Raw genomic sequence first — 72,089 nt, 5'->3', positions numbered from 1 at the left:
CTGCTGTCGTCAAGATCATTAATGACTACAGGGACCTTAGTTGCCTAGGCTGTGTGACAGCTTAGGTTGTTAGGGTTTAGAGTGCCAATCTTTTAAAATGTCATCCTGTTCTTGTTTTCTCTACAATAATGAGCTTAGCAGAGAGGAATCTCTTTAATGTTGAATCAGACACTACTCACAAGCAGCTGTGGCCAAGCTGGGTCGCAGATACTCGAGTAGCTGTGGAGCAGGGATCCTCGGTTTATGTTGTTGCAAACACATTGTGGCACCCAGATCTTGGGAAGGAGGGTCATTCTCCAAGTTTCCTCCTGAAAGGCAGGGTATAGCTGCTAATCATTTCTAGTTCCAGATGGCCCAGGCACTATTTCTCCATTTCTCTGTGAGGCACTGCACTGCTTCATCTTAGGGCCTGGGCGAGGAATGCAGCAGCACTGGGAGAGGTAGGAGTTTGGCTGGAGCATCAGCTTGGCTTGGAGATGGCAGGCCAGAAGGCAGTACTAGTTCCATAGTGATACAGCCTCAAAGTTTGAAGCATGCTGTAGCTACCTGAGCCCGGAGCAAGACACACTCCACCATAACAGCTGTGTGGGTCACAGGGGGTGAGCCAGAGCATCAGATCCTCCTCTGGGGGAGTATAGCTGGTAGACTCCAGTAAGCTTCCTCACCTCGGCTTAGCACCTGAGGACTGCAGGACTTCCCACTGGTGAGGACTTTAGATGTCCAAGGAGGTGATGGGGGCTGCTGGGGTCCTCTTGCTTCCCCAGCAAGAGGGAAGAAGCCTGTGCTGGTTCTGAGCTGATCTCAACTGGGAGCTACAGTGGCAGAGGCAAGCTGTTTCCTTCCATTCTCTATGTAGCCTCCTGGATTTCTGCACTCTGCAGGGTTTTGGCTAGTCCTTGGATGTACTCTGCACTCTCCTCTAGTTATTTGCACTGGAGTGTAGTTTATTCATTTTCTTGGCTGTCACTGTGAGAGGGATGAGCATTAGGAGCTCCTCATTGGCCAACTTGAATTTTGGAGTACAGATTATAGCAGAGAGGGACCATTGTTTTTGTGGCTTTTCAAGTCGAACAATTTTTGTCAGCAGAGACAAGTGCCCAGGAATGTAACAGAGTAAAAATAGAAGGAGGAGCCAGTGCTGTGGCATAATGGGTAAAGCTGCTGCCTGAAGCGCCAGCATCCCATATGGGCACCGGATCGTGTCCCAGCTGCTCCACTTCTGATCCAGCTGTCTGCTATAGTCAGGGAAATCAGTGGAAGATGGCCCAAGTCCTTGGGCCTCTGCACCTGCATGGGAGACCAGGAAGAATCTCCTGGCTCCTGGCCTCAGATGGCGCAGCTCTGGCTTTTGTAGTCATCTGGGGAGTGAACCAGCGGATGGAAGACTTTCTCTCTCTCTCTCTCTCTTTGCCTCTCTGTAACTCTGCCTTTCAAATAAGTAAATACATCTTTAAAAAAAAAATTGAAGGAAAAGTTACTTCTAAGGTGCCTATCATTTAATTAAGTTTCCAGAGTGAGGCCCATGTGAAAGCTAGGAAACATATACATGGGCAAGGAAGCATGAAATAATCCTCACCTGCTGGAGAAATTTCACGTGAGAGGTGTTAGTGTCTCGCTGGTGGCTGATGTTGAGAGGGAAGATCACTGTATCAGGCTAGTTCTTGACCTATGGTTGTCCCTTTGACTATGATCATCGATGTGAGTGGCAGCTGAGACTCAGGACTTAAGCACTGGGGCATGGGAAGCACTTTGGCTGTTCACCCATGTTGATGGCCTATTTCTGATGTAGAGCAGCCAAAAAATGTAATTTTATTATTTCATGGTTAGCCCTCTGTTTATACATCTCATGTCCATAGACTCAATGCAATTACAGCCTAGAGATAATGTCTAAGGTATTTGTTGAAAGAGTTCTTTCTGGCTGTGTAATATTTGTTATTTATTTAGCTCTGTAAATGTACACGGTACTTGACAAATATGTAGAAAGACAAGTTTCCTGCCCTGGGGAGCTTATGTTCCAATGCAAGCAAACAGAACAGAAGGGGTAGGATCTTCACTTGGGGAAGACTTGTCAGGTAAGAGACTGGTCAGGTGGGAGAGGAAGAACACTTAAAATCTGGAAAAATGAGGATGGGAATGCAGTTGGGATGGAACCTTGGAAAGACATCATTTAAAAATAAATGTTATGAGGCTTCCTGGTCTGGCTGAAAGGCCTGTGAGAGCATTTCTGGCATGGAAAGCCAAGACACTGTGACAAAAAATATCCTACACGAATGATCTCTGTGAGACCCCAGTGGAAAGGAGGGGCCATCGAAGAAGGATGTACTTTTTTCTGAGGGGAGGAAAGAACTTCCACTTTGCTTATGGCTGTGTCCAAATACTGATGGAGTCTGTGGTCACAAAAGGCTTCCATAGCCTTGGCAGCCCATGGCAAGAGCCTCAGGTGATCACTGACGTTATCAATAAGAGTTAAATGAACAATAGAAGTCACTGTGCACTTACTCCCCATGTAGGACTTATGTCCTTAACGAGTTGTACTATGAGAATTAACTGCAAAACTTGTTCTTAAACTGTACTTTACATGTTGTGTGTGTGTGGGGTGCAAACTGTTGAAATCTACTTAGCACAGAGTTGGTCCTCTGTATATAAAGTTAAACTAAAAATGAACCATAATGAAGAAGGGGATGGGAGAAGGAGTAGGAGGTGGGACAGGAGTTGGGTGGGAGGGCAGCTATGGGAGAAAGAATCACTATATTCCTAAAGTTGTCCCTATGAAAAATGCATTCATTAAATAAAAGCTTTAAAAAAATAAATGTTACATGAAGGATAGAATTAAAAGGGAGAGTATGATCCTGTGGGGAAAGCAGGACACACAGCAGACTCATAGAATGGCAAATGCCCAAAACAGCACTCCTGCCTCAGAATCAACCCTTGGGACATTTGGATCTGGCTAAAAGGTCCATGAGAGTCTCACAGGCATGGGAAGCCATGACACGGTGGCAAACAACAATCTAAATGAAAGATCCTGGTGAACAAGACCCCAGCAGAAGGAACAGGCCATCAAGGAGAGAGGCGCCTTTCTCTGAAGGGAGGAAGGAACCTCCACTGTGATACGGCCTTGACTAAACAAGTTCAGAGTTGGTGAACTCAAGGGGCTTCCATAGCCTAGACAGCTCATAGCAAAAGAGTCTTGGGTGATTGCTGATGTCGTAAATAAGAGTGCCAATTGTTAAATCAACAACGGGAGTCACTGAGTACAGGCTCCCCACATAGGATCTCTGTCCTTAATGTGTTTTACTATGAAACTTAAAGACAACACTACTAGTCGAACAATACCCTATACCTTGTGCGGTTGTGTGAGTGCAGCCTGTTGAAATCCTTGCTTAGTGTATACTAAGTTGATCTTCTGTATATGAAGGTGATTGAAAATGAAACTCGATGAAGGGCGAGATGGGAGAGGGAGTGGGAGAGGGGAGGGCCGCGGGAGGGAGGGAGGTTGGGGGGGGAGCCACAACAATACAAAAGTTGCACTTTGTAAATTCACATTTATTAAATAAAAAAAAGAACTTTTGGGGGTAAAAGCCATTGTAATTCATAAACTGTACTTTGGAATTTATATTTATTAAATAAAAGTTAAAAAAAGAATTTATGATCTATAATCATATATAAAATGTCATATGAATTGTTTAAGTTATATTTATTATAAATAGAATCACATATAAAAAAATAAATGTTATGTTCAGTTTGCATGGTGCTTTTGAAAAAGCTTTTAAAGAGTAGTGGGAGGCTGGTGCCATGGCTCATTTGGCTAATCCTCTGCCTGCGGCACCAGCACCCTGGGTTCTAGTCCAGCTCTCTGCTGTGGCCCTGGAGGTCAGTGGAGGATGGCCCAAGTGCTTGAACTCCTGCACCCGCATGGGAGACCGGGAGGTATATTGAAGCCACCACATGGTGGGCAATGGTGCAGGGATGTGCACCAGATTCCTTGAATATATTGTGTTACCAATTCTTAAAGTCTCATTCTAATTTTTAAAATTGTGTTTATTTGTAAGGTACACACAAACACACACAAACACACACACACATACACACACACAGAGTGAGACAGAGAGAGAGATCTTGTATTTTCTGCTTCATTTCCCAAATGTCCACGATGGCCATGGCTGGGCCAGACTGAAGCTAAGAGACAGGGAATGAATCTAGGTCCTCATGTGGGTGTCAGGGTCCCAGCTCTATGAGCCATCTCCTGCTGCCTCCGAGGGTGCATGCTAGCAGGAAGCTAGAATCGTGAGTGGGACTGCGGTTTGGACCCAGAACCTCCAGTATGGACTGCAGACATTACAGGCAGCATCTTAACCACTGGGCCAAGTGTCTGCCTCTGATTTTAGTGTTAGCGCTTTGCATATGTAGAAGTCGAGGTTCTGGAGGTTAATTAACGTGACATAGCTAGTAAGCAGATGAACATGAATTCAAGGACAAATTTGCCTCCAAAGTTCATGCTGTTTACTCTGCACTTCCCCTAAGATGAAGAGAACGTAGAAGAATGAGGAATAGACGTGAGCATTAGAGCGTAGCCCAATGCATCCCCCAGCAACAGCAAACGCGACTGCCTCAGTGTCTAAGGGAATACATGTCCTTATGTGAAAAAACAGGAGAGTCAGTGCCTGGAGGTGAGATGACTGAGCTGAACCGCATTTATCACTAGGAAATAACAGAAAAACCTGTTGAGACAAATGCCTACATCCTGGGAGAGCACCCAGAGAGCAAAGGTAGGTTATAACCAAGAAAAATAGCAAAAGGAAGGATGAATAGGATATGCTTCCAAATTCCTCAGAAAGTACTGCTAAGACCTCTGGGTCTGCGAGCACAGGTTCCTTTCACTCTTGAGTCTCTGATGAGGCGGCTTCTGCTGCCTTCCCTTCTCACTTTCCCTCCCCCACCCCAACTCCCAACTGCATAAGGTTCCATCAGCACGAAAACCAGTCAATCTCTGTCAGTCATCCATCCGTCAACCCATCTGCTCCTATCTATCTACTCACCTCCTTCCTCTCCCAAAGGGTGTGACAGTTTTTAGTAAAATGTATTTACTCAATACAATTTAAAAAGGTAAAATAACTAGAAATTTACCCTGAAATACTTTTTGGCAACCCTCATTCCCAAGGAATCACCTGTCTATCAAATTCCAAATCATATTTTAAGGTCTGACCAGAAAATTTCTCATTGGTGTAATGCTCCCGCTGTGTTCTACCACTGTCCCATGTGCATAATTTTATGACAGAACGTGTTATACTATCTTACAGTTAGTCACTTCCTGCGGATGTTCTCATTAGAGTATGTGGTCCTTGAAGGTCAGAAGAAAGTTGTGATCAAAATGTCTGGCATGTATAAGGGTACTTCAAAAGGTTCATGAAAAAATGGAATTAACAGATAAGTTTAGGGCTCCTGGGTTATGTCTGGCCCAACCCTGGCTGTTGCAAGCATTTGGGGAGTGAACCAGCGATTGCAAGATCTGATTCTGTCTTCCTTTCAAGTGAAGTTTTAAAAAACAAGCTTTAGGATAAGTTGATGTTGGTGCAAAAAATTCAAAATTCAGTCATAGTTTCTTCATAATACACAATTTTTAATGAACTTTTTAAAGACCTCACATAAGCAAGGATTTAAAAAGTATTTTTAGGATATAGCTAAAGTAGTACTTAAAGATAATTTAGTATTTGTATTTTTTCTTAATTGACTCATAATTGTACATATTTCTGAGGTACTGTGTGGTATTTCAATCTATCATGTATACAAGGTGTAATGATCAGATTTATTAACATATCCATCACCTCAAACATTTATCATTTCTTTGTGTTGAGGACATTCAGAATGCTATCAGCTATTTTGAAGTATATAATCAATTGTTTCAATCAGTTATCCACATAAACTTACCTTTTAATTCCATTAGCCATGAACCTTTGGAAGTATCTATAGATCATATTGAGATATGAATAAATGAATTATTAAATAGAAGTTAGAATCAAGAAAAAGCAGGACTTCTGGTGAGATGGTGATTAGAGGTGCCAGGCACATGTCCCTGGCACCCAGGATGAGCAGGTTGTACTCAGTTAGGGTGTTTGGGGGAGGCTCCTGGCATGCAGTGCAGAGGAAATGGAGAAGCTGCAGAACACAGGGATTCAGGGGATGGCTTTGCATCAGCAACCCTGGTGCCCTACCCTGATCAGGCTTCAGGCTGAGAGAACCTTCCCTGACGGGGAAGAGGTAAATGGGAGGCCCCATACACCCCTGCCCTGCAATGCCTTAGACATCTAAAGTTTTTGCTGCTGGGAATCCTTAAGTCTTTGCAGGCTCTGAACTCAGTTTGTGGAGCGTCCAGAGAGTACACATTGCTGCACCGGTTGAGAGAGGGAGCCCAATCCACATTGTATCCTCCCTCACTCCAGCTGCTGCTTCGTGGTGTCATTGTGAGACCAAATTCACCCGAAACTTACGGAGGCCGGGCTGTAAGCCCACTGCATGGCTGCTGGAGACTGATAGGCACCTTCTACCCACTGCTGGGTATTCCTTGTTGCACTTGCGTGAGCCTATTGGACACGCTTCACTCCTGCATGGCCAGGGGACACTGAGGAGTGACCTGCCACTGCTGTGTTGTGCACGTCAGGCTTGCTGAGTGACCCTGCCCCCACATGATGTGCAGAAGCTGGTGCACTCACACATGCCCTGCACATGCTGACAAACGTACCATCCCCAGAGAACTGGTCAACACACCTTGCAGGCATCACCTGGTGTTGAGTACAGCTGAGTAAGCTGCAGATAGTGCAGTACTGTGCCCCTGGGACCAAAGCAACCTAACCTATCCTCGAGACATATCTTTATGAGAAACTCTTCTACTATGAGAGCCACACTATCAATTTTTTAAAGATAGTTGATCCATTAGGTGCATAAATATCAATGTAGGAACCCAAGTAACATGAAAAAACAAAGCAACATGTTGCCAACAAAGTAACACAATTTTATAAAACATATACCAATAAAAAATAAACAAGTGAGAGGTCTGAAAAAATAATTCAAAATAATGATTCTAAGGACATTCAACCAGATACAAGAAAACACAAACAATTTAAAGATTTTAGGAAAACAATTTATGATCTGAATGAGAGAAAATCTACATAGATAAAAACCATAAAGACAAATACAAAACAGATATCTTGGAGCTGAAGAACTTATTAAGTGGCATAAAAGTACAACAGAACCGAAATAAAGGACTAGATTAAGCAGAAGAAATAATTTCTGAGCTTGAAGACATGTTTTTTGAAATATCCTGGTCAGACAAAACAATAAAAAAGGAGGAGAAAAAGAAAAAGGAATGAAGACAGCCATGAAACTAATGGGACACTATTAAGTGAACAAATATTTGGCTTATGCGCATTTCAGAAGAGAAAGGAAAAGACAGAAAAACATATTTAATGCAATGGTAGTTGAAAATCTTTAAAGTAAAACCCATGGACAGCCTGATCCAGGAAGGTCAAAGGATCCAAATAGATTTGACCAAAAAAGATCTTCTCCTTAAAATAATCAAACTGCAGAAGTCCAAGACAAAAGTAGAACTCTAAAAACAACAATAGAAAGGCATCATGGGGCCAGCACTGTGGCACAGTGGGGTAATGCTCTGGCTTGAAGTGCCGGCATCCCATATGGGCACGGTTCGAGTCCTGGTTGTTCCACTTTCGATCCAGCTCTGTGCTCCTGGCTCATGGCTTCAGATCGGTGCAGCTCTGGCTGTTGCAGCCAATTGGGGAGTGAACCATCGGATGGAAGACCTCTCTCTCTCTTTCTTTGCCTCTCCTCTCTCTGTGTAACTCAGACTTTCAAATAAGTAAATAAATATTTAAAAAAATAAAAGCACCATGTCACTTGTAAAGGAATTACCATTTGACTGCCAACAGGTTTCATTGCAGAAAACTTAATAGATCAAGAAAGAATAGGATGATGTATTCAAAGTTCTGAAACAATAGACAAGTCAACCCAGAACACTGTTCTCAGAAAAAATATCTTTATAGAAAATCACCAAACCACAAAAATAAGCAATAAGACAGGAAGAAAGGAACAAAATGTATAAAACAACCAGAAAATTATTAACAAAATGTCACTGGTAAATCTTTAGCTTATTATTGACTACTGAAGTTATCAGCAGTAACCTTGAAAATAAACGAATCAAATCCCCATTTAAAAGACTTAGATTGGGGCCAGTGCTGTGGTGTAGTGGGTGAAGCCACCACCTGCAGTGCCGGCATCCCAAAGGGGTGCCCAGCTACTCCACTTCTGATCCAGCTCTCTGCTATGGCCTGGAAAAGCAGCGGAAGATGGCCTAAGTCCTTGTGCCCTGGCACCCACATGGGAGATCTATAAGAATCTCCTGGCTCCTGGCTTCGGATAGGTGCAGCTCAGGCCATTGCAGTCAATCAGGGAGTGAAACAGCGGATGGAAGACCCCCCCCCCTCTCTGCATCTGCCTCTCTAACTCTGCCTTTCAAAAACACAAATAAATCTTAAAAAAAAAGGGATAGAAAAAGGTGTTCCATACAAACAGAAATCAAAAGTGAGCAGTAGTGGTTATATTTATATCAGATAAAATAGACTTTATGTAAAAAAAAACTGTAAAAATAAATGAAGAAGGTTATTCTATAATAATCAAAGGATAAATTCAACAAAAGGATATATCAATTATAAACATATATGCTCCCAGTGCTGGAGCACCCAATTATACAATGCAAACATTATTAGGTCTAAAGGGAGAAATATTCTGTATACTGTAATAGTTGGAGTCTTCCATATTATAATTTCAGCAACAGATATATATTTGAGAAAAAAATCAACAAAGAATCATCAATGTTAATTATGTTATGGACCAAATATACCTGACAGACATTTATAGAACAGTTTATACAATAAATTCTTTTCATCTTCATGCGAGACAGTCTTCAGAACAGACCACAAAATAAGTCCCAGCAAAGAAAAAAAAACACAAAACTTGAATCTGAATCTGTATCATGTATCTTCTCTGGCCACAAATAAACTAAAAATCAACAAGTTCTTTATAAATTATACAAATACATGGAAATTTAAAAAAATGCTCTTTTATGACCAATGAGTCAATGAAGAAATCAAAAGCAAAGTTAAAAACATCTAGAAACAAATTAAAATACAGCACACCAAAAACTATGGGGTACAGAAAAATCAGTACTAAGAAGGCAGTTTATAATAATCTTGTTTACATAAAAAAGGCAGAAAGATTTTAAATGAAAAACCTAGTAATTCAACTCAAGGAATTAGAAAAACAAGAACAAATGAAATCCAAAATTAGTGGAAGAAAAGAAATTACAAAGAGCATAAATAAACAAAATAGAGACTAGAATACAAAACCTCAACAAAGTGAAAAGCTTTTTTCTGAAAAGATAAAATTGACAAAATTTATCTGGAATAATCAAAGGAAAAAGGGAGAAGACTCAAATCAATAAAATCAGAGATGAAAAAGGAGACATTACAAATGGTATCACAGAAATGCAAAGAATCAGTAGGGACTACTGTGAACAACTACACTCAAACAAATTGGAAAACCAGAAGACACGACTAAATCTCCAGACACATCTAGATTACTAAATTGAATCATGAAGACATAGAAGACCTGAAAGACTATTAATGAGTAATAAAATTGAATCATAATAAAAAGTGTCCCAATAAGAAAAGTCCAGATGGCTTCACTGCTGTAAATTCTACTAGTTTTTAAAGAACTAACACTAATTCTTCTCAAACTGTTCCAAAAAAACTGAAAGGAAGATGGGCATTCCAAAGTCATTTTATAAATCCAACATTACCTTGATTATTACCTTGATTTCAAAGGCAGACAAAGAAACAACAAAGAGAACTATAGACTAATAACCCTGATGAACATAGATGCAAACATTCTCAGCTACATACTAGCAAATTGAATCCAACAACACATCAAAAAGAAAATTCACAGGACCAGCATAACAGCGTAAGCTGCTGCCTGAGATGCTGGCATCCCATATGAGTTCTGATTTGAATACTGGCTCCTGCACTTCTAATCCAGCTCCCTGGTAATGCACCTTGGAAGGCAGGGGAAGATGTCCCAAATACGTGGGGCCCTGCTAACTGTATAGAAGACCCAGATGGAGTTCCAGGCTCCTGGCTTCTGTCTGGCCCAGCCCCGGCCATTGCGGCCATTTGGGGAGTGAAACAGTGGATGAAAGATTCTCCTTCTCCCTCTCCCTCTCCCTCTCTCCCTCTCTCCCTCTCTCCCTCTCTCCCTCTCTCCCTCTCTCCCTCTCTCCCTCTCTCCCTCTCTCCCTCTCCCCCTCTCCCCCTCTCCCCCTCTCCCCCTCTCTCCCTCTCTCCCTCTCTCCCTCTCCCCCTCTCCCCCTCTCCCCCTCTCCCTCCCCCTCTCCCTCCCCCTCTCCCTCCCCCTCTCCCTCCCCCTCTCCCTCTCCCTCTCCCTCACTGTTAACGCCTCTCTCTCTATATAACTCTGCTTCTAAAATAAATAAATAAATCTTTAAAAAATTTTATTCATCATGACCAAATGGGATTTATTCCAAGGATGTAAGGACAGTTCAGGATATGTAAATGGATAAATGTTATACATCACATCAATGGAATGAAGTACAGAATCCATGTGATAATCTCAATAGACGCAGAAAAAAAATTGCTAAAGTTCAATATCCCTTCATGATAAAAACAGTCAACAAGTTATATATGGGGGGATGTATCTCAACATAACAGAGACTACATATGACAAGTCTGTAGTTAATATAGTTTAATATAATCTATAGTTAAGTCTATAGTTAATAAAGACTACATATGACTGCATAGGGAAAGCTGAAAGAATTTCCTCTAAGATCTGGAACAAGGCAAGAATGTCAACTTTCACCACTTTTATTCAATAAAGTACTTGGAGTCTAGCAGAGCAACAATGCAAGGAAAAACAATGAAAGGCATCCTTAAACAGGACAGGAGGAAGTCAAATTATCCCTGCTTGCAGATAACATGATTTTATAAATAGCAAAAATCCAGACTACTCCCCTGACCTGTTAGGACTTACAAATGAATTCAGAAATTTACAGGATACAAAATCAACAAACACGCACACACAAATCAGTAGCACTTTTATGTACAAGTAACAAACTTCCTGAAAAAGAAATCAAGGAAGCAATTCTATTCACAATAGATACAAAAATACTTATAAATAAATTTAAGTGAATTATCTCTATAATTTTATAATTACAAAACACCAATGAAAGATATTGAAGAATACACACAAAATGGAAAGATAGCCCATGCTCATAAGTTGGAATAATTAATATTGTTGAAATACCCATAATACCAAGATGGTTTATAGTTTCAATACAATCCCCATCAAAATGCACTGGCATTATTCACAGAAGTGGAAAATACAGCTCTAAAATTCATGTGGGACCACAAGCCTCCTGAACATGTAAGGCACCTTGAGTAAGAACAAAGTTGGAGTCATCATAATATGTGATATCAAAACATATCACAAATCTTTAGCATCCAAAATAACATGGTACTGGCATAAAAACTGACATGCAGCTTAATAGAACGGAATAGATAATTCAGAACTGAATCTATGCATTTATAGCCAACTTGTTTTTGACAAAGGCACCAAAAACATACATTGAAGAAAGACAATGTCTTCAATAAGTGGTTCTGGGAAAACTGGATATCTACCTGCAGAAGATTGAAACTAGACAATCCTACATGTCTCACCATATACAAAAATCAATGCAAAATGGTTAAAGACCTAAAATGTAAGACCTGAAGCAATGAAACTACTAGAATAATACATAAGGGAAACATTTCATGATAGCAGTATAGGAAGTGATTTTTTTTTTAGATTAGGCCTCATAAGCATAGTCAAGAAGAATAAAACTGGACAGAATTATATCAAACTAAGAATCTTCTCAATGATAAACAGTCAACACTGAGTGAGGGAACAACCTACAGAATGAGAGAAAATATTTACAAAGTACTCATCTGAGAATATTCAGAATATATATGGAATTTAAAAACCAATGATGAGATTTAAAAAGAACAAATGATCTGAAAGGGCATTTCTCAAAAGAAGACACATAAATGGTCAGTAGATACATAGAAAAAGTCTCAATATCACTAATCATCAAAGAAATGGAAATAAAGACTACAACAGATATCATCTTACCCCAGTTAGAATGGCTGTAATAAAAAATATAAGCAAATAAGAAATTCTGTTAAAAAAAGAAATACTGTTGAAGATATTGGTGGGAGTAAAAATGAGTATGGCTATCCTGCCAAACAATATGGACGTTCCTTGAAAAAAATTAGAAATACAATATAATCTAACTATCCCACTACTATACACATCTCCAAAGGAAATGAAATCAGACATACATGCACTTCTATGTTTGTTGGAGCACTATTCACAATAGCCAAGATATGGAATCAATCAAATGAATGGGTAAAGAAAATTAGTTATATTTACACAGTGAAATATTACTCAGCCATATAAAAATAACAAAATTATGCCACTTGTGAGGAGCTTCCAAGATGGCAGAGTAGGGATAGAACTTACTGCTCTAGTCTAAGAGAAGATGGTTTTAAAAAAGTGGAGAGTATAGTCTCAGGGAAGAGTTAGGGAGAAAATGGCAAAGGAAACTTTATACAGATTAGAGGCTACAGTGGACCTACATGGAGGGCATTGATGCCCACAACTCAGGACTCCAGAACCCAAGAGCCTATGCAGCAGTGTTGGAGAGTGAGAGGCATAATACAAAGATGAAAGCTGCCACAGTGAAAAAAAAATAGAATAAACCAATGAGTATCTCTGCAAATGCTGAATAATAAACACACCAATTGAAGAAAAAAGAATAAGACAACATGATGCCCCCAAAAGAACACAGTGCTTCAATACTAGATTGTGAAGATGACAAGACTGAAGAAATGCCAGAAATGGAATTCAAAAAATTGATCTGATTTCATAGGAGTAACCAGAAGCAAATGCATGAACTACTAAAATCCGTACATGACATCAAAGAAAATTTCTCCCATGACATTGAGGTCTTAAAGAGAAACCAAAATGAAATGAAGAATTCAAAAGAACAAATAAAAATGCAGTGGAAAGCCTTAAAAACAGAACTGGTGAAGCAGAAGAAAGAATATCTGACTTAGAAGACAAAGCACAGGAAATTATATGGTCAAATCAAACCCAAGAAGAGGAAATTAGAAAACTAAAAAACACTGTTGGGAATCTACAGGATACTATCAAATGACCCAACATACAGGTTCTAGGAGTTCCTGAAGGTATGGAAAGAGAGAAAAGATTAAAAGGCCTTTTTAGTGAGATAATAACAGAAAAGTTTCCTAATTTGGAGAAAGGGACATCCAAGTACTGGAAGCACATAAAACTCCTAATAGGCATGATCAGAAAAGATCTTCACAACAACACATTGTAATCAAAATCACCACAGTAAAACATAGAAAAGATTCTAAAATGTGCATGAGGGAAATGCCAGATTACTTTCAGAGGATCTCCAAATTAAACTCACAATGGACTTCTCATCAGAAACCCTATAGGCAAGGAGAGCAAGGCAAGATATATTCCAAATCTTAAGAGAAAAAAACTCTGAACCCAGAACACATTACCCTGCAAAGTTCTCATTTATGAATGAAGGTAAAAAAAGTCCTTCCATAACAAATAGTAGTTGAAAGAATTTGTCACCACCTGTCCAGCCCTACAAAAGATGCTTAAAGATGTGGTGCACACAGAAACACAGAAACATAGAAACATGATCATTACTATGAAAGAAGGTAAAGGAAAAAAATCTCCCAGTAAAAGTACAAAGGAAATCCAAAATAAAAAGTAGGAATATTTATGGGAAAATGGCAGGGCAAAGTCATTACTTATCAATAGTCACCTTGAATGTAAATAGTCTCAACTCTCCAGTTAAAAGACACAGACTGGCTGAATGGATTAAAAAACAAAACCCATCTATTTGCTGCCTACAAGAAACACCTCTCACCAACAAAGATGCACAACAAAGATGGAAAAAGATATTTTGTGTCAACAGAAACCGAAAAAGGCAAAATAGACTTCAACACAAAAACTGTTAAAAGAGACAAAGAAGGGCACTACGTAATGGTTAAGGGATCAATTCAACAGGAAGATGTCACTATTATAAATGTATATACACCTAATTACAGGGCACGTGGCTATTTAAAAGAAATGTTAAGGGATCTAAAACATAGACATAGACTTTAATACCCCACTTTCAGCAATGGACAAATCAACTAGACAGAAAATCAGAACGGAAAGAGCAGAGTGAATCAACACTACAGAACAAATGGACCTAATAGATATCTACAGAACTTTTCATCCTACAGTTGCCGAATATACATTCTTCTTACCAGTGCATGGAACTTTCTCTAGGATTGAACACATATTAGGCCATAAAGCAAGTCTCAGCAAATTCAAAAAAATTGAAATCATACCATGCATCTTCTTGGACACCAACAGAATGAAGCTGGAAATCAGCAACTCAGGAATCTCTAGAACATATGTAAACACAGGGAGACTGAACAACATGCCCCTGAATGAACAGTGGGTGATAGAAGAAATAAAGAGAAATAAAAAAATTTCTGGATACAAATGAAGACAACAATACAACATATCAAACTTATGGGATACAACAAAAAGCAGTGTTAAGAGGAAAGTTTATAGTAATTGGTGTCTACATCAAGAAATTGGAAAGGCATCAAATAAATGAGCTATCAAGGCATCTCGAGGATCTAGAAAAACAACAGCAAACCAAACCCAAGACTAGTAGGAGAAAATAACAAATTAAAATTAGAGAAGAAATCAGGGAGACCAGGAGAAGCACCTGGCTCCTGCCTTCAGATCAGCACGGTGTGCTGGCCGCAGTGTGCCTGCCGCGGTGGCCATTGGAGGGTGAACCAATGGCAAAGGAAGACCTTTCGTTCTGTCTCTCTCTCTCACTGTCCACTCTGCCTGTCAAAAAAAAAAAATTAGAGAAGAAATCAACAAAATTGAAACAAAAAAAAAATAAAAAAGATCAGCAAACTGAAGAGCTGGTTTTTTGAAAAAATAAACAAAATCAACACACCATTGGCCCAAATAACTGAAAAAAGGAGAGAGAATACCCAATTCAATAAAATTAGAGATGAAAAAGGAAATGTGACAACAGACATCATAGAAATAAAAAGAATCATCAAAAATTACTACAGAAGATTACTATAAAGATTACTACCAAAAATTACTACAAAGAGCTATCTGCCAACAAACTGGGAAACCCAGAAGAAATGGATAGATTCCTGGAAACATACAACCTACTTAAATTTAGTCATGAAGACACAGAAAACCTAAACAGGCCCATAACCAAGATGGAAATTGGAGGAGGAGGAGGAGAAGGAGAAGAAGAAGTAATAAAGGGCCTCCAAACAAATAAAAGCTCAGGACTGGATAGTTTCACTGCTGAAGTCTGCCAGACATTTAAAGAACTCCAATTCTTCTCAAGTTAATCAAAATAATGGAAAGGGAGAGAATCCTCCCAAATTCTTTCTATGAAGCCAACATCACCTTAATTGCAAAACCTGAAAAAGATGCAACAAATAAAGAGAACTAAAGACCAATTTTCCCAATGAACATAGATGCAAAAATCCTCAAGAAAATTCTATCCAATTTAAAACAACAACACATCCGAAGGATCATCCACCCAGACCAAGTGGGATTTATCCCTGGTATGCAGGGATGGTTCAACATTCACAAATCAGTCAATGTGACACATCACATTAACTGAAGAATAAAAACCATCTGATTATCTCAATAGGTGCAGAGAAAACATTTGATAAGATACAACACTGTTGCATGATGAAAACTCTAAGAAAATTGAGTATAGAAGGAACATTCCACAACACAATCAAGCTGATTTATGACAAACCCATGGCCAGTCTCCTATTGAATGGGGAAAAGTTGGAAGCATTCCCACTGAGATCTGGTACCAGACAGGGATGCCCACTCTCACTATTGCTATTCAATATAGTCCTGGAAGTTTTAGTCAGAGCCATTAGGCAAGAAAAAGAAATCAAAGAAGTACAATTAGGAAGGAAAAAGTCAAACTATCCCTATTTGAAGATGACATGATTCTATATATAGGGGATCCAAAAGACTCCACTAATAGACTATTGGTACTCATAGAAGAGTTTGGTAAAGTAGCAGGTTGTAAAGTCAGTATGCAAAAATCAACAGCCCTTATATACACAGACAATGCCAAGCTGATTGAACTTCTAAGATAGATCCTGTTCACAATAGTTACCAAAAAAAGTAAAATACCTTGGAATAAATTTAACCAAGAATGTCAAAGAGCTCTATGATGAGAATTACAAAATATTAAAGAAAGAAATAGAACACCAAAAAAATGGAAAAATCTCCCATGTTCATGGATTAGAAGAATCAGTATCATTAAAATGTCCATTCTTCCAAAAGCAATTAACAGATTCAATGTGATATCAATCATAATACCAAAGATATTCTTCTCAGATATAGAAAAAATGATGCTGAAATTCATATTGAGGCACAGGATACCTTGAACAGCTAAAGCAATCTTATATAACAAAACAAAGCCGAGGCATCACAATACCAGATTTCAAGACATACTAAAGGCAGTTTTAATCAAAACATCCTGGTATCTGGTACAAAAACAGATGGATAGACCAATCCAAGCATCTACAAGTAACTTATATTTGACCAAGGAGCTAAAACCAATCCCTGGAGCAAGGACAGTCTCTTCAACAAATGGAGCTGGGAAAACTGGATTTCCACATGCAGAAGTATGAACAAGACCCCTGCCTTACACCTCTCACAAAAATCCACTCAAACTGGATTAATGATCTAAATCTACAGCATGACATCATCAAATTATTAGAGGACATTGGGGAAACCCTGCAAGATATTGGCAGAGGCAAAGAGTTCTTAGAAAAGACCTCAGAGGCACAGATAGTCAAAGCCAAAATTAACATATGGGATTACATCAAACTGAAAAGTTTCTGTATTGCAAAAGAAATCCTCAGGAAAGTGAAGAGGCCGCCAACAGAATGGGAGAAATTATTTGCAATCTATGCGACTGATAAAAGATTAATAACCAGAATATACAGAGACCAAGAAACTTCACAACAACAAAACAAACAACCCAGTTAAGAGATGGGCCAAGGACTTAGACATTTTTCAAAAGAGGAAATCCAAATGGCCAACAGACACATGAAAAAATGTTCAGGATCACTAGCTGTCAGGGAAATGCAAATCAAAACCACAATGAGGTTTCATCTCACCCCAGTTAGAATGGCTTTCATACAGAAATCAACAAACAAAAAATACTGGCGAGGAAGTGGGGAAAAAGTTACCCTAAACCACTGTTGGTTGGAATGTAAACTGGTAAAGCCACTATGGAAGAATGTATGGAGATACCTCAGAAATCTGAATATAGACCTACCATATGACCCAGCCATCCCACTCCCAGGAATCTACCCAAGGGAAATGAAGTCAGTAATTAAAAGAATTATCTGTACCCCATGTTTATTGCAGCTCAATTTACAATCAACCTAAATGCCCATCAACTGAAGACTGGATAAAGAAATTATGGGATATGTACACTATAGAATACTACACAGTGGTAAAAAAAAAATGAAATCCAGTCATTTGCAACTACATGGATCAATCTGGAAAACATAAAACTTAGTAAAATAAGATAGTCCCAAAGGGACAAACATCATATGTTCTCCCTGATTTATGAGAACTAATAGAGCACCTAAAACAAAATCTGTAGAAGTGAAATTGACATTTTGAGGAGGGATGATTTGAGCTGCTCTTGTCTTGACTGTCAAGGATCAGTTTTGTTCTTTTTTTAAAAAATATGTTATTTATTTGAGAGGTAGATGTGGGGAGCAAACCGGACTAGACTGAGTTGCTGGAATTAGGACTTATTCTATGCATCTGCTCTCCCACAATATGGCGCTGGGAGAGAAGTAAACAGCTTCCGCACAGCTGCCTCCAGTTCAACTAATAAACTGTAGGACTTGCTCCTGATTGGAGGAGAGCAGCGTGCTCGGCGTGTGGGCAGCCGAGTTGGGATTGGCGGAGGAGGACTATAAAGGAGGAGAGAAACGGCATGCACCAGGAACATCTATGGGGAACATCTAAGGGAACCCGTGCAGCCCCCGAGAAAGCCGGCCGGCGGTGTGCCGCTCCCCTGCAGAAGTGGGGAATGCGGCCAGGGGGAACTGCCCTTCCACGGAGGTGGAAGGGATAGTAGCCGACCCGGGAGGGACCAGCAGCAAACCCGGGGAGGGCCGAGCAGACGAAAGAACAGCGCAGGGTCCTGTGTCGTTCCTCCACGAAGAGGGGGAGCGACATAATGGTGCCGTGACTCGGATAGAAAACTTAGGACGGATAGCAAACTTAGGAGGGAAGAAACGGGAAGAAGTAGGAAATTACCGGAGAGAGAGACTAGCAAACAGCCTAGGGAAAAGCCGGACGAAAAGGGTGCCGGAAGAAGCTATTGAAAGCCTAGGCATAGACTCAGATACGGACTACGGGGGGAAGCTGGGAGAAATCTCTAAGGTCGAAAGTGAAAGTGAAAGCTAGAACAAACAGACTCGGACGGACGCGGACTGTGGGGAGAGGCCAGGAGAAATGAGGGAGGAATATTGTTGGAAGAAAACTTAGGGAAACATACCGGGTAGAGAAAAGTGTTAGGGAAATTGAAGCCGCGGGGGGCAGGCCGAGGCTGAAACGAAAGCCACTTTGGGATTCTCAAGTTAGCCCGGGAATGGGGGGCGAAAAGTTGAAACCAGAAGCTGAAACGTGAGCCTGGTTGGGATCCGTCTGATTAGCCCGGGGAGCAAAGGACGGGAAGCCAAACCGTGGGGCGGAGACGTATGCTGGGTTGAATTCGCCAGGCTAGCCCGGGGAACTTAGATTGAATGCTAGTGGCAGACACGTAAGCTACGCTGTGTTACTCGCGGAAGCCGCCGCGTGCAGAGAGCACGGGGCGTGAATAGATAGGGAACGGGGCTGGCGCGAGGCCGTGGTGCAGACGCAAGGGGCGTGGAGACCGCGGAGCGCACGAGGCCAGGCCGCGCAGAGCCGAGCCGCGCAGATGAGAGAGGCTGAAGCGGCTCAGAGCCGGCGAGGCGCCGAGAAGCAGCCTCGGGGCGGGGCGAGGCGCCGGGAAGCTGCGCGGAGCCGTGAAACTGCCGGCAGGGCGAGGCGCCGGGAAGCTGCCGGCAGGGCGAGGCGCCGGGAAGCTGCGGGGATAAGAGAAACAGAAGCTTAGAAGTAAGATGAGAGAAATAGGAATGCTGGAAGATAGAAGTAAAATGGGAGAAATAGGAATGCCCGGAGATAGAGAAATAGAGAAATAGAAAGGCCTCCCTACAACACTGCAATGTGAGAGCTTGGATTCGGTCTGCCTGATTAAATGAGGCGATGAGCACCTGGGCGGCTAGCAGCTTATGCGCCGCAGGTCACCGAAGACAGGCACGAATTAACATCAGTAAGGCTTCCCCACAATGTAACAATTAGGAGGCTTGGATTCGGTCTGCCTGATTTAAGGCGGTAAGCACCAGCAAGCAGCTCGACCAAAGCATGAGCTGCAGGTCACCGAAGATAGGCACAAACCAACACTAATAAGTCTCCCCCACAATACGGCAATGAGAAGGCTTGGATTCGGTTTGCCTGATAGGTTTTGTAAGCACCTGCAGGCAGTTCTAGCAGAGCAGAGCATGCGCTGCAGGGCACCGAACACAGGCACGCATCAGCGCCTAAAAACCTCCTCACAACATGGCGAAGAGAGGACCTGGATTCGGTTTGCCTGATAGGACTTGTAAGAGCCTGTGGCAACTCTAGCAAGGAGAGCAGAGTGTGTGCCGCGGGACACCGAAGACAGGCGCGTATCAACGCTAAAAAATAAAAAGAAAGGGGGATCTGTGGGGAGCAAACCGGACTAGACTGAGTTGCTGGAATTAGGACTTATTCTATGCATCTGCTCTCCCACAATATGGCGCTGGGAGAGAAGTAAACAGCTTCCGCACAGCTGCCTCCAGTTCAACTAATAAACTGTAGGACTTGCTCCTGATTGGAGGAGAGCAGCGTGCTCGGCGTGTGGGCAGCCGAGTTGGGATTGGCGGAGGAGGACTATAAAGGAGGAGAGAAACGGCATGCACCAGGAACATCTATGGGGAACATCTAAGGGAACCCGTGCAGCCCCCGAGAAAGCCGGCCGGCGGTGTGCCGCTCCCCTGCAGAAGTGGGGAATGCGGCCAGGGGGAACTGCCCTTCCACGGAGGTGGAAGGGATAGTAGCCGACCCGGGAGGGACCAGCAGCAAACCCGGGGAGGGCCGAGCAGACGAAAGAACAGCGCAGGGTCCTGTGTCGTTCCTCCACGAAGAGGGGGAGCGACAGTAGAGTTTCAGACAGTGAGAGGAAGAGACAGAGGGAAAGGTCATCCTTCCATTGGTTCACTCCCCAAATGGCTGCAATGCCCAGAGCTTTGCCGATCTGAAGCCAGGAGCCAGGAGCTTCTTCCCAGTCTCCCACATGGGTGCAGGGGCCCAAGCACTGGGCCATCTTCTACTGCTCTCTCAGGCCATAGCAGAGAGCTGGATTGGAAGAGGGTCAGCTGGGACTAGAACCAGCAGCCATATGGGATGCTGGCGCCGCATGTGGATGATTAACCTACTGTGCCATGGCGCTGGTCCCTTTTTGTTTTATTCTTCACACTATTTGTTGAACTCTTTACTTAACGTAGAGTTAATCATATGTGTATAAAGTCAATTGAAGATGATCTCATTAAAAAATAAGAGTGGGAATAAGAGAGGGAGGAGGAAGTTTGCTACTGTAAAGGTGTATAGTTCTACATACATTGCTTTTTTTCAAAGATTTATTTATTTACTTATTTGAAAGTCAGAGTTACACAGAGAAAGAGAAGGAGAAGGAGAGGCAGAGAGAGAGAACCATTGGCTGGTTCACTCCCCATTTGGCCTCAATGGAGTCTTCCAGATCTTCCACTGCAGGGGCCCAAGCACTTGGGCCATCTTCCCCTCCTTTCCCAGGCCTCAGCAAAGAGCTGGGTTAGAAGAGGAGCAGCTGGGACTTGAACTAGTGGCCATGTGGGAAGCTGCACTGCAGGTAGCAGCTTTACCTGCTACACCACAGCAATAATCCCTGGACATAATTATAAGGGTACAGTTTAAAAATTTGTCATGGGACTCCAAATCCCATTAGGCTGGGTGGTAAAAATGCCACCTTAAGTGTTAAAGTGATCATATTAAGTGTTAAAGTAAACATATAGATAGGATTAAGTGTTAAAGTGCTCATTTGAATAGGATCAAGTGTCTGGTAACAATAACAGATGGAATTAAAAAGGAGAGAATGATGGGAAGCAGTCCACACAGCAGACTCATAGAATGACAATCACTTTAAGTAACATTCTGACTCAGAATCAGCCCTTAAGGCTTCCTGATTTGTCTGAAAAGCCCATGAGAGAATTTCAGGCATGGAAGACCAAGACACTGTGGCAAAAAGTGTTCTACATGAAGGATCTCTGTGAGTGAGACCCCGGTGTAAAGAAGTGGCCATCAAAGAAGGATGTACTTTTTCTCTAAAGGGAGAACTTCCACTTTGTTTATGGCCTTGTCTAAATATTGAGTTTGTGGACTCAAAAGACTTTCATAGCCTAGGCAGCTCATGTCAAGAGCCTCAGGTGGTCACTGATGTCACACATAAGAGTGTTAATTGTTAAATTAGCAAGAGTCACTGTGCACCAACTCCCCATGCAGGACCTCTGTCCTCAATGAGTTGTATTATTAGAGTTAACTGTAAACCTAGTTCTCAGTTTGTGTGTGTGTGTGTGTGCACACATTTTTGAAATCTTTACTTAGTATAGAATTGATCTTCTGTGTACAAAGTTAATTGAAAATGAATCTTAATGGAGAATGGGACTGGGAAGGGGAAGAGGCAGGAGGATGTTAGCTGTGAGTGTGGGTGGGAGGGCGGTTATGGTGGGAAGAGTAACTATATGCCTAAAATTATACTTATGAAATTTGTATTCCTTAAAAAATAAATTAAAAAGGGGCTGGCATCGTGGTGCAGTGGGTTAACGCCCTGGCCTAAAGCACCGGCATCCCATATGGGCACCGGTTCTAGTCCCAGCTGCTCCTCTTCCCATCCAGCTCTCTACTATGGCCTGGGAAGGCAGTAGAAGATGGCCCAAGACCTTGGGCCCCTGTACCTGCATTGGAGACCTGGAAGAAGCTCTGGGCTCCTGGGTTCGGATCAGTGCAGCTCTGACTGTTGCGGTCATCTGGGGAGTGATGGAAGACCTCTCTCTCTGCCTCTCCAAATGCTCCCAAATATTGGAATTTGCAGTATGTTATGATAATATTTTATAAACTGAGTTTTCAGAGCGGAAGTTTCATATTAAATAAAGAATATTTCCTTATCTGCATTATAATGATGGCCATGCTGTCAAAGAGTTAACTAGAATTTCCCTGTATCATTGACTATATATCCCCAAATGTGCTTATAAAGGACAATACTACCATAAAATACATTTATCTTTGCTGTTGGTGAGTATGCCACCAAAGGAAATATTTTTCCAACTGTTCATCAGTGTAATTCACAGCAGTATTTTAAGAATGTCAAATGCCCTCTCCTTCAGCATATTTATTTTTTCCCATAATGAAAATGTTTTTAAGTGGTACAAAAACTTGCATCCTTACTATCTAATACTTACCATCTTCTCAATACATGTACACACAATGCAACATTTTATTCAGGGTAAAGGGAACTATGTCCTCAAACATTTATCATCACTTTTTGGTGAACACGTTCACAATCCTCTCCTCTAGGTTTCTTTTTTTTTTTTTTAATTCAATTCTTCATTGCTAACGATAGTCAATGAGTTACGTAATAGAACACCAGAACTTCTTTCTCTTTACTGTAACTCAGTCCATTTTAATTACCCATCTTTCCTCCCTTCCTCATTCTCTCCCAGGGTCTGGTAGCTCTCATTCTCCTTTCAATTTCTACAAGATCAATCTTTTTAGATTCCACAAATGAGTGAGATCATGTGGCTACATTTCTATTTGTAATTGACAGATAGTAGTTGTATACATCTGAAGAGCACAATGTGATGCTCTGATATGTGTATACATTGTGAAATAATTGCACCAAGAAAATTAATGTATATCACCTCAACATATTCATTTTTTCTCAGTGAGGACATTTAAAATCTATTCTTTTAACAATTTTGGAATGCACCACATTATTGGTAAGCATGGTTTTCTTGCTGTGATCTTGAAAACCTTTCCCTAATTGGAACTTCACACTCTTGGTCAATTTCTCTTCATTCTTCCCTCACCAACAGCCTCTGTAAACCACTATTCTATTCTGCTGTGTACTTCTATAAGTTCAAGTTTTTAAGATCCTATAAATAAGTGAAATCATATGGAATTTGTCATCTTGTGTTTGGCATATTTCATTTAGCATTATGTTCTCTGGTTCATCTGTGTTGTCATGGATGATAAAATTTCCTTCTATTTAAAGTTGCATAGTATTCCACGGTATGTACACCACCTTCTCCTCATCTCTTTTGCCGTGATGGATACTGAGGTTGATTCTGTCTCTTGGCTATTGCAATTAGCAGCATGTTTATCTTGAGATCCTGTGTTTAATCACTAGAGGATGCTTCCTTAGATTTTGTTTCCAGCCCTGCTATTTATTTGCATGATCATCTTGGAAAAATTAAAGGACCTCTCTGGACTTCAGTTCTTCATCTGCAGAAAGTCTATAAATTCCATGGGGCAGGTATGTCAGACACCTAATGGCTCTCACAGTAGCCACCGAGGTTATGATTAAAGCAAAAATCCAGTCTTCCCCTCATTGCCTTTAATCCGGACACTTGAAACCATTCCATATGCGATGAGCGATGAGCAAACACCTTGCACGTTGTACTCGGGGGAGTGTTGCATTTGACTGGTGCCCTGTGAATTATGGCCAAAGCAATTGCTGTCTTAGCACTCATCCTGGGGATCTCATAATATGTCACAAAAGAGGGGATGGAATTTTTGCCCATACAAAGCTCTCTTGGGTGGTACCATTTGTTTTCCCGTCACCTTTCTACATATCTTGCTAAACTACACATAAGTGTTTTCCTAGATTTCTGCTTTCCCTTTTTAATTTCCACAACCTGAATCTTGGTCTTTACTGCTTATATCTACTCATCTTGTCTCAGTTCATTCTGCATAAATAACCAGAGCAAAGTTTCTCTAACTGCGAGTGTAGGATTTAATTATCTCAATAATTTAAGATAATGGGGGCGTTTGGCTAGACTCTAGTTGGGACATGTGCATCCCATATCAAAGTGCTTTGGATTTGATTGCCAGCTCTGCTTCTCATTCCAGCTTTCTGCTAATGAACACCCTGAGAGGCAGCAGTGATGGCTCAAGTAGTAGGGAACATCTAAGTGGGAGACTCAGACTGAGTTCCTGGCTGTCGCTCCCCCTCTTCGTGGAGGAGCGACACTGAACCCTGCGCTGTTCTTTTGTCTGCTCGGCCCTTCCCGGGTTTGCTGCTGGTTCTTCCCAGGTTGGCTGCCGTCCTTCCACCTCCGTGGAGGGGCGGTTCCCCCTGCTACTTTCCCCACTTCCGCGGGGGAGCGGCACACCGCCGGCCGGCTCTCTCGGGGGCTGCTCAGATGTTCCTCAGGTGTTCCTGGTGCATGTTGTCTCTCTCCTCCTTTATAGTCCTCTTCCACCAATCCCAACTCTGCTACCCACACGCCGAGTACGCTGCTCTCCTCCAATCAGGAGCAGGATCAGCTCCTGCAGGTCATCACTCAAGTTAGCGAGAGGCAGCTGCGTAGAAGCTGTTTACTCCTCTCCCAGCGCCATATTGTGGGAGAGCAGATGCATAGAATAAGTCTTAATTCGAGTAACTTAGTCTAGTCCGAGTTGCTCCCCACACTTGGCTCCCAGCTTTGTCCTAGCCCAGCCCTGGATATTATAGGCATTTGAAAAGTGAACCAGCAGATGGTAGATCTTTGACTGTCTTTGTCTCTCTCTGTCTCTGTCCGTCTCTCTCTGCCTTTTAGTTTAATTAAAAAAATCAATATGAATCACTGGTTAAAAAAATACAAGACCTATTAACCTGGCCAGACTGTGGGTCTATCTGTGATAACATTTTGTTTCCACATTAAGGAACAGTTATGCGGAGCCTTTGATAGTCTGTGAAAAATCCCGTTACCTCTAGCAATTTCCCAAGAACCCATTATCTGTACAAGCGTTTGTCAAAATGTTCATGGGAAATAGCCTTCAAAAATGTTTATTTTGATGCAAATAATTTTTATGATCAATGTATATAAAGTGTCTCTTAAAGGTTCATAAAAACGTTTATGCAAAAACTACCCATGGATTTCAATTTTTTTTGGCACCAAAATACTTAACCTTTGAATTGCATTTTTCTGTGGACTTTTAAAGTGTCTTTGTATATGCAGAGTTGCTTTATTTCTTTGCGATCTGTTTCTTGAGAGAGATGGCGGCCAACTGTAAGGTCAGGGGAGCCCTGAATGGGTCCCCTCTTCTGTTGAATCTGGAGATTCCTGCAGGGAATAGGGAGCAGTCACCCGCATCCCAGAAGGTAGAGGTGCTTCAGCTGGGGGTGGTAACTGAGCTCATGTGCTTATTCCCAAAGAAGTAGAGAGAAAAATGCTGTGGTTTGGTGATTTCTTCTTTCCCCTAGAAAAAAAATGAAACTCCAGAAAGTACAATCAAGGAGATAACCAGGCACACATAGAAAAGAAAGGCTAAATTTCTATCAGGAAGGCTAGTGTTAGCTCTTGTACTAGGCATCACTGACTTAGAACTTTCTGTTTCTAATTTTCTTTCCCTCTTTGAATCCTGATTTGTGCTCATCAGAAAACAAAATCAGTATTCAGATGCTGAATTCTGTAGCTTCCCATTTATTTCCTATAAAGTTGAATTTAAACTACACAGTTCTCCATCAATCACAAATATTTATTCATTGACGACTGCATGAAGGGAAATGAGCCAGGTGCTGCGGCACAAATAAAGCAGCACGAGACTGCTGGGGACCTTTATAGGATTCGGGGAGGGTATCTTTTGGGCTGCTCTGTGTCCACACGTCTTCCTATCTGTGAGAACACTCCAGCATGTGATGCTGCTGAGCTGGAAGTAGAGGGGGACTGATGTCCCTTTTTCTTGATTCCCATCCCAGCTGGGATGTGAATGTATGATGGTGGTGGAGATCATGTCTCCTCTTGGTACTTTTATCCCGTAAAAAGTGACCCAAAGACACAAATTATTTTGAGCAGCCAAGTGAGTTTAGCAGCAGAGATGCCCCTTGGGACAGGGATGGGATGGCCAGTGGAAGCATGTTAGACGGTTTTCAGGATCTGATCTTAACCAAATTATTGTTGAGTCTTTGGTTCCTGTCTGCTCCCTGAACTTGCATCTTCATGCCTCCTTTTCTCTGCCTGTGTATCCTAGGAGGCAGAAGTGATGGTCCACGTGGGGGACCTGGACTGAGCTCCTGGCTCCAGCCCCAGTCAGCCACAGCCATTACAGATATTTGAGCACTAAACTCCTGGCCCCCCCAACCTCCATCACCACACCCCCACCGAGTGAAAAAACCAGCGCTGCACAGCAGCGTATGGAATCTCGCTTTCCAAGTTGCTGCCACAGGAGCGAATGAAGGTGCCCGGAAGAGCTGAGAAACAAGACTGCTTGAGGTCAGATGTTGACAAGTGGAAGCCAAGAGTGAGGAGGGCGCTGGACAGACACCTTCTCCTTCCTCCTTCTTGGGGGCGGGGCTTCTCTGTAGGGTGGGCGCGGGGACTGCTGTCCTCTTTGGGGCTCACAGAGGCCTGTGGCCGCAGGGGACTCTCACTTTGTGCGTCTGCCCATCTATGTCAGCTGCATTTTCTTTCTCCTGCAGTCTTGCTGGCCTGGGATTGTCTTGTCCTTAATCCTCGCCTCAGGATCTGCTTTCTAGGGGACTCCAACGGAAAGAACGCCTCACGCAAAATGAATACATGTCTGTTTAAGGCCTAAAAGTACCAGTTGTATGAAAAATACATGTTGAGAAAACTCGAAGAATAAAGGCTTAGTTGATTATAAATTCGGAGGTCGCCGTGTACTTTCAGAGAGATGGTTTTTCTATTTACTGATCTTTCCTTGTCAAGTCAGGGGAGGAAAGAGAGTTTTGGGAACTTTGAGATCATAATAAAAGTTTGTATTAAACTAGAATTGTTGTGAAGGTTATTACATAAGAGTTGAAGGTGGCACAGACCAATGTAGCATCAAATAGAATCAATAAATACAATTAAGTTTTAAATTTAATTTTCATTAAATATTCAACTTAATATTTAATTTAATGTAAATGTTTAATATTTAGAACTAAAGTAAACTGCTTAAGATACAAATAGGTACAGGTAGGCAGGTAGACTAGAGCTAAGTTAGTTAAACAACTCCAAATACCCTGAATTGCTTGAGAACAAACCCAAGACTGATAAACCATCATACACCAAGGCCTGAATCTCCCACAATACCCTTACTTGCAATCTTTTAGCTTTCATTTGCAGAATTCTAATCGTGGGGTATTTGTTTTCTCAGTTGAAAGACGATTTCTGATGTCATTGTGTCACTGTGTGTGTGTGCTGAAACTAAAACCTGTCACCCTTTAATTTTAACTGACCCAAGTCCTTACACCACACAAAAGTGGTCAAACTTTTCTTCCATATGACAGTCCTTAAAATACTGGTGTCAGAGTTCATATTTCCTCTGCATCTTTTCAGTAGGCTACAGGTCTGCTACTTTATCAGTCACTCTCCAGGACTTCTAGTTTCATTTTGGCATGACCCATATCGAGTTTTTAAGGGAAGGAGGTATTTTAGTGCCTTTCTCTAGTTGTTCCTTTTGTATCCTTCAAAAATATCATGTCCAAATTATGTTAAGTAAAAAAAAAAAAAGCCAGCCAGCCAAAGACAAACACTGAATGTTCTCGTTCACATGTGGAAGCTAAAAAAAATGATTTGGTAGACGTGGAGAGTAGAATAGTGGTCACTAGAGGTTAGAGAGATGGGAAGAGAGTTGATGGAGGGAGGGATGATAGGTACAAAATAGAGTTAAATAGGAGCAGTAAGTTCCAGCGTCCAATAGCATGGTTACTATATTTGACAATTTATTATGTGTCTTATAAACAACTAGAAAAGGGCAGAGTTCCAAGGTTCCCAACACAGAGACACGATAAATGTTTAAGGAGATGAAATTGCTAATTACCTTGAATTGATCATTACACATCGTATACATGCATCCAAGTATCACAATGTACCTCCTACTTATGTACAATTTCATGTTCACAAAAATATTCCTTGAAAAGAAAAGATTGATGCCCAGATGTGAACACAATATTTAGGCATTGTTAGATCAAAGCAAAATGAATAGGATTGTCAATTCCATCATTAAAGTTTCCATATCCCCATCCATGCAGTCTGAGATTATATTACTTCTTTTAGATGGTCACAGTGGATGGCAATAAAACAGAGTCAGCTAAATCAACAATTTTTCCCCCTTCTGTTGCTTCTCATCCAGGTCCCTCCTGTCTTGTCTTAGTGTATTGATTTTCTCAAATTCAAATAGAATGCTTTACGTGAATTGTTATTAAAGTTCATCTTACTTGATGCAGGTCGGTATTAACGCCTATGCAGATGACGTTTTGGATTCAGAATCTGCCACCTCGTGTATTTGTTCTGGTTAGATTTTGATCACATGCCTTCAGTGGTCAGCAAACTGACCAGACAGAATGGTGCTGGAGGACCTCAACCTGATATTCAACTAACACTCATTGGGTACCATTACAAAGCAGTTAGAATGCCCTGAAGTTGTAGGAAGCTCTGACAGACTTTATCAGAGTCTCATTGAAATACATTTCCACTTGGTCTAAAAATTTTCTATTACCTTGGTAACACTCGAGAAAGAGAAATGCGGGCCCTGGCATCCCGCTCCCTGCCAAGCATAATCAGTGAGGCCTTGCTGTTGCCAGCTGGCCTGGCTCGCACAGCTAGGTCTCTCTTTACTCCTGCTGAACACAAACAGTCTCACACAACATGACCATCAGACAAGACCACTCTGTGACCATGATGGGTCAAGACCATGACTCTGTAATCGTGTCTGAACACAGACAAAACATAAATATTGTCTAAGCCACAAATGACCAAGTTCCTCTCTCCCTGCTGACCTGACAGACTGCCGCTTCTTCAGCGATTGCAGCCTTATCCTTGCCCTCGTCTTTCCTTCCTGGGGATAAGATCGATTGAGCTGTCTCACTGTAGAACTGCCCCCAACTTTTTGGTAATATCCAATCAAAAATGACCTTGCTCTTCTTTGCAGCCTCCCTAGTCACTCAACTAAGCCCAGGTCCACTACAAAGTTCTTTCTCACACCTGGCTGAGATGCTCCATTGCTGCCCCGTAGTGAGTGTTAGTCCTCACTGTGGGGAGCAATTAACCCGACTTGACTCAACCACAGGTGTGTGCCTGCTGGCCTTGGCGAGACAGCCTTGACGCCTGTCAGACATGAAGGCACTGTGCACACACGTGCGCGCACACACATGCATTCACACGGATTTATTATGCTGTCTTTGGCTTGAGGGGTCACACTGGAACCCACAGTCTCAGAACCCTATTAGTATTTTCTCCAGTAGGGATCCAGGATGACTCCTCACTTGCTAACAGGAAGAGGAATAAGCGCGTCTCTCCCTTCTGCATAGGTCCGGCTCTGTTTACGCTAGTTCAAAGCCCTAAGGGTGGAATTCTGTGCAGGGTCTCTGCCATCCTGATGCCACATCCCTAGCACAGATCTTCTGCCTGTGCTACTGTCACCAAATGCAGTGCTGCAGGAAGTGGTGTAAGGAGACCCCTTTGCTTGCGGCGAGTGTGGTGTCTGGCTCCGGAGGAGCAGTTCTTCTCTTGAGTCGTGGGCAGGCCTGGCTCCTGGGCGGAGGCCAGGGGTGGGACAGAGATAAAAGCCTTTCTTCCCTCTGCAGTACCCAGTTACAGCCAGACTCACTGAACCAGAGCCAGCATTACAAATACCATATTCATACGTAGCTCAGTATATTCATTTAGTTCGGGGGAACATCAGTGTTTTCTGGCACTCGATCCCATTTGCACTTGAAGCCTGTGATTTTGCTTTTCTTTTTGTTACAGTCTGTATCCTAACTGGTGCTCCTTACAGAATAGACTTTCTATTTAATTCAATATTTATCACCTACCATAGAGGTGTGGAGAATACAAAGACATATCAGCTATAGCTCTGATCTTAAGCAGTACCTAACCTGGCTGCAGGTGCTGTGGCACAATAGTTACAACACTGCTTGGATGCCCACATTCCATATCAGAGTTCCTGGGTTTGTGTCCCCACTTTGCTGCTGATCCAGCTTCCTGCTAGTGGAAGACAGCAGGTGATGGCTTAAGTATTTGGGTCCCTGCCACCCACATAGGAGACCTGGATGGAGTTCCAGGCTTCTGACTTCAGTCTGATCTAGCCCTGGCTATTGCTGGCATTTGAGGAGTGAACCAGTGGATGGAAGATCTCTCCCTCTGTCTCTGTCTGTCTCTCTTGCTCTCATTCAAATAGATAAAAAAAGGTTCCATTTAATTTTAAGAAAAGGAAGTATATATCTAGAGAGTCTCAGCCATGCACATAAGTAACGGGGCATAGTTCTTTCAATGAACAAACATTTATTATACAACATATTCAGAAACTTTCAAAGGATAGTACTCTATTGATTGAGCACCTCCTATGTGTGAGGACTGAATCAAGAACTTTTCCCTCAACATCTCCCTTAGTCTTCGGAAAACTGCTTTAAGATAGATGCTACTCTTAGTCCATTGTGCAGAACTAGCTGTGGTCGTGGAATAACTGGCTAAGGTCACAGAGCTGGTCAAGTGCAAGAGCCAGGATTTTTGCTCTGTACCTTTAATAAATTCTTATAATTTGTGTTGTGTTACTCTTCCAGGCCACAGTTTTTGGGTATGCTGTTGACCCCTGAGAAATTTTGACTGGGGAAGCTCGGAAAGATTCCAATCTACTAGACATTCTAGAAGGTGTTTGGATATTTTTTTCTGCCGTGGCCCCATCTCAGAGCCCATGTGAGCACACAGGCACCAAGGCAGACCCCAGAGTCTGCAGCCGTGACTGTACTTGTTGTTCTACGTCTTCTGTACAGTCTTGGGAGGTTATTTTTAATGCAACATGCCAGAGTGGCATGTGGAAAGATCCATAGTAACCAGCTAACAGTAACAGCAGGGCCTGCCAAGTAAAAGTTCCGTAAATCAGTCATAAACACAGTTCCAACATCAGGGCCGGCGTCCTGTGCATGAGGGAGTGTCTTTGGAGAAGGCACAATTCACACAGTTTCCTGACATCTCTTTGCAATTCCACGTGTGTCAAGGGCTCCTGTGGCAAATTATTTTTGTAAAGGGGGAGAAAAGGAACAAGAGAGAGGCTTCCTGTTACTTTCTTGCCACGGCGAAATCTCTCCTGGGCCATCTGAAATCCGGGAAAGACAGGCACCGCGATACCAATGTCCTCCTTTCTTGTGTTTGTAATAATTTGGGGATCACTCATTTTCCACAGCCACAGCCCAAGTCGAGGCCTTAATGACTTGGTATACTGAAAAGGCCTGTGGCTTTACTCTACCACCCTTAAATCTAACAAATTCATGACAGTCAAAACCACCCCAGGCAGGACTTTGAACATCTTACTTATCCTTTGAGCGAGAATTTTACGAGGCACTTCCAAGCACCACCAAGGCAAATCAAAGCTCACCATTCCAAACACTGGGGCTTTCTATTGGGACAGACTTACAGCCGACTGGGATGCAGCAAGAGGCTCCCTTTGGGGTATAAGAATGGTGAGGTTTTGGGATAAGGACTCCCTTATCAGGTAAGGGAGACATCACCAGTTTGAAAAGTCAGAGAAATCACCTTATTCAGCTCCCTGCTATCACAGGGGCTCTGGCCATAGGGAGCCAGCCATTCTTCACCAACAGAGCATGTTAGGCCAGGATGAAGTACCGACAGGCAGGAAAGTGGAGCATTGACAACTTAATACTTGGTGAAAGATTTAATCTGTGCTGATAGGAGTGGATGGTCCCTTCCCCACCGCCTAGTGCCACTCACATCACACACACACACACACACACACACACACACCTCTCTTCTTGGTGGAGAGAGATGGTGGGGAGGGGGTATGAAGGGCCTGGAGAAGCTGAAGGGAGAATTTGTAGAGCACCAGAAGAGCAATTTCTCGTTGGCACGGTCTGAGCAAGGCTACCTCGCTGCACAAACACTGCCCTGGTAACACGAGGTGCGGCTGTGGAACCACAAGGCTTGAGCTCAGAGAAAGGGAGAGAGCTCTTCGCAAGGTGCCCACCTTGCGTGGGAAGTGCCTGCATCGGGGATTCCCCTAGAATCAGATTCTTGTTGAGCAGAAGGGAAGCGGGAGACTGATTTTTGCTCTGTTTACTGTGGAAATTTTTAATTTCAGTCACTTCAACACTTGGAATACTTTCTTCTTTTGCTTGCAGTGAAATGCACATAACATTAACCCTTTGTAAGTGTGCAGTTCAGTGGCATTACATATATTCAGAGTGGGGTGCATTTGGCCTAGCAGTTAAGAAGCCACTTGGGACACCTGCCTCCCACATTGCAGGCCCTGGGTTTGACTTCCAGCTCTATTCCCTGTACTGCCTCACTGCTAATGCACACCCTAGGGGCCAGTGGTGATGGCTCAAGCAGTCGGGTTCCTGTTGTCTATGTTAGAGACCTGATGGGTTCTTAGTTCCAACCTTTGGCCTCACCCAGTCCCGGCCAAAGATGGGAGCCAGCAGATGGGAGAACACTCTGTCCTCTATCTGCCTCTTAAATAAAGGAGTGAATGAATGAATAAAGGAATGGGTTAAAGAGTGTATACAACATTGTACAACAATTAACGCTGTTTCCAGAACCTTTTCATCATCCACAATAGGAACTCCGTGTATTCAAGGTTCACCTGTGTTGTAGCATGTATCAAAATTCCATTCCTTTTAAGGCTGAACAATATTCCACTGTATGTAAATACCACATTTTGTTTATCTACTTGTGCATTAATGGAGATTTGTGCTGTTTTCAGTGACTCACGCTGCTATGAACAGGGATACAGAGTAGGTATTTGGGTCCCTACTTTTAATTCCTTTGATTATACATCTAGTAGAATTCCCGGGTCATATGGGAATTCTACATTTAACTTTTTGAGGAATTTTTGACACTAAAAAAAAGTATAAACCATAGAGGCAGACTCATTTCAGAGTCTGAGCTTTCCAAACCCAAATGGGGAGTGTCAGTTGGATTTAGAAAAGAAAGGAAAATAGAGAGTAAGAAAGAGAGAGAAGAAAAGGCAAGGCAAGACAAATGCAGGAAAAGATGGATGAGAGAGAGAGAGAGAACACACGTGTGCTTGGCAACCCCGATGTGAGCAGTTTGGGTGGAGAGCCAGGGATGGAGGCAGACTGGAGTGGATCAGCAATAGAGGCAGCCATTTGTTAGCTCTTCTGGGAACTGGGACTGTGGACAGTGAAAGCCAGGAGATCAGTAAGGGACAAGGTGAGCACGGGCACATTTAAGATGCCTACGTGCTGCTGGGAGTAGGTAAGAGAGGGGTTAATTAGTACAGTGAGGTCTCCAAGAAAGAGGAGAGGCAGTGGTGGAAGTGGCGTTGGCCTGCTTTGAGGATCTGCCTCTTTATAACGGGAGCAAGAGGACAGGCCAGCTAGAGGTGCTACTGAGCCTGAGTATTCATAGACATTGAGTGTGGCTTTGTGGGGGAGTACAGAGTAAACCATGACTTGGGTTTTACTATCATCAGTATAGTAGAAGAAGAGGGACTTGATCCTCCTAATTGAAAATAGGACAGAAAATGTGGAATGTCACAAGAGAAGGTACAAGGCAGGTTTTATGGCCTACTTGAAGACTTTCCTTATAGCAGCAAAGGGTATGTGTATCCACAATACAAAAAGAATTTCAAAGTTGTGATTTTCAGGAAGACATAATGGAATACATATAATGCCTTCCTACTTTGTTCCTTCTTTAATCTCTGAGATTAGAGGAAATGAAAACATCTAATTTGGGAACTTCCTTCTGTTCAGAAAGTGTATTAAGGATTGAGTTGTAAACTCCTATCTGAAGTCATGTCTTCTTTCCTTAATCTAGCTTCATTTGTGAAATCTAAAGGGTAAAGGGATGGGGAGATACCTAGGTTTGGAAAAGTCATCAAGATTACATTTGCTATTGTGGGTGCCACACTGGAAGACGCAGATTTGAATGCAAAGCTCTAGAGTGGTTACAGCAGCGTGGTAATAAACCAAACACCAACATTTATCATTACACATGACCACATTTACACGTTTCTTAACCCGAGATCACATATCTGGCAACCTGGTTCATAGGACAATAGACAAAGCAGAAATAACTAAAAGCAAACTCTGAGACATTGTGGCCCAGACTCTGTGCATGCTTAAGGGCCACAGACAAGTCTCAGAAAGACCCCCTTACTCATTTGCACACATGCTTCCAATAAACGGAATGACGCAGAGTTCAACACACAATAAATTTTACAGTACATTAAAAGGGAAGGAAAAATTAACGGTGGTAGATACATTTCGGTGAGTAGGGAAAGTGTACTACGATAAAATTCAACCAGAGAGCTAACACAGCTTTGAGTTCTGAAGGCATATTAGAGGCAAAACTCCCACCACATCTCAAACATATCCTCGGATGATACCATTTGGTGAATCCATAGCATCATTCTCATTTATAAGGTTTATTTTTGTGATTCCTCTGAGGATAATGAAATACCTAACAGAACCCGGTGTAGGGTGGCAAGAAAGCACATGCAGAGGTGACAGGGCAGGAGGCAGCTGGGTTCAGAAGCTCCAGTGGGCATCTCCTCGCAGAGACACCAATCTGACAGCTGTTTATGCACTAAGTCACCTTTGAAAGAGACAAGGAAGCCAGATGAGAGACCACAGTGCCAGGTTTAGTATAATAATGAGAGAGCTGTGTAGAAGGAGGCAGGAGAGGGAGTTGCCACATCTCGCCTCTCAGCTCCAAGTAACACAGCTTGGAGAGAGATCTCCCACTCAGTGGAGGTAGAGGGAGTGAAAAATCCAGACTTTAGACTTGAAACCCAATACTAGGCTTGCTATAGTGAAATCTGGAGTTGGACAGCACCCCAATGTTTCTGGCTCCAAGCCAGTACCTGCAGACAAAGACGTCAAATCCTCCTTTGTCAGGGGGCCCAGGGACTGCATCTATCCTCCCTCCTTCAGCAGACAATAGAGCAAGACTCCAGGCACTGAGGGGTAGGGTGGGAAAGTGAGTTTAGGGCTCTGCATTGCCTGCTGCTGTGATACCCAGTACCAGATAAAGTCCAAAGTCCTCCATTTCCAGGCCAGAGCTCACAGATGCAGCTCCTAGATGTCCTCCAGCACCAAGGCCATGATAAAAGGACTTGTTTTGGCCTGTGTAGCCCCAGGCTCCTGAAAGCTTGGCATGCATCTCTGAGACTAGGTAGCGCCTAGACCAGGATCCACCCAGCTTAGTGTCAGCCTGAGTGGCTAAGGGGTTGCCCCCATCACCCCTTCACCATCTGCAGGCAATCAGTAGGGAGTAAGACTTCAACCAGAGAGGGGTCAGACAGGAAATTGAGCTCAGAGACTTTCTGTGAAGTTCAGTGCCAGTCCCACTGCAGTGATACTGAGTGCCAGATAGAGACCAGAGGTCCCTCTCTGCAGGCCAGTAATTGCAGAGGGAGCCTCTAGACCCACCCCAGCATCAGGTGGAGACCTGCACCTGGACAGATGGACAAGAATTTGAGCCTGCACTCCTCCCAGCCTCCTGTGTGCTTGACGTGCTTCACAAGATACCTCAGGGCCCTGCAACTGCAAGACCAAAGTGCAATCCAGCTTAGTGTCATCCTGAGTGGTCAAATGACTGCCTTCATCACCCCTCTCCCAACTGTGGACAGAAATCAAGGAGCAAGACTCTAGTTACTAGGGAACCCGAGTGAGCACAGCATGTGTCTTAAAACCATCACTGGGCCATTGCCTGAGGATGAACTCCTAGACCTGCCCTGGTTCCAGATAGAGACTCAAGGCCCCATCCAATGGAATCTATATCCTGGTCAGTTTTACCTGTGGTTGGTTTCAGGAGCCTTGGACTGCAAGGCTAGGCAGCAAAGTGGACCTTGGTCCTAACTTGTACTGTACTGGTCTTCATAAGCTGTGGGCTCTAGGTATAACCTAGCATTGTAGCATAGATAGACCCAGGGTTGATTACTACATTCCTTTCCCAACCTCAGACAACATAACACAGAAACAGTAATTGTCTGCTCTGGGGCAGAAAAAATTGGGTGCCTTAGGTATTGCATGGAGACCTAGGACTGGCACTGCAGAGACTTCTATACCTATGCCAAGCTTTGGGCTGATGCAACTTCACCTCCAACCATGTCTGGGTTGACACTCCCACAATCCCGACCACAGGAAACTGAAGACTTCTGCTCCAGTGACCCTGAACCCTGCCTCACAGGCTACTACTGGGACCCTGTGGTATCCCAGGCCTCCATGGTCTACTTGCTGTAGAAGAAGATCTAAGGAAACTATAATATAGCATCCAACTGGAGATAAAGGCAAAATAACCCACCAAGCCAATATCTGAAGACATATCTTCAGGTAAAATCCATTACCATAAACATCTTTCCTTAAGAGTGATAGAAACAACTAACCTGCCATATGAGCAAACAACAACTGGGGTCAAGGAAGTAAGAAATCGCTAGGCAACATGACGCCCCCAAAGGAACACGACCACTCTTAGAAAGAGACTCTAAAGAAAAAGGAATTTATGAAACGCCTGATAAAGAATTCCTAAGAATGTTTATAAGGATAATCAAAGAGATACAAGAGTGTATAGACAGAGAGCGGAATAAAATCAGAAAAGCAATGCAGGATATCAATGAAAAATTCAGCAAAGAGCTAGAAATCATGAAAAAGAATGAAACCGAATTCTTAGAAGAGTCCAATAAATCAAATAAAAAACAGTTGACAGCCTCAAAAGTAAATGAGATCAAGCAGGAGAAATAATCTGTACAAGAAGTCAGATTTTATGAAATAGTTAAGTCAGATAAAAAAAGATTCAAAATAATTTAAAAGCCTCTAAGATGAGTAGGACATGATTAAATGAACAAATAGTCAAATTGTGGGGATACCTGAGGGTGAAGAGTGGATCATGGGCTTAGAAAATCTTTAATGACATAGAACTTTCCAAAGAATGTCAAAGCTAGAGGGAGTTCGTCACCACCAGATGAGCCTCACAAAGGGTGCTTAAAGGAGTGCCACACGTGGAAGCAAAAGGAAGATAACCAACATCATGAGGATATGTTAAAGAATAAATGAGGGATATTCAACATAAACAACAATGGATATTCAAAACAAACAGAAGAAAACATTTTAAATGACAGGACTAAGTTATTACCAATAATGATTTTGATTTTAGGTCAACTAAATTACCCATTAAAAGATACAGACTAATCAATGGGTCTAAAATAAGACCCATCAAGATGCTACCTACAAGAAGCTCACTTCCCTAGTAAAGATGCATACAAACTGAAAGTGAAAGGATAGGAAAGGATATTCCATGTGAATGGAAACCAAAAGCACGAAGGAGTGGCTATCCTCATATCAGACAAGGTAGACTTTAACCCAAAAACTGTTAAAAGAGACAAAGAAGGTCATTATATAATAATCAGAAGAGCAATTCAGGAAGAATATATGATAACTATAAATGTATGTATACCTAATATGGGTATACACAATTACACAAAACAAATATTAACTCTAAAAGGAGAGAGAAGCTATAATACAAGAATAGTGGGGGGACTTCAACACCTTATTTTTTTTTTTTTACCAATAAATAGACCATCCAGATAAAAAAGATCAAAAAGGAAACATCAGAGTTAAACTATACCATGTAACAAATAGAGTTGAGACAATTACAGACTGCTCCATCAAATAGCTGCATATGCACATTCTTTTGATGGGCATATAGGACATTCTCTAGGCTATTTTTTTAGGACAGACCATTTATTAGGTCCCAAAACAGGTCTCAACAAATTAAAAAAAAAATGAACATTATGTAAATTATGCTTTCAGACCATAATGAAATAAAACCAGAAATCAACAACAAAAGAACCTCTAGAAATTAAATAAATACATGGAGACTGGGGCTGGCGTTGTGGTGTAGTGGGTAAGGCGACCGCCTGTAGTGCCAGCATCCCATATGGGCACCGATTCAAGTCTCTGTTGCTCCACTTCCAATCCAGCTCTCTGCTATGGCCTGGGAAAGCAGTAGAAAATGGCCCAAGTCCTTGGGTGCTTGCACCCACGTGGGAGACATGGAAGAAGCTGCTGACTCCTGGCTTCGGATTGGCACAGCTCCGGCCATTGCAGCCAATTGGGGAGTGAACCATTGGATGGAAGACCTCTCTCTCTCTCTCTCTGCCTCTCTCTCTCTCTCTCTCTCTCAGTAAACCATTGGATAGGAGACCTCTCTCTGCCTCTCTCTCTCTCTTTCTCTCTCTGCCTCTTCTCTCTCTGTGTAACTCTGACTTGCAAATAAATAAATCTTTAAAATAAATAAATGTATAAATACATGGAGACTGAACAACATGCTTCTAAATGAACAATGGCTCTTGGCAGAAATTAGAAGAAAAATTTAAAACTCCCTTGAAACTAATGAAAGTGGAAATAGAATATGCCAAATTTATGGGATACATCAAAAAAGAGAGAAAAGTTCATAGCAACAAGTAGCTACAAAAAATAGGAAAATATCAAATAAATAAACATTGCATGTCAAGGGCCTAGAAAAATCAAAACAAACTAAACCCAAAGTTAGTAGAAAGAAAGAAAGAATAAAAATCAGAGTAGACATAATGAAACAGAAACTGAACAAGCAATACAACAGATCAATGAAATGAAGAGGTGATTTCTGGGGGCTGGTGTTGTGGTAGTGGTTTATTTTATTTTATTTTTTGACAGAGTGGACAGTGAGAGAGAGAGACAGAGAGAAAGGTCTTCCTTTGCCGTTGGTTCACCCTCCAATGGCCGCCAAGGCCGGCGTGCTGCGGCCGGCGCACTGCGCTGATCCGAAGCCAGGAGCCAGGTGCTTCTCCTGGTCTCCCATGGGGTGCAGGGCCCAAGCACTTGGGCCATCCTTCACTGCCCTCCTGGGCCACAGCAGAGAGCTGGCCTGGAAGAGGGGCAACCGGGACAGAATCTGGTGCCCCGACTGGGACTAGAACCCGGTGTGCCGGCGCCACTAGGTGGAGGATTAGCCTATTGAGCCACGGCACCGGCCTGTGGTAGTGGTTTAAACTGACAACTACAAGGCTGGTATCCCATGTGGGTTCTGGTTTGAGTCCCAGATGCTCTGCTTCTAATCTAGCTCTCAGCTAATACACCCGGGAAAGCAGCAGAAGATAGCCTGAGTGCATGGGCTCCAAAATACCAGGACCAGAAGTCTTCACTGCTGAATTCTATCAAACTTTTAAGGAAGAATTAATACTAATTCTCAGATTCCAAAAAACTGAAAGGAAAGAAACCCTTTCAAAATCCATCTCATGAGACTTGCATTACCTTGATTCTAAATCAGACAAGGACAAACACCATTGATGAATACAGATTCAAAAGTTCTCAATAGAAAACTAGAAATCAAACACAACAACCCATCAAAAGATCATTCATCATCAAGTGGGATTTATCCAGGGATCCAAGCATGGATTCATAAAAGCAAGTCAATGAATGTAATATCTCATATCAATATAATGAGGGTTAAACATCATGTGATCACCTCAACAAATGCAGAGAAAGCATTGGATAAAATTCAACACTCATTCATAATAAACAAAAATACCTTGAACAAATTGGGTATAAAAAGAACATATCTAAACATAATAAAGACTATGTATGACAAACCCACAGGCAACATCATATTGGATGGGGAAAAGCTGAAAGCGTTTCTTCTAAGATCCGGATCCCAAGAAGGATGTCTACTTTTACTGCTGTGAGTCGATCCAGCACAGAAGGTTTTAGCCAGAGTTGTTAGGCAAGAGAAAGAAATCAAATGTTTACATACTAGAAAAGTGAAATTACACTTGTTTGCCAGTGAAATGATTCTCTGAATAGAGAAATCTAAACACTTTCTTGAAAGACTATTAGAACTGATAAATTCAGGTTAAGTTTGTAGGATATAAAATGAATATGCAAAAATCAGTCTCATTTTAATACACCAGAAACAAAATGGCTGAGAAAGAAATTTTAAAAAAGCAATCCCATTCATGGTAACTACAAAAAAATTACCCTGGGTTCAATTTAACCAAGGATGTTAAAGGCCTCAACAAGGAAAACGAAAAAACACAGGTAAATGAAATTGAAGAAGACATGAATACACAAAACAGGAAAGACCTCCCAGGTTCATGAGCTGGAAGAATTAGTATTTAAAAAATGTCCATATTGTCTGAAGCTATTTACAGATTCAATGCAATCCCCACTGAAATATCAATGAAATTATTCACAGGATCATTTTTAAGAAAACTAAAATTCACGTGGAAGCACGTAGACCCCAAATAGTCAAAGCAATCTTAAACAGAAAGAAAGCCAGAGGCATCACAATATCAGATTTCAAAACATAGAACCATCATAACCAAAACAGCATGGAACTGGCATATAAGTAGATGCGCAGACCAGTGAAATAGAATAGAGATGGCTGAAGTTACTCCATACACCTACAGTCAACTGATCTTTGACAAAGTTGCCAAAAACATACATTGGAGAAAGGTCAGTATCTTTAGTAAAAGGTGCTGAGAATATTCATATGCAGAAGATTGAAACTTGCGCCTACCTTGCACCCTATGCAAAAATAAACTCAAAAATTGATCAAGTAATTGAAAATGAAACTTGATGAAGAGTGGGATAGGAGAGGGAATGGGAGATGGGAGGGCTGCGGGAGGGAGAGAGGTTGGAGGGGGGAGCCACAGCAATGCAAAAGTTGCACTTTGTAAATTCACATTTATTAAAAAAAATGGATCAAGGATCTAAACAAAAGACCTGAAACTATGAAAATATTAAAAGAAAACCAAGGGGAAACACATTAAGACGTTGGCATTAACACAGTTTTGGATAAGACCACCCCCCAAATTACAAGTAACAAAAGCAAAAGTAGACAAATGGAATTATAATAAACTATGATGCTTTTGTACAGTAAAAGAAACAGAATGAGCAGACAACTGACAAAATAAAGAAAATTTACTAACTGTACATCTGACAAATGATTAATATCCAGAGTATGTAAGAAACTAAAAAACAAACTCATAAAATACAAAAACAAAAAACAAACTGCAGTTAAGAAATGGACAAAGATCTATATAGATATTTTTTCAGAAGAATAAATACAAGTGGCCAACAAACACATAAAGAAATGCTCAAAATCCCTAGCCACCAGGGAAATGCAAATCAAAACCACAATGAAGAATCATCTCACTTCAGTTAGAACGATTATTATCAAAAAGACAAAAAATAATAATTATAAATTCTAGTAAGGATGTGGAGAAAAGAAGCCCATACATTGTTGGTGGGAATGTATATTACTACAGCATTATGGAGAGCAATATGGAGGTTCCTGAAAAAACTAATAATAGTTCTACAACTGACCCAGTATCTCCTTCCTGGGTATATATCCAAAGCAAAGGGAATCAGTATATCAAAGAGAAACTTGTATTCCCACTTGTATTCATTGCAACACTACACAGTAGTCAAAATATGGAATCAACCTCGATGTCTGTCAGTGAGTCAACGGGTAAAGCAAGTACATACATACACAATGGAATATTATTGTCATAAAAAGAATGAAATCCTGACTTTTGCAGAAAAAAAATAGTTGGAGCTGGAGGTCATTATGTTAAGTGAAATAAGCCAGATAGACAAGGACACATACTCTTTCAAAAAAGTCAATCTGAACTTAGAATAGTGATTGTTAGAGTTTGGGAAGGTGAGAGGAGGCTGGCTAAATGATACCAAGGCATTGTCACAAATTCTATTGTTCCATAGCAGAGTGGGATGACTGTATTTCACAATGATGTATTATATTGTATATAAAGATCTAGAAGACAGGAGCTGGTAGGCTCCAAACACAAAGGAAAGTTAAGGAAACAGAAATGCTTGTTGCCTGCTTTGATCGGCTTATGTTTTGAGATATTGCACTGTACCCCATAAAATGTACAAAGAAGAAAAGCACATACAACATTTTGAAAAGATTGAATCCAAAGTGCTTGTGATTTTAAATGCTTGGTCATTTAAAAATATCAGTTATGTGGGGCAGTCAATGTATAAATCCAATATTCCATCTGGGTGTGCATTTTCCTATACAAAGAAGTTCATTGTCACTTTTTTCCCAACCGTATTTCAACGTCAATTATTATTCCTTTAGTTAACAAAGGATCAACATGGCAACAAAGTGTTTTCAAAACAGCCTCTTGTGATTCGAAGATTAAATAAATCATTAAATTAAATTACTCCATAATCAAATGTTCATGACTATGTAAAGTTGGTCAGCCAGTGGCCCTCTGTAAAGGGACACCGACTGAATTAGGCCATAAAACACAGCAGCTGAACTCTATCTTATCACCTGAAAAGCCACTTGAGTTCCTTTCATGAGCGCGTTGGCTGCTCAGGTCGGGGCAGGCATTGTGTGTGTGCAGCAGCAGCTGCGGGCATTCTATCAGCTGCCTTCCAGGAAGCAGAGGGCCAACAGCAGAGTCCATGGGGAGCTAGGTTTCTCCATAGTTTTGGATTTTGGAGTGTTTTTTCCCCACTTGAAAGGCCCGTAGCAACATTCACCTTCTCAAAAAGTGGGGAAAAAATACAAATAAAACTACCTTTAAGGTAAACATAAGCAGATTTTGGAAGCTCTTAAAAAATAACACCCATGCTCAGTTTAGCCACTGTGGAAAATAACAAAGTCCATCTTCTAACATATGGGCTTCATCCTCAGTTCTTGGCGAAAAATAGCATTTCTACTTCCCCTTCCAAATTGAGCTTGACAGCTGAAAAGTAAATCATAATTAGAAAAGTACACTTCCTCTCTGATAATCTGAACATGCCAAAATTTATCAGTCTCTTATCTCATAACTTAACGTGGTTTGTTTTTATCCATTCTTTCTTGATCAGAAATATACATGGATTTCTTTAAAAAAACAAACTATAAAGCTCTGTAATGTATTAGCAAACTCTGGAATTTTTAAACAACCAGCTACAAAAGGCTGCTTTAAAAATCATGGAGACGACTCTGTTGACTGATAACTTGAATAGGAAAAACAACTAAAAAAAAAGCCTTCTTACCTGGCTCAGAGGCATTTTTGTTGCTGTTTCATGGACGCTACGAGGGGCACAGTCAGTCTGAGCCTTACAGTTTGGTTTTATGGTCTGAGGGATCTGGACCAGCAGGACTGACAGCACCTGGGAGCTGGAAGGAACTGCAAACTCCCAGACTGCCCTACGCCAGGACACCTGAAGCAGAATTCCTTCAGGTGGAGCACAGGAGTCTGTGTTTGGTGAAGTGGTGGTTCTGATGGATACAGGAGTTTGCGATCCACCATCGCTGAGTGCTGTTCACTGCATGTGGAAGGGATAGCGCTGTATCCGTTATTCTCAAAGGCCACCCATTCCAGCCTTGGGCAGCTCTGAGTTTCCTGAGATAGATATTCTGAATACTGAGCTGAAATCCCTGCCTCCTGATCTCTCCCCTGTGTTCTCCTTCTACTCATTAGGAGCCACACAGACAAGCCCAGTTCGTTTTCCTGTTGAGGTGTGAGACAGCCTGCTGGATGGACAATTACGCAAGGTAGGTGGGACTGCTACTCTATCATTAATGCATGTGTGACTTCCCTCAGCTTCGGATTCTAACTCTGTTATGGGAGAATAGTATTAGTATCTTCCTTTTGGGTTGTGGTGAGGGTTAACTGATATAATGCCTGCACCTAGCACATAGTGGTGATTATTATTCTAGATGATGAGTCTTTAAAAATTTTTAAGACAGCTGTCATGTTGACCCTCTGAGTCTGTCTCTGTCCAATCAGATATCCACACTTCTCTCCACTAACAATATTCTAATATATTTTTACCCTCTCACCATTGTGAATTGTTTTCTATAAATACCCTTCAATCTTTATATCAATGTCCCTATCAATGTGTGCCTCCCAAAATGGAAGGAATACTATATTTCAGGTTATATCGGATCTTTGCATAGTTGAACGCTATTATGACCTCTTTACTTGTAATATTGTTCTTCTGTCATTGAGCCAAACTTAGTGATATTAATGGTTGCTTCATCCTGTGAACTTGTGTTGACCTTGTTTTCAGCTAAAACACTGACATCTTTTAAAATAAATATTGTTTTGATTATACAAGTGATACATGTTCAGTAAGCAAGAAGAGAAAAATAATGCCACCAATCCCCACTACAGAGATAACTATGGTTAAGGTTTTGGGATATACTTTTCTAGACTGTGAAGCTGAAGTTAGGGAGTGGATGTTTTGGAACCTAGCCGATAGCATGGGCTGTGCAGCCTGAGTGGCCCGCACTCAAATCCCAGTGAACTGTGTAACATATGAAAAGTTGTGTAATTTCTCCCAATCCCTTTCCTCTCTGGTCAATTGGAAATAACATCTACCTTATTAGTTTTGGTGAGATTTAAATGAGATGCAGCTTGAAAATCATATAACAAGACTTTCAAAAACAGAGCTGCTATCATCACATAGTTAAAGGAATTACATGTATATTTTATAAAAATTAGGATTGGGGCCGGCGCCGTGGCTCAATAGGCTAATCCTCCACCTTGCGGCGCCGGCACACCGGGTTCTAGTCCCGGTCGGGGCGCCGGATTCTGTCCCGGTTGCCCCTCTTCCAGGCCAGCTCTCTGCTATGGCCAGGGAGTGCAGTGGAGGATGGCCCAGGTGCTTGGGCCCTGCACCCCATGGGAGACCAGGAAAAGCACCTGGATCCTGGCTCCTGCCATCGGATCAGCACGGTGCGCCGGCTGCAGCGGCGGCCATTGGAGGGTGAACCAACGGCAAAGGAAGACCTTTCTCTCTCTGTCTCTCTCTCTCACTGTCCACTCTGCCTGTCAAAAAAAAAAAAAAAATTAGGATTGTATTTTCTGATTTTATGTTAGCTCTTTTTCAGTCAACACAGCCATTTCAATAAATTTCTTTGTTCTCCTTTTTATTTTGAAGTTATGATAGACTTACAAAAATTTGAAAAAATACTGCAAAGAAGTCCTGTGTCCCCTTCAGTTAGCCTTCTCCCAGTGGCACATCTTGCATGGCTGTAGTACTTTATCCAACCCAGAATACTGATGTTACTGTAACACCACTAACTAGACTGTAGACCTGATTTGTATTGTACTAGCTTTAATAAACTTATTTTTTCAATATCTTTTAAATTGCTGTATGATATAAAACACAATTTTTATGGCCATTTCCTACTGGGAACATGTTGTGCCCTTACCCATGTGCATGCATATATGTGTATTTTGGGATTATTGATGATGCCATGATTAACACTCTAGTACCTAAATACTTATCTGCATCCTTAATTATTGAATTGAGAAAATTCCTGGAAGTAAAGTTATTAGCATGAAAGGTCTGTGTTGTTTTGTGATTAGCAATGCACAAGTTGTTCCAGAAAGTCTTACCAATTAACACTTCCACACGAAACAGCTGAGAATGTCCATCTCCTCACACCTGTGTCAGTGTTCAGGCTTACCATTCCTTATAGTTTTATCAGTGTGGTAGGTTGAGAGATTACTGTTTTATTTAATTTGTTTGATTAATGAGGAGGGTAAATGCTTTGGTTTATTAATCATTTCTACTTCTTCTTTGTGTGGACATCAGTTGGTTAATTAAAAGGGTTTACAAGATCACTTCCTGCGTGGACAGAGCTGGCACCAGCACTGTGGATGTTGTTGGAGTCCTGAGTGCTCAGAGGCTCCCCAGCCTTGGCGCTGATCACTGTGGCAGTGTGCTCAGGGGCTCTGATACAATGGCATCACAACATTTTAGTTCCCTATTGGCTGTAAACTTGTAGCAACATCGCAAGAGGAGCTCCCTCATCTTTTTTTTTTTTTTAACATTTATTCATTTATTTGAAAGGCAGAGTTTTGGAGAGGCAGAGGAGGGAGGGCGGGAGGGAGGGAAGAGAGAGAGAGAGAGGTCTTCCATCTGCTGGTTGTCTCCCCAAATGGCAGCAACTGCCAGAGCTGGGCTGATCCGAAGCCAGGAGCCAGAAGCTTCCTCAGGGTCTCCCACGTGGGTGCAGGGGCCCAAGGACTTGGGCCATCTTCTATTGCTTTCCTGGGCCATAGCAGAGAGTTGGATCAGAAATGGAGCAGCCGGGACTCGAACTGGTACCTATATGAGATGCTGGCACTGCAGGCAGTGGCTTTACCCACTACACCAAAGTGTTGCCCCCCTTGGTCATCTTCTTGTCTGTCTTCACCACTCCCCCAGTGTCATTCTTTTTTTTTTTTTTTTAAGATTTATTTATTTATTTAAAAGGCAGAATTACAGAGATACAGAGACACACAGAGAGAAGTTTTCCATCCACTAGTTTGCTCCCCAGATGGCCACAACAGCCAGGGCTGGGCCAGACCGAAGCCAGGAACCAGGGGGCTTCACTGGGGTCTTCCACATGGGTGCATGGGTACAAGTATTTGAGCTATCCTCCACTGATTTCCCAGGCCATAGCAGGAAGCTGCAGCCATATGGGATGCTGGCACTATAGACAGTGGCTTAACCCTGCTATGCCACAGCTCTGGCCCTCCCCCAGTTTCTTGTCCAAAGTGGTCATTCAATGAAATGTATGGAATTCTAAAATTTCCTGGCTGATTGCATATTGGGGCAAAAGGACAAATGATTCACCTCTCTCCCTCCTCCATAGTTCAATCAATCAATCCTCAAAAGAGCAATATATATACAACAAAAACTTCGACTAACTGGACTCCAATTAATAAGAAAGTTTCCATTAATTAGATAATGCTGGGAATTCCACTGCTGAAAAAAGAGAGATATTACATGAAAAAAAAAAAAAAACAACCAACACGCTTATGCCATATATTTTTCTTTTTTTTTTTTCTTTTTGACAGAGTTAGACAGTGAGAGAGACAGAGAGAGTAAGAGAGACAGAGAGAGAGAAAGGTCTTGCTTCTGTTGGTTCACTCCCCAAATGGCCACTTTGACCGGAACTATGCCGATCCGAAGCCAGGAGCCATGTGTTTCCTCCTGGTCTCCCATGCAGGTGTAGGTCCCAAACACTTGGGCCATCCTCCACTGCCCTCCCAAGCCACAGCAGAGAGCTGGACTGGAAGAGGAGCAACCGGGACTAGAACCTGGCACCCATATGGGATGCTGGCACCACAGGCGGAGGATTAACCTCGTGAGCCACAGCATCGGCCCCACACCATCTATTTTTTCAGAGTACTTTCTTATTTGCTTTTTGGATTTATGGATTTTTAATAAAAATCTTATTGCAAGATGAACCTGAAATATTGGCAGTTTCTAGGTCATAAAACAAATATTAAATTATCTTCTTTAATGATAAACAGAGGACAACATACTTTAAAATATTTTTAAAGAAGGTTGAGGCTTAAAACTAAATTTCTGGTTATTTCAAGATACATCAATCTCAAATAGTCTAGTTAACGGAGGTTTTCTATGACTTCTTTTTACTGAAATCTAGCTTCACTGTGGTTTCAGATTGTGAGCATTTTGATTGTTATTTGCCCAGACCTAGAATCTGCTTTTCTTGCTTACACACTCACTGTGTCCTTACAACAAAGAAACTCAGAGAACTGTTGAGGAAAATAATTCACATGGGACTTCTAATGCTGAGCCCCATTTTTGAAAACACTACACTTATATATAGGAGAAAAATAGATTTTAACTAATGATACTTAAAATTCTTATTAAAATAAGACAGAGACAAATTAAGGAAGTGACTATGACACATTCGCATGAACAATATATGCCTGATGTGGGTGTTCTCGTTTGAACTTTGGGTTCAGTACAGGAAAGACTTATGTTGACCTGATTCTTCTCATTTTGAAGACTATAAACTATTGTCATTATCAGTGTCATTAGTTTTCATCTTAATTACTGATCTTGCTTCTAACATTGACACTTCGTTTTCATTGGGGAATCACTTGAATGCTATTCCCCCAAACAATGGTGAAAAACTTTAAAAAGTTGTTTTATAGCAAAATTTGCTCCATGGGTTTGGTGAGCTGGGGCAAGTTGGTGTGCTTGGGCAGGACCCATGGGACACTCATTCCCAGGGTGTAGAGTCCTGACTGGAGTGAGCAGGTTATTTGAGTTTGTCTTCCTTTTATTACCCTGTATGATAGCTGGATTTTTAAATAACTCTTAGTCTCATGTTTTTACATCTTTCCTTTTCATGTGGTGAGAATGAGATTGTAAACAAAGTTAAACATGGGTCTTTCTGTTATCTGGTGGTAGCCATCCAGATAATCTAAAACAAATGTTGATGTGGGTGCTTCAAAAAGTTGGTGGAAAAATGGAATTCAAAAATAAGGAATCTTTTCCACAAACTTTTGGAAGTACCCTCATTACACATTTTTTTCAATTTTTATTGAATTGAGAAGTCCAAATTTAAAAATTATAAGAGTTAATACAGGTTGAGATTTTAAGAAACTTTTATAAGTAGTTTTATTAGTATATAATTCCCATACAATGCAATTCACTGATTAAAAGCTTACAATTTAATGATATGAGCATATTCACTTATTTATTCAAAAGTCAGAGTGACAGAGAGAGGGAGACAGAGAGAGAGAAAGAAAGAGATCTTCCATCTGCTGGTTCACTCTCCAGACGGCCTGAACAACCAGAGCTACGGCAAGCTGAATCCAGGGAACTCCACGCTGGTCCTCCACACAGGTGGCAGGGACCCAAATCCTCGCAACATCTTCTGCCACCTTCCCACACATCACTGGGAAGCTGGATCAGAAGCAGAGCAGCTGGGACTTGAAATGGTACTCAGATATTGGATGCTGGCATCACAAGTGGTGGCCCACTCTGTGCGCCTCAATGCTGGCTCCTTCATTTCTTTTTATGGCTGAATAATAGTCCATTGCATGGATATGCCACATTTTGTTTATCTGTTTGTCAGCTGATGGAAATTTGAGTTGTTTGTACCTTTTGGCTATTATGAATAATGCTGCTAAGAACACCTGTGTACAAGTTTCTATACAGATATTTTCCCAGGAGTAGAATTAAGTGGTCAGATGGTCAAATGTCTAATTGCTTGAGGAAGCATCAGACTATTTTTCTAGATGCTGCACCACTTTAAATTCCAACCAGCAATGCAAGACTGAGAATGGAGTGGGAGGTGGGGAGAAGCCCAGCTTTGCACTTGGCTGTAAGGATTAAAATTGTCATACGTCTCATCACAGCTCTGCTAAGAGCTTTATGTGTTTTATTATTGTTCCTTTTGACCTACAAAGATGTTTCTTTTGTTATGTACCCAGTTATTAAGCAATTTTCTATTTTCTATTTCTTTTTTTTTTTATGTGGTTAGAGCATAGGGGATGTGTTAAAGTGTAGCCTCCCTGCATCTTGATTTACTTAAGGAAAGAAAGTAGGGGTGGGGTAATTGTGCAGCAGAAGCTAAAGGGAGTTAACAGTTTTCCAGGTAAGGAAATAGTGTGGAAATTTAGTTTTTGCTGTTGCAGAATTCTTTCTCACATGCAGTCACCCTACCTGTCCTTTGGGAACCTCCGTTCCCTTGGACATCATGACTTGGGGTTTAGCTCCTCCCACCCCAGCATCCAGGCCTGGCCACAGTCACTGGGTGAGCACAGAGTCCAAGCTCTCCAGTGAGATCAATCCCTGTTGTTTACCCATCCATTTCTTTTCATCTTCATCTGTAAGAGTGGGATTATAATATTCCCTGTCTTCTAGAAAATCAGGGGCTAGGAGAGCCTCGCATGTGTTGGCTGTACTCATCATTATTAGGCTTTTTTTTTTTTCTTGACAGGCAGAGTGGATAGTGAGAGAGCGAGACAGAGAGGTCTTCCTTTTGCTGTTGGTTCACCCTCCAGTGGCCACCACGGCTGGCGCACTGCGGCTGGTGCACCGCACTGATCTGATGGCAGGAGCCGGGTGCTTCTCCTGGTCTCCCATGGGGTGCAGGGCCCAAGCACTTGGGCCATCCTCCACTGCCTTCCTGGGCCACAGCAGAGAGCTGGCCTGGAAGAGGGGCAACCGGGACAGAATCCGGTGCCCCGACCGGGGCTAGAACCTGGTGTGCCGGCGCCGCTAGGTGGAGGATTAGCCTATTGAGCCGCGGCACCAGCCCATTATTAGGCTTTAATTTAGAGGAGGGAGAAGTAGCCTTCAACTGGCCTAGTCCAGGAAGGATTTATACAGAAGGGGGGAGATCTTAAAGGATATGGATGTGGTTAATAGAAAAGAATAGGGGGAAAGCATTACACAGGAAGAAGAGGACAACACGGTGGTGGGACATGGGGGCTGTGAGGAGGGGCAAGTGAAAGCCAAGGGTGGGTGTGGTGGTGGAGCACGTGTTGGCAAGTTCAGTGGGGCCCAAGCCAAGGAACTGGGGCTTTGTTTGTCACGTATTTTGAAAGCACAGGTTTTGAATTGAAGTAGGCTGGCTTATAATGTCAGAACTCATCTATTGGCAGAGGCGGGAGAAGTGAGCAATCCATGTTCTCTGTCACTGTACCTTCTTGCTTAAACTCTGGAAAACAAAGCCCAAATTCACGCATTGGAAATGGTCTAGGAGAATGAAGGAAGAAAGAGAAACTGGGGAATGACATCTTCTTCTTGCCCCGCTGGCTTCGCAGCCGTGTTTCAGTGTCTGTGTTTTGATCAAGTCACCTCACCTTTCCTTTGTCTCTGGGTGTGGACCCTGAACACACACACACACACATGCACGTCTGTTAGTGATGCATACATTTGCACAAAATTGCATTTTTTTCAAGAAAATTTGTGATTTCTACAAAATTACAGAGCAATTTTGATGATTTATGAATTTGTTACAACAGTTGTGTCCACATCCCTCTTACTATTCTTACCTAAAATCAATAGATCATTGTGGGTTCTCCAGCAAGTTGCAGACAGACCAAATAGAGCCTACTTTGCGATATTTGGAGACCTGGTGTTGAATGAGTAGACTGGAGCAGGGATTATTCACTTTTAAGAAGTGTGTTCTTTGCTTATAGGCTTTTCTTCTAAGGATTCTAAGACCAGTTGAAAAGCAGCATTCGTTGTCCTAAATACTGAACAGCTGAGGTCAGGCCAAGTCTTGGTTGTAACTCATGTATGCCACCTTTCTTGGCCTGGCTAATTTTGTGCATTCATTGAGAAAGGAGATCTGCCAGGAGTTGTTTTCTATCTGATGGTGGGCCAACAGATGCTGTGAAATTGTGCTGACTTGTGCCAAGCTGTCACCTCTGCATCCCTGTTGATCAGGGGACTCATACAATGAGTCTACTATTACATCATATTTATTTTCTCAGATAGATAAAGGCCCATACCCAGATGAACAAATTCTTACGAAGGTGCTATTTTTACCCAATTCCCTAAACCACATATGAGTGACAAATATTTCCATAGGATTAATGAATAGGTGTTTCAGTCTCCTCCACCCTTATTAAAGACTGGCTTTTTCTTTCATGCTTGGAACTCTGTTGAATTTGTGGATGAGAAACATTTTCCATATGTAATGAATCCAAGGGCTTTTTAACCTATTAGATTTTGTTGCATATATTGGTCACTGTTTTAAAGAATGGTTTCTACTCTAACCAAGAATCAAACAACCTGAGAATCTGATACTCCCTCATTTAGAATATTTCCATATTTTAAAAGCAATGCTCACAGAGCTTATTTTTGATAATTTCAAGAATCAACCAAGGGAATCGCATAGCTTTAGCCATTTGTATTTTTGTCATATGCCAAAAAAATTTCCTTAGCTTCATAGAAACCACATAGACACTAAATGACTTGGTTTTATTTCCACTTCTCTAGGCAACAAACCAATTTTTCAGTCTCCATGGACACGCAGTTGAGAAACAGTAGTTATATCTGTTAAAAGCTGCTATCTGACTTGGGTCTGATGGTGACTTGCCCATCCATCTTGGGAGGGTGATTCAAGCTTGACCCTCGAAGTGACAGATTATGTATAGATTGCATGTACATATAGTGCCAAGCTACCAATCCTGCTGCCTTATCAGTTTCTCCATTGGTGTGGGTCCACAAATTATTTTACAAACCTTGTCTTGATAGCTGGGCAGTTAGGAAGCTCCAAAATAAGGCAATGAGAAAGGTAGGAAACAAGACAACAAAACCAAGTCTGGTTGAAATAGGTTTACTTCCCACTTGGTTAAGCAAGACCTCACATACTGATGAATATGTTAACTCAGTTAAGAAATAATATTTATTTAGAAATCCTGGTGGAAAGCTCAAAATAATAGGTGAAATGAGAGAAGTCATAGACTTGTGTTTTAGTTCCTATGAAGGATAACTTCGAATCTGAGCAGTTACTAGCAAGTCTGCCGTATCAGTCTCCACAGAATTAGAAGATTGAACTACATTGCTCTGCAGTAATTCCTAAGCGTTGTTCCCTCCAATCTAGGATAGTGATTATTTGAAAAGATTCATCTGGTTTCCAAGTTTTGAATATTTGGTTATTTTCTCTGGCTTGCATTGTCTAAATCTGTCCATTATCCAGTTGCTCCAAAATTAACAAATTAAAAATTGGGTCTTGCAGGCTATTAACCAGGATTGGAAATGTTGAAAAGGAAAGGCATTGAGAAATAGTGAAAACAATACCTTAATTGCCTGCAGGGGACAGAACTCTGTCATAAATGTGCTAGACCACAGGAGGTTTGTCATTTCTGCTTTTTGGGTCTCTGTCTCCTCATCTGCACAGGATTGTAGGTGGTTGCTAACATTCCTTCTAGCACTAATATTCCCCTCCCCAACGGAAAATGAATTTTCATTTCACAAACAACAGAGGCCATGTCAGGATTGTAAGAGATTTAGCTTTTCACAGGAAGAAAAGATTCAAGTTCCTGGTCACAGGGATTTGGATGAAAGAATCAGTCTTGTACTCTCCAAAAAAGATTCTAATCACTCCTATTTCTCTTTGTTCTATAATAGGTTTCCATGAATGCCATAGAAAATGGATTCCTGGTAAAAAAAAGAGTGATCAGACATTCCCAGAGACTTTTATTTTTGGTTTGCTTCTAGGAATTTTTTTTTTTTTTTGACAGGCAGAGTGGACAGTGAGAGAGAGAGACAGAGAGAGAAAGGTCTTCCTTTGCCGTTGGTTCACCCTCCAATGGCCGCCGTGGCCGGCGCACCGCGCTGATCCGATGGCAGGAGCCAGGATCCAGGTGCTTTTCCTGGTCTCCCATGGGGTGCAGGGCCCAAGCACCTGGGCCATCCTCCACTGCACTCCCTGGCCATAGCAGAGAGCTGGCCTGGAAGAGGGGCAACCGGGACAGAATCCGGTGCCCTGACCGGGACTAGAACCCGGTGTGCCGGCGCCGCAAGGTGGAGGATTAGCCTATTGAGCCACGGCGCCGGCCTGCTTCTAGGAATTTGAGAGAGACCAATAAAAATAGAATTTGGCTATCAGAAATCAGTTACAGTTTTGGGTATATATAATGAACTGATGATTTGAGCTGATGTATTTTGTCATAGAAACTATCTTATAACAGGAGAAGAATTTAGGGAAACATTACAGAAAAAAAAAACTTTAGTTTTACAAATCTAGAGATTGATATATTGATATACCATAGTTCCTTGACAATTCATTGGATGTGTGCAAAATTTCCCATCCCACTGAAGTCATGGGGACAGATATAGAGAAAAAGTTATTTTAGGAAGAAAAATCATGAAGAGAGAGAGGGAGATATGATATACTGTAGGGTACAGGGGCAGTGCACACAACCCATTAGGACCATGCTACACCTGCTACCTTTGTAACAAAGTCTGGTCTTAGAGACCTGCCTTTCTTGCCAATTAATTCAATTGCAAAATCAAGTGTTGAAAGAATGCACCTGATTTAGGACATCTATATCACTCAAGAGACCTTAAATCAGGGGACTTTGGGAAGCAAATTCATTAGCTTCCCACCTTTTTTGCACAGGAAGGCACAGCAATGGGACTGGAAGACACTGAGTTCACTATTGCGGAAGTTCAGGAGGGTAAGGTGGCAGGACTGACGATAGTGAGCGTGATGCAGATTTAATGCTTTTCATTAGGGCAAACTATAGGACCGCTTGGAGGTGGGAATGAGGGAAATAATGCTTCTCAATGTTCTGATTTAGTCTAGATGATATAAGTTATGCGGGATTAAGAGCTGGTTTGGAGTGCAGGGGTAAGAAATGAAAAAGGGAAAATGTTGGGGCTGACGTTGTGGTGTAGCGAGTAAAGCTGCCACATGCAGTGCTGACATCCCATGGGCACCAATTCATGTCCTGGATGCTCTACTTCTGTTCCAGCTCCCTACTAATGGCCTGGAAGAAGCGATTGAAGATGGCTCAAGTGTTTGGGCCCCTGCCACTCATATGGGCAACCCTGATGAAGCTCCTGGCTCCTGGCTTCTTCCTGCTCATTGTGGCCATATCGGGGGGAGGAGGGGTAAACCAGCAGATGGAAGATTTCTCTGTCTCTCCCTCTCTCTCTGTAACTCTTTCAAATAAATAATTAAATCTTTTGAAAAAAAAAGAAAATGGGAAATGTCAGTGAATTTAGTTTTATGGAATTTGAAGTGCTTGGGGCCAACAGGTAGATGGATACGATAAACACTTGGATCCCTGGTCTACGGAAAACTCATGAGCAGAAATACAGACTGAGAAATCAATGAAGAAAAATACTGAAACAGGCCGGCGCCGCGCCTCACTAGGCTAATCCTCCGCCTTGCGGCACCGGCACACTGGGTTCTAGTCCTGGTCGGGGCGCCGGATTCTGTCCCGGTTGCCCCTCTTCCAGGCCAGCTCTCTGCTGTGGCCCGGGAAGGCAGTGGAGGATGGCCCAGGTGCTTGGGCTCTGCACCTGCATGGGAGACCAAGATAAGCACCTGGCTCCTGGCTTCGGATCAGTGCAGCGCACCGGCCGCGGTGGCCATTGGAGGGTGAACCAACAGCAAAGGAAGACCTTTCTCTCTGTCTCTCTCTCTCTCACTGTCCACTCTGCCTGTCAAAAAATAAAAAATAAATAAATAAAAAATAAAAAAAAAGAAAAAGACTGAAACATACCAGATGTTGGCGAAGATGTGTGGCTAACCAAACTCTCGTACATTGCTGGTGGAGGTGAAAATGGTTCATTCCAAATGGAAAATAATTTCACAGTTTCTTAGAAGTACACACAGACTTTCCATATGCTTATTGGTTGTATCCTCCGATGCCATAACATTTGTGTGTAGGTCTTTGTATAGACTACCTGAAAGAAAAAGAAAAAAAAATGATACAGAAAGATGCATGCAATGTCCTTTGCAGTTGTATTTGTAAAAGTAAAAATATGGAAACAACACTATCCATCAACAGGTGAGTGGATAAACAAATTGTAGTATATTCATACAATGGTATGCTACTTGGCAATAAAAGGCAATAAACTACTGATTGCCCTGGTTGAAACATGGATGAATTTCAAAATAATTATGATGAATAGAGGAAGCTGTGCAAAAGGGAGTGAATGGTGTATTATTTGTAAAATAGTCTAACTAATCTATAGTGACAGAGGAAAAAAAGATTAGAAATTACCTGCAAATGGAGGGTGGGAGAAAGGGGCTATATTCATTATCTTAATTATGGTGGTAATTTTACAGCTGCACTCTTGGGCCAAACCTCCCAAAATTTATGCTATCTATATGTGCAAATTATTATACTTTAATAAAGCTATTCCAAGAAAGAAAAGCTGTACATTCAAAAATTAGGGAATGAGGGAGAGAAGAGATGTGCAATTCGGGACATGCTCAAGCTGACTTACCTCAAACGGTAGAGTTAGAAACATACCAGAGGATTCCAATTCAATCCCATCAAGGTGGCATGTACCAATGCCATCTCACTAGTCCCAGTGATCAATTTCTGTTCACAATTGATCATAATGATAGGACTAAGAACCAAAGGGATCACATAAACAAGAATAGTGTCTGCAAATACTAGCTGACAGAATCAAAAAGGGAGAGAACGATCCAACATGGGAAGTGAGATACACAGCAGACCCATAGAATGGCAGATGTCCTAAACAGCACTCTGGCCTCAGAATCAGCCCTAAAGGCATGCGGATCCGGGTGAAAAGCCCATGAGAGTATTTCAGGCATGGAAAGCCAAGACACTCTGGCAAAAAAAAAAAAAAAACAAAAAACAAAAAACAAAAAACAACCACCACCAACCACAACCACCTAAATGAAAGATCTCTGCATCTCTGCGAGTGAGATCCCAGTGGAAAGAATGGGTCATCAAAGAAGGGAGGAGAGAACTTCCACTTTGACCATGGCCTTGTCTAAATATGATCAGAGTTGGTGAACTCAGGGGGCTTCCATAGCCTTGGCAGCTCATGACAAGAGCCTAGGGTGATTACTGAGGCCATAAACAAGAGTGTCAATTTGTTAAGTCAACAACAGGAGTCACTGTGCACTTACTCCTCATGTAGGATCTCTGTCCTTAGTGTGCTGTACATTGAGATTTAATGCTATAACGAGTACTCAAACAATATTTTTCACTTTATGTTTCTGTATGGGAGCAAATTGTTGAAATCTTTACTTAATGTATGCTAAACTGATCTTCTGTATGTAAAGAGAATTGAAAATGAATCTTGATGTGAATGGAAGGGGAGAGGGAGTGGGAAAGGGGAGGGTTGCGGGTGGGAGGGATGTTATGGGGGGGAAGCCATTGTAATCCATAAGCTGTACTTTGGAAATTTATATTCATTAAATAAAAGTTAAAAAAATTTTTTTAAATAAAAAAATTAGAGAATGATTTATTAAGTTATACAACAGTACATTTTTGAACATTGTGTTATCTCTCTTTTTTTAAAGATTTATTTGAGTGGTAGAGTTACAGACAGAGAGAGAGAGAGACAGAGAGAAAGATCTTCCATCCACTGGTTCACTCCCCAAATGGCCACAATGGCCAGAGCTGGGCCCATCCGAAGCCAGGAGCCAATAGCTTCTCTGAGTCTTCCATGTGAGTACAGGGACCTGAGGACTTGGACCACCTTCTGCTGCTTTCCCAGGCCTATTAGCAAGGAGCAAGATCGGAAGTGGAGTAGCTGGGACTTGAGTTGGTGCCCATATGGAATGCTGGCACTGCAGACAGTGGGTTAACCCGCTGCACCACAGCGCCAGCCCCTAACATTGTGTATCTTTTAAAAAATCACATTTTGAAGAAATATAATCAGAAAATATCATTGGAAAATATTTATGATATTCACAGGTAGGCGTGGCTCTGCTTTATATTAGTTTTTTTTAATAAATATTTGTTGGATGTTGTTATGGTTTGAATGTGTCTACCAAAGTTAATGTGTTGGCAACTTAATCCTCACATTCCTATGTTCACGGTATTTGGAGATGAATCTTTTGGAGGGTCATTGGGGTTGGAGGAGGTCATGGCGTGGGGCCCCTAGGATGGCATCAGTGACTTTGTAAGAAGAGGAAAGGGTCCTGGGCTAGTGTGTGTGCTGTCATCGCGTGACAGTTTCTGCCATGTTGTGGAGAAGCAAAAGCCCTCACCCGAGGCTGGGCAGGTGTCAGTGCCCTGTCCTGGGGCTTCCATTCTCTTACACCATGAGCCAAATAAACTTCCCTTCTTGATAAAAGGTACCAGGTCTAAGATATTTTGTTATAGCAACAGAAAACAAATATATGACAACAGATATAAATACATATATATATATATATGAAATATAGTCACAGAAGACAAATGGTAGACAAATGATGCAGTGTTGAATGAAAACAGCAAGACATTGAAAATACGTACATCATACAATGTGGTCCCAATTGTGGTTAACTCTGTCTCCTCTCTGATTTTTGTTTCCCCTCTTATGCTTTCAGAGCTTTTCTAAAATTGAGCTTCCATTACTTTACAAAGCAGGAAAAAATAAAAACCAAAATGCACTTTTCCTAGATTCTTGCCCACATGAGTGAATTCGTTGGTACAAATGGTTTTAGAAAATTGATCAGTGTCACTGCGGCCTGTGGCATCTTCTCCTGCATTCCTTGTGCAGTTAACAGGTTACCCAAAGCTGCTCAGTTAGTGAGAAATGGTGGACGTGCAGGAAAAGGGAGACTGTGGTCCCAGCCTGCCAGCTCCGTAGATGCTAAGAAATACTCACTGTAAATACGTTTGAGGTGGCTTCAGGCCGTCCTTTACCTTTGGCACTTCAACTCTAGCAACCTCTTGATCTAACAAGGTCAATGACAAGAAGAAAGCCTGCCCCAGACCACTGCCAGCACGGTTGTGTCAGGAAATGTTCATCAAAGATGCTCTCATCAACCAGAGGGAAGCAGTCGTAAGAAGCCCTCCTGTGGCATGGAGATAATTCTTCAGCGTTTTGTCCGATCAATGATGAGCCTTTGGCACGGCTGAGGTTTTTCCTTCTCAGGTGAAAGAAAGACAGAGGGAGGCCTGTGGGGTCAGAGCAAAGATGAAAGGCTGTCTCTGTGAAGGTGAGAGTCTGAGGTGTGGTGGAGTTGGGAAGGCTTGCACACACAGAGATGCTTGGAGGATGTGGCTTCGTCACTGTCCCCAAGAATACAATGGCCTTTTTGTCCCATGAGACTTCGGCTCTGATTTTATGCCTTTGTGGAAGAAGACAAGGATGGGAGCTGTAAATGGAGTGTTATTTGACAGGAGGGTGTGGAGCTGAGGCATGAAGGAGGGACATTGCACGTAGGAGTTGTATTTTACAGTCAGATCTGCTCTTGTCCAATAACACGAAAAGTAAAAGTGAAGTAGATAGGTAAACATCCACTTTGAAAACTCACCTGCTAGCTTGTAACATTTTAACTTTTAATTTTCTCCACTGCTGGCTATTTAAAGAGTTATAAGCAAATTGTTTAAAATATATTTCTCCAGGGTCTGGTGCTGTGCCACAGTAGGTTAATCCTCTGCCTGTGGCACCCACATCCCATATGGGCACCGGTTTGAGTCCCTGCTGTTCCACTTCCAATCCAGCTTGTGGCTGTTGTCTGGGTAAGCAGTAGAAGATGGCCCAAGCACTTGGGCTCCTGCACCCCCATGGGAGACCTGGAAGAAGATCCAGGCTCCTGGCTGGCGCCGCTGCTCAATAGGCTAATCCTCCGCCTTGCAGCGCCAGCACACCGGGTTCTAGTCCCGGTTGCCCCTCTTCCAGGCCAGCTCTCTGCTGTGGCCCGGGAAGGCAGTGGAGGATGGCCCAAGTCCTTGGGCCCTGCACCCCATGGGAGACCAGGAGAAGCACCTGGCTCCTGCCATCGGATCAGCACGGTGTGCCAGCCACAGTGCACCGGCCGCGGCGGCCATTGGAGGGTGAACCAACGGCAAAGGAAGACCTTTCTCTCTGTCTCTCTCTCTCTCACTGTCCATTCTGCCTGTCAAAAAAAAAAAAAAAAAAAAAAAAAAAAAAAGAAGAAGAAGAAGAAGAAGATCCTGGCTCCTGGTCTCAAATGGGCTCAGCTCTGTCCACTGCAGCCATTTGGGGAGTGAACCAGTGGAAGGAAGACCTTTCTCTCTGTCTCTCCCTCTCACTGTCTATAACTCTACCTCTCAAATAAACAAATAAAATCTAAAAAAAAATGTTTATCCAGATATCCTTGGAATCTGTTGTACTCTTTTTTTTTAAAAAAAGATTTATTTATTTATTTGAAAGGTGGAGATACAGAGAGAGAGAGAGAGAGAGAGAGAGAGAGATCTTCTATCCACTGATTCACTCTCCAAATGGTAGCAATGGCCAGATCTAGGCCAGGTTGAAGCCAGGAGCCAGGAGATTCTCCTGGGTCTCCCATATGGGCACAGGGGTCCAAAGACTTGTGCCATCCTCCGTTGCTTTCCCAGGCACATTAGCAGGAAACTGGATCAGAAGTGGAGCAGTCAGGACTCAACCAGCGCCCATATGGGATGCTGGCACTGCAGGCAGAGGCTTAACCTTCTAGGCCACGACATAGGCCCACTATTATACTCTTTTTGCTATGTAAATATTCTCATTCTTAAATTTGTCAGTTTGTGAATTAGATCCTCTGGTACTCACTTAAGTATTTTAACTGTCTGTATTCCCTCCCCCAAATTTCCTAGAATCACTTTTATTTGAAATGTGGAGAGGTGTGCATGCGCATGCACACACACACAACTACCCCCCCCCCCCCCACCACATACACCGAGAGAGGTCTTCTATTTGCTGGTTCACTCTGCAAATGCCTAAAATAGCCAGGACTGGGTCAGGCTAAAGTCAGGAGCCTCGAACTCCATCCAGGTCTCCCAGGTGGGTGGTTGAGATTTGAATAATTGAGCCATCATCTGCTGCCACCCAGGGTGTGTATTAGCAAGAAGCTGAATTGGAAGCAGAGTTGCCGAGACTTGAACCAGACTTTCTGATATGAGATGCAGGTGCCCCAGGTGGTGACTTTAACCACTGTGCCAAACACTGGCTCCAATTTCCTAGAATTTTGAGGACATCTGGCTGCTCCATTGTAGCTCTTTTTGCCTTCTGGACTTTATCCCCAATCTCTTTGCATCTCCTCAACTGGATCATAAAACAATAGAGACTGCCACCTTTGGGTAGAAACCATGGGAACACAGTCCCTACAGCCTGCCTAGTCAGTGGTGGCCAGTGGAATGCGGAGTGAGGGAAGTCCTTTATTTGAGAGCAAGGACATAGGCATCACAGATGGGAATGAGATATTTTAAGTGTCTATATAAATGTTTCTTGTTGAATCAATCATTTGTTTAACATGAACCTTTAAACATATTAAACAACATATTCCCAGGTTGGCCACATTTCAATATGAAGGAATGAAATGATGCAGAAGAGTTAGATGTTTGTGTCTGTGTTTCCTTCTATGTAGAAATAGTCTTTTATGTTATATTTTCTTTCAACATAGAATAAAGTCTGGTCACTGATCTGAGTTCTCTCATTTCAAAAATTATCCATAACATTTAGTTGAACACCGCTAATTCACAGCTTACTCTACCACACCATGACAGAATCATTTAGTTTGTATGGACAATAGCTGTTTCACAAATAATCTAAAGTCCTTCTAGTTTAAAAAATATTTTTGTTCCACAGGTGGGACCCATACATTGTGAATAAATACTTGGTGAAAATCGGAATATGCTGTTGATTAAAATATGTTTTTAAGACACTGGGGAATTCGAAGAATAATCTCAGTATGTATCAGCATTCGAAAAATGAGATTTTTTGGTGAGGGGAAACTTTCCAAAGAAATACACTGTTGTGTTCAGTCTTCAATGAAAGCATTCAGAAACTCTGAAATAAAACCTGGGCAATCCAGATGTTGAGAATAAAATTTAGAATACATTAAACATGTCTTCTTCAACCCTATTAAATGAGAACACTTTAAAAAGTTGTGAAAAATGGAATTAAAAGAGAAGTTTATGTTAGTACAAAAATGTTTGAAATCCAGGCATAGTTTTCCATAATGTGCATTTTCTATGAACTTCTTGAAGACAATTTGTTAGATATTCTGGTCAATAGATTGTTACTCTCTTAAAACATAATTGTACCCAAGAGAAGTTGATTATTGCAGTAATGCTTGAGTTCTGAGGATTATAGATATGTGACATTCATATTCTCTTGCACATGCAGAGGAAAAAAGTCATTATGAAACAGAAAACTGCCTCATTCCGTAAACATGCCATTAATGCTTGATTCAAGATGTCAGAGTTTGGATGAGATAATCAAATTCCTCAGATGAATCAGTTGAAAGCAGCTGTTTCATTTAGGGACAATTTAGCAATATGTAAATTGAATAGAGTGGGCTGAAAGGAAAAATAAATGTAAGGCCATTGCCAAAAAATGCAAAATGATTAGAAATCATCATTAGGACTATTAGGCCAGCTAAAAATTGGATGCTCTTTTGTCTTTGAAAAATGACCTCCAAATGAAAGTAGTGCTCTGGCTCTTCTGTTAACGTTAGGGCCATGCTCAGTTGATATTGACAGACACAAATGCCATCATTTTGAGACCAAGAATTTGAAACCTTTGGGAACCATCGTAGAAAAAATGAACTAGCATTATTTGAAAATACCAGCCCCAGAAAGTTTGTTCTTGATAAAAATAACAACATTTTATGTTTAAAAGGTGCCTTTCATTCAACTCTTAAGACTCCATGTATAGATGTGTTTAAATATGCATGGTCGTATATCACTGTCTTCCTACATCATAGCCTGAATGTTTCAATTCCTTGGACATAAAGCAACTCTGTATTGCACATGTGAAAATGCAATCTGTACCCCTGCCACACAAATTCTCCACAAATAACACCTTCTTATTTATACTCCTATATTGCTTGTGCTGAAGGATTGTCAATGCAATCTTTTCTTAAAGCAATGTTTGAAAAAACTCCTTAAAAACAAAACACCTGTGTTTTCTGGCAGAACAACAATGTATTAGCCAAAATAGTTTTATTTAATGACTGACTGTGGTTAGCTAGCGCCCCATAATTCATTTCATAATTGGAAAAAAATGTAGCATTTGCTGACATCATCTGAGTGCTAATCTGGACCCATTGAACAGGGAGTTTTCCAACAAAAATGATTTAACTTTCCACTTCACAATTCAGGAAGAATTTAGGATTAGGGCATTCATGGGGACTAGAAATGGTTTTCATTTTCAGGATTTCAGCTCATAATTTGGACAGGAAGGAAGACTGGACATAGTTTAATTTCCAAGGCAAAATTTCATCTGTAAAATCCCACTTCCTCTTATGTATACTGATGCCAATCTGGGATCAAACACATTAAGCTTTGAAGGCAAAATAGTCTTAGAAATGAAAAATCTAATGAGTGAGGAAAGATAGTTGCCATAAATTCTATTCTAGAGTTTCTTAAACAAGTATGAACTCACATGATTCTTGTCTACTACAATCTCCATTTTATCTGAAACTTTGCTGTGTAAAATACATATGGAATGCATCAATGATTGTTTAAAAGTAATGAACTACCAGTTGTAGAGGCATTATTTGACATGGTAACGGGTTAAAAATTTTATACACCCTATTGTAAACATGGTCAAAGAGTATCTTGTATTTTTGTCTTTCCTTGTTTAAGCATTGTCTTGTTAATATCCCTGGTTCTCTATCTGTTTCTTTTCTTGGCTGGACTTGCCTCCAAGGTCATGACCTTGGGAAACCCATCTGTATGCTTATCCTGTGCCAACATCTGAGCTATTGAAATGGCTGGAAAAAGATACACAACCATGTGGCCCAGTCTCTCTTTAAGTTCCACAGATCTAAATCTCAGATAGGCACTCAATATGTCAAGAATCACAGCAGACTTTCACAATATTGTTTTCAGCCAGCATTCCCAAATGACCATTTTGTGCCTTCTCTTTGAAACTCCTACCTTACCCAGCCTCTAGGCCACGCTCACTACTCATTCAGTTTTATGTTCATCAGCAAAATAGGTGCCATTACACAGGAACTCTGTCATCTTTCCCCATGAAAACTACCAGCCTATCCATATCATCGCTCCTCCTCTTTGATTTCCTTCCCATTACTCTTGCTGATGTGGCTTGGCTCATGTCAAAAGACAACCTGGTCAAAGGTTGTCATTGTATCCTCGACCCTTTCCAGGGACTCCGTCTCTGTAATTAGCCTAGCTCTCTCATGTCCACATGTGTTTTGAATTGCTGTCTTGTTTTCCTGCTCCCCTTCATAAAAATTGTCTTTTAGAGAGTTATTTGGAGTTGCTTGATGTTCTGGATGAATTTGTATCCCCCTGAAATTCGTGTGTTGAAGCTCTTATCCCCCCACATGGCCGACATTGGAGACAGGGCACTTAGGCAGGTAATTAAGGTTAAATGAGGTCACGAGAGAGGGGCCATAATCTAAAGGGACTGATGTCCTTCTAGGAAGAGAACGAAGCACCGCTGATCTCTGCATCGCCATGCACAGAGAAGAGTCTATGTGAGGGCACAGTGAGAAAGAAGCCGTCTACAACCTAAGGAAGAGTCCTCGCCAGAAACCACTCCTGATGGCACCCGGATCTTGCACTTCTGGTTTCCAGAGCTGTGAGAAAATCCGTTTCTGTTGCTTAAGTTGCACAGCATGTGATATTTTGTACAGCAGTGGGAGCAGAGAGATTCACTGCCCTTACTCTTTCAGTTCACAGTCCCCCTTAACCGACCTCATCGGGATGTCAGTCCCTACAACTTCATCAACTTTGCCCTGGTCGACATTACTAACAACCATCGTGTTCTAAACACAAATGGCCATTTGCCATTCTTCTCATGCTTTCCTTCTCAGTACCATTAAGTAAAATTAATCACTGCTGCCCTCTGGATATAGTTACTTTTCTTTGAGACCATGGTACCATACTGCTGATTTCCTTTTCTATCACTTGCTGTTTCTTTTTTTTAAAAGATTATTTATTTATTTGAAAGTCAGAGAGAGAGAGAGAGAGAGAGCGCGCACAACAGGTCACTCTCCAGGTGACCACAATGGCTGGGGCTTGGCGAGGCAGAAGCCGGGAGCTTCTTCTAGGTCTCCCACATGGATGGGAGGGGCCCAAGCACTTGGACCATTTTTTGCTGTTTTTCTCAGGTGATTAGCATGAAGTTGGATTGAAAGTAGAGCAGCCAGGACTCGAACCCCCTGTTTCTTCATCTCCATGGTGAACTCTACTTTCTTCTACCCAAATTCTACAGATATGAGTGCCCCAGGGCTCTGTCCTAGTCTCCCTTCTTTTCTTTATCTACATATATCCCAATCTCATTTAGTCACCTGATTTTAAACACTATTTGTGTACTAACAATTTCCAAATCTCTATGTTCATCCTTGACTTCTGTTGTAATCTAAAGTTGATTCCTATTTGACAGCTAAACATGAATATAAGTAGGTATGTCAACTTCAATGTGCCCCAAATAGAACTTTTGTCTTCCTCAACTCCAATCCTACTTTTTCTCAGTGTATGGCATCTCTATGGATGCAGTTGCTTATGCCAAAATCTAGGAGTCCACCTTGACTCTATCATTCATCCTCATATCTAATCCCCAGTAAGTCCTATTTACTCTCCCTCTAAAGATATTTTGAAACCATCTACTCTTTTCAGCTTTCACTGCTACTACTGCTGCTACTACTACCACTATCACCACCACTACAGCTACTACTACAGGATGCTATAGTCTCTTTCCTAAAGTAGCGTCCATAACCACCTAACTGTACCAGAGTTCCCAACTGTCTATCACCCCCAGTCCAAATGGAACCTCAGTGGAATGGATCTGTGGTAGCCAGAGTACTTTTTAAAAATAAAAGTCAGATTATGACCTTCTAACTCATCTAATGACTTCTCATCAGGGTAGAATAAAATCCAAAGTCATGACATCAGTAACTCTAGGTCTCATCACCTTTTAAACATGTACAGCAAGAGAATTATACTTTAAGAATTATTTCATTATTAAATATGATGGTTAGCTGTAGATTATTCATATTTGCCTTTTGTCAGGTTGGGTTATATTTTTAGTCTGTTAAGTGTTTGTTTTGTTAAAGAGAATTTTGCCAAATACATTTTTGTATTATTTGGGATGGTGAAGTGGTTTCGACTTTTATTCTACTAATATGCAAATTATATTGAGTTATTTTCATATGTTGAACCAAGCTTGCATTCCTCATGTAAATTTCACTTGGTCATATTATGTGATCCTTTTGTATGTTGCTGAGTTTGGTTTGTTGGTACTTTACTGAGAAATTTTGTTAGCTTGCAATAGTTTTCTCTGGCTTTGGTATCAAGTTAATACCAGCCTCACAGAATGAATTTGGATGTATTTTTCCTGTAGTGTTTTTTTTTTTTTTGCTATTTCATGGAAGATTGATGACAATTCTTTATTATATTTGATAGAATTTTCAAGTGAAGCCAGCTGAATATGAGCTTTTCTTTGTGGGACAATTTTACTTATTAATTCAGTCTTTGTACCTGTTCAAGGCCTATTCAGATTTTCTTATTTCTTTTTAAATCAGGTTTGGTAGTTGGTGCCCTTTCAGACATTTGTCTGTTTCAATCAGGTAATCTAATATATTGGCATACAGTAATTCCTAGTATTCCCTTGTAACCATTCTTATTTCCCCCAAATCAGTAGTAATGTCCAGTTTTCCATTATTTATTTTAATAATTTGAGGCTTCAAACTTTTTTCTTGGTCAGTTTTGCTAAATGTTTGCCAGTTTTGATAATACTATCAAAGAACCAACATTCATTTATTGTATCTATTGATTTTCTATATTGTATTTCATCTAATTTTGCTCTGGTCCTTATTTTTTTTCTGCTTCCTGTGGGTATAGTTTTCCTGTGGGTATAGTTTTATCTGCCTTTTCTAGTCTCTTTCAGTGGAAAGTTAGGTTATTAATTTGAGATTTTTCTTTTTAAGAATTATTTATTATGAATGACAGCAGAGGGGCCTAGAAGAAGGAGGGAGGGAGGAAGGGAGGGAGAGGGGAAGAGAGAGCCTGAGCCCATCCATTGGTTTGCTCCCTGTTGTCCACATCAGCTGAAGCTGGGTCATACTGAAGTCAGGATGTGGGAACTCAGTCCAGGTCTCTGACTACCCATTACCTGCTGCCTAGCAAGGTGTGTACTAGCAGGAAGCTGGAATTGAGAGTGGAACTGGGACTCCAACCCAGGCACTCTGCTATGGGATGTGAGGCTCCCAACCAGCATCCTAACTGCTAAGCCCCAGGATTTTCTTTTGTGATGCAGGCATTTACTACTATAGGTTTCTCTCTAGGCATTGGATTAGATGCATTTCATGTGTTTTGATATGTTGTGTTTTCATTTTAACTCATTTCAAAATTTCTTCTAATTGTCCTTTTTGGTTTCTGCTTTGACCTCTTCATTATTTAGGAGTGTGTTGTTTAATTTCCACATATTTGTGAAATTTCCAAAATCCCTTTTGTACTGATTTCTAAGGTCAATCAACTGTGGTTGGATATCATACTTTGTATGACTTCAATCATTTCAAATTTATTTAGACTTTTTAATGATCTAACATATGGTCTATCCTGGACAATGCTCTGGGTGCACTTGAGAAGATATGCAGTCTGTTGTTATGTGTTATGATCTAGAAATGTTTGTGAAGTCTGTTTAATTTACAGAGTTTCTTTTTCTTTGTTGATCTTCTATACGTTCTATCTGCCACTGAACTATTTCCATTTCTGTCTTCAGTTCTTTTTCTGCTGGCTGGTTAGTAGCCGCATATATATATATGTACATACATGCCTTTTATTGTTATGCCCTCCTGATGGCTTGACCAAATTGTCATCATAAAGTATTCTTTATCTCTAATAAATTTGGTCTTGGAGTCTATTTGTCTAATACTAGTATAGTTATTCCAGTGCTTACTTGGTCTCTCTCACCGTGTGTGTGTGTGTGTGTGTGTGTGTGAGTGTGTGTGTTTGTTTTCTATTGTTTGCATAGTATGTTTTTCCCCATCCTTTTGCTGTCAACTTATTTGTGACTTTGAATCCGAAGTACAGCTCAGTGATCAGTTTATAGTTAAGTCATATCTTTTTAAAACTCCAGCCTGCCAGAATTGGAGTTGTAGCACAGTGGGGTTAAAACACTGCCTGCCATGCCAGCACCCCAAATGGGCACCAGTTCAAGTCCCGATTGCTCCATTTCAAATGCAGCTCTTTGATAATGTACCTGGGAAAGCAGTGGAAAATGTCCCAAGTACTTGAAGCCATGTACCCATGTGGAACAACTGCATGGAGTTCTTGGCTCCCGGCTTCAGACTTGTCCAGCCCCAGCTGTTGTGGCCATCTGGAGAGTGAACCAGTGGATGGAAGATCTCTCTGCCTCTTTCTGTCTCTGTAACTGCCTTGCAAATAATTCATGTTTTTTAAAAAAATCCAGTCTGCCAATTTTTGGCTTTTGCTTTGGAAATTTAGTTCACTAAATATAATATTTTTGAAGTGATGATACTTTAAAACTTATTTTATTTTTTAAAATGTTCGATGGAGGTATAATACTTATACATTTTTTAGAGTACAATGCATTATTTCAACATATATATATTTCAACACACATAGTAAAAACCAGTCAAACCAGACAACTAACCTTTACATTTCCTTATCTTTTCTTTGTGTTTGCAGTCTCCCAGTCTCTGTCTTTCAGATCACTATATAGAATATAATACGTGATTGTGAACTATCGTCACCCTACGGTGCTACAGAACACGAGAGCTGGTTACTTTTGTCTGATTTTGTTTTGGTACCCGTTATCCAACCTCCTTCTATCTCTTTTCTGCCTCTTTCCCAACCTCTAGTAATAATCCAATGTCAGACTGACTTTTTTAAGCTTCCACACATGAGAGAACACATATGGTATTTATCTTTCTGAGTCTGGCTTATATCACTTAATATGATGATCTCCAGTTCTATCCATTTTGTTGCAAAGGTCAGGATTTCATTCTGTTCTATTGCTGAATAATATTCCATTGTGTGTATATCCCACGTTTTCTTTATTCATTCATCCATTGGTGTGCATCTAGATTGTTTCCAGACCTTGGGTATTGTAACTAGTGCTGCAATGAATGTGAAAGTTCAAGTATCTCTTTCCTGTGCTGATTTCATTTCTTTTGGATTATATCTAGAAGCAGGATGGCTGGGTCATGTTGTGAAACAATTTTTAGTTTTTTAGGAATCCCCACGCTACTCTCCACAATGCTGTACTAATTTGCAATCCTCCCAATAGTATTTAAGGGTTCCCTTTTCTCCACACGCTTGCTAGCATTTGAATTTTTGTCTTTTTGATCGTAGTCATTCTAACTGGAGTGAGATAATACATCATTGTGGATTTGATTGCATTTTCCTGATAGCTGTGATACTGAGGATTTTATTTTATTATTTTTGGCCCAATCCATGAACATGGGAAATATCTTCATTTGTGTGTGTGTGTTTTTCAATTTTGTTCATCAGTATTTTGTGGGTCTCCCATGCAGGAGCCCAAGTGCTTGGGCCATCTTCTACTGCTTTCCCAAATCACAGAGCAGAGAGCTGGATCAGAAATAGAGCAGCTGAGACTAACACTGGAACCCATATGGGATGCCAGCACTGCAGACAGTGGCTTTACCTGCTACACCAAAGTGTTGGCTCCTGTGGTATCATTTTTAACATCTTCTTTTTAATATCTGATTTTATTAATTTGGGTCTTATCCTTTTTCTTTCTTTCTTTGTTAGTTGGGTCAATGATTTATCAATTTTGTTTATTTTTTGGTTAAAAAAAAAAAAACAGCTCTTGTCAGCATTGTGGTATAGAAGTAAAGCTGCCACCTGGGTTGCTAGTGTCCCAAACAGGTCCCAGTTCACATCCTGTCTGTTCTACTTACAGTCCAGCTCCCTGTTCCTGACATGGGAAAAGCATCAGAAGACGGCTCAAGTGTTTGGGCCCCTGCCATCCATGTGGGAGACCTGGATGAAGCCCCTGTCTCCTAGCTTCAGTCTGGCCTAGCTCTAGCTGTTGTAGCCATCTGGGGAGTGAACCAGCAGAAGAATATCTCTCTATCTCTCCCTCTTTCTCTGTAATTCTCAAATAAATAAATAAATCTTTTTTAAAAACCAGCTCTTCATTTCACTGATCTCTTATATGCTTTTTTAAATTTTGATTTTGTTTATTTCTTCTCTAGTTTTTATTATTTCTTTTTTCCTAATAATTTTGGGTTTAGTTTGTCCTTGTGTTTTTTTCTAGGTCTTTGGGATTTATTATTAGGTCATTTATTTGATACCTTTCCAGTTTCTTGAAGTGGGCACTAATTGCTATATACTTACCTCTTAATACTGTTTTTGCTGTATCCCATAAGTTTTGATATGTTCTGTTGTCATCTTCATTCGTTTGTAGAATGTTTAAATTTATCTTTCAATTTCTTCTATGATCCATTATTCATTCAGGAGCATTTTGTTCAGTCTCCATGTATTTGTATATTTTTCCAGAGTTTTTTATGTTGTTAATTTCAAGCTTCACTCCATTATGGTCAGGAAACATACATGATATGATTTTCCTGCTAATGGCCTGGAAAGAGCAGCAGAAGATGGCCCAAGTGCTTGGGTCCCAGCTACCCTCATGGGAAACCTGGAAGAAGCTCCTGGCTCGTGGCTTTGACCAGACCCTAGCAATGGCTGTTGTGGCCATCTAGGGAGTGAGCCAGCAGACGGAAGATCTCTCTCTCTCTCTCTCTCTCTCTCTAACTCTGACTTTCAAATAAATAATTTTTTTATAAAAACACCAATATTATTATTCTCAGATTTAGAAAAAGAAAAATCCTAAAATTCATATGGAAACACATGAGACCCCAAATAACCAAAGCAATCTTAACAATAAAAAAAAGCCAGAGGCATCACAAAACCAGGTTCTAAGACAGGTTACAGGGCAGTTACAAACCAAACAGCCTGGTACTGGCACAAAAATATACATGTGGGTCAATGGAATAGAAAAAAATCCCCAAAATTAATCCATGCACATATAACCCACTATTCTTGGACAAATGAGCTAAAATAATTTCCTGAAGAAAGGACAGTCTCTTTAACAAATGGTGTTGGGAAAATTGGATCTCCATATGCAGAAATATGTAACAAGACCCCTATCACATGTGCTATACAAAAATCAACTCACAATGTATCAAAGATCTAAACCTAATACCCGAAACCATCAAATTACTAGGGGAAAACATAGGGGAAGCACTTAGAGTTATTGACAAGGCAGCCTTCTTGGATAAGACTCCAGAAGTACAGGGCAATAAAAGCAGATTACATGGAGCTAAGAAGCTTCTGCAGAACAAAGGAAACACTCAACAAAGTGATGAGGCAACTGACAGAATGGCAGGAAATACCTTCAAAGTATGCATCTGAGAAATCATTAATATCCCAAATATAAGGATCTCAAAGAACTCAACAACAACAAACAATCCAGTTAAGAAATGGGCAAAAGACTTGAAGAGGCATCTTTCAAAGGATGAACTACAAATGAACAATAGACACATAAAAAAAATTTCTGAGCCACTAGCCACAATGAGGTTTCATCACCCCATTTAGAATAACTATCATCCAAAAATCAGAACTAACACAAATGCAGGTGAAGATGTGGAGCAGAAGTTACCTTAGTATATTGTTGGTGTAAATACAAACTTGTACAGCCATTATGGAAGACAGTATGGAGATTCCTCAGATATCTGAAAATAGAATATTCCTGGAAATGGACCCAAGGGAATGAAATCAGCATATGAAAGAGTCATCTTTTCCCCCGTATTTATAGTAGCTCAATTCACAATAGCTAAATTGTAGAATCAACCCCAATGTTAATAACTAATGACTGGATAAAGAAAATGTGGTATAAATTCATAATGAAATACTACTCAGTCATAAAAAAGAATGAAATCCTGTCTTTTGAAGCAAAATGGATGCAACTGGAGACCATTATGTTTAGTGAAATAAGCCATACCCCAAAAGACAAATATCATATGATTTCTTTGATTTCTGGTGGCTAATAAAGTACAAAAATCTGAATGTATAAGATTGAAACTGACATTTTATGATTTGATTATGTT

At 41.4% G+C, this 72,089-nt stretch overlaps 1 long non-coding RNA gene across 1 annotated transcript; it reads left to right on the top strand.

The window, feature by feature from the left end:
• The first annotated feature begins 43,803 nt into the window (after positions 1–43,803).
• LOC149121840 (uncharacterized) lies at positions 43,804–55,244 on the top strand. Its single transcript, XR_016223134.1, has 3 exons — positions 43,804–43,917; positions 44,071–44,144; positions 54,847–55,244. It is a non-coding gene; the product is annotated as an uncharacterized LOC149121840 (long non-coding RNA).
• The last annotated feature ends 16,845 nt before the right edge of the window (positions 55,245–72,089 follow it).

This window comes from Oryctolagus cuniculus, chromosome 16 (assembly GCF_051225735.1).
Source record: "Oryctolagus cuniculus isolate XC-2025 breed Fujian yellow rabbit chromosome 16, ASM5122573v1, whole genome shotgun sequence".
In the NCBI taxonomy this organism is placed as follows: Eukaryota; Metazoa; Chordata; class Mammalia; order Lagomorpha; family Leporidae; genus Oryctolagus; species Oryctolagus cuniculus.
Note: the sequence above shows the minus strand (reverse complement) of the source record. Positions and strands in the feature narration are given on the sequence as shown.